General features: G+C 40.6%; 3 protein-coding genes and 1 long non-coding RNA gene across 5 annotated transcripts; 2 read left to right on the top strand and 2 right to left on the bottom strand.

Moving 5' to 3' along the window:
* The first annotated feature begins 15,985 nt into the window (after window positions 1-15,985).
* LOC121602125 lies at window positions 15,986-16,533 on the top strand. The gene is made up of 2 exons (XM_041930890.1): window positions 15,986-16,083; window positions 16,160-16,533. The coding sequence occupies exon 2, from the start codon at window positions 16,166-16,168 to the stop codon at window positions 16,523-16,525; it is 360 nt and encodes a 119-aa protein (XP_041786824.1). The 5' UTR covers window positions 15,986-16,083; window positions 16,160-16,165; the 3' UTR covers window positions 16,526-16,533.
* Window positions 16,534-22,742: 6,209 nt separating this feature from the next.
* On the top strand, window positions 22,743-32,634 carry LOC121602122. 2 transcript variants are annotated; one of them, XM_041930887.1, is made up of 5 exons: window positions 22,743-22,809; window positions 22,865-23,198; window positions 30,853-31,694; window positions 31,759-31,919; window positions 31,978-32,634. In XM_041930887.1, exons 3-5 carry the CDS (start codon window positions 31,028-31,030, stop codon window positions 32,014-32,016), a joined length of 867 nt encoding a protein of 288 aa, XP_041786821.1. In that variant the 5' UTR covers window positions 22,743-22,809; window positions 22,865-23,198; window positions 30,853-31,027; the 3' UTR covers window positions 32,017-32,634. The 2 variants fall into 2 exon arrangements, 1 of the variants encoding a protein (XP_041786821.1); XR_006006289.1 differs by lacking the exons at window positions 30,853-31,694; window positions 31,759-31,919; window positions 31,978-32,634 and adding an exon at window positions 24,987-27,514 and having other exon boundaries at window positions 22,865-24,884.
* Window positions 32,635-37,987: 5,353 nt separating this feature from the next.
* On the bottom strand, window positions 37,988-43,044 carry LOC121602123. Its single transcript, XM_041930888.1, has 2 exons — window positions 42,232-43,044; window positions 37,988-38,388 (listed from the first exon to the last, which is right to left on the bottom strand). Exons 1-2 carry the CDS (start codon window positions 43,006-43,008, stop codon window positions 38,050-38,052), a joined length of 1,116 nt encoding a protein of 371 aa, XP_041786822.1. The 5' UTR covers window positions 43,009-43,044; the 3' UTR covers window positions 37,988-38,049.
* Window positions 43,045-45,491: 2,447 nt separating this feature from the next.
* On the bottom strand, window positions 45,492-46,965 carry LOC121602124. Its single transcript, XR_006006290.1, has 4 exons — window positions 46,643-46,965; window positions 46,047-46,413; window positions 45,929-45,986; window positions 45,492-45,865 (listed from the first exon to the last, which is right to left on the bottom strand). It is a non-coding gene; the product is annotated as an uncharacterized LOC121602124 (long non-coding RNA).
* Between the last annotated feature and the right edge of the window lie 7,291 nt (window positions 46,966-54,256).

Here is a 54,256-nt window from a genome sequence, read left to right as displayed (position 1 = left end):
CATTGAAATAGTGCAAGATGGCTTCATTTGGATGACACATGGCCGTAACAACGATAATAGATGCACACAAAACTCAACATCAAATTTCAAGGCCATTGAAATAGTGCAATGCTTCATTTGGATGAAACATGGCCGCAACAACGATAATAGATGGCAACAAACTCAACATCAAATATCAAGGCCATTGAAATAGTGCAGATGGCTTCATTTGGATGAAACATGGCCGTAACACGATAATAGATGGCAACAAAACTCAACATCAATTTCAAGGCCATTCAAATAGTGCAAGATGGGCTTCATTTGATGAAACATGGCCGTACAACGAAATAGATGGCAACAAAACTCAACATCAAATTTCAAGGCCATTGAAATAGTGCAAGATGGCTTCATTTGGATGAACATAGACACGATAATAGATGGCAACAAAACTCAACATCAAATTTCAAGGCCATTGAAATAGTGCAAGATGGCTTCATTTGGATGACACATGGCCGTAACAACGATAATAGATGGCAACAAACTCAACATCAAATTTCAAGGCATTGAATAGTGCAAGATGGCTTCATTTGGATGACACATGGCCTTAACAACGATAATAGATGGCAACAAAACTCAACATCAAATTTCAAGGCCATTGAAATAGTGCAAGATGGCTTCATTTGGATGAAACATGGCCGTAATAAAGATAATAGATGGCACAAAACTCAACATCAGATTTCAAGCCATTGAAATAGTGCAAGATGGCTTCATTTGGATGACACATGGCCGTAACAACGATAATAGATGGCAACAACTCAACATCAAATTTCAAGGACATTGAAATAGTGCAAGATGGCTTCATTTGGATGAAACATGGCCTTAACAACGATAATAGATGGCAACAAAACTCAACATCAAATTTCAAGGCCATTGAAATAGTGCAAGATGGCTTCATTTGGATGACACATGGCCGTAACAACGATAATAGATTACAACAAAACTCAACATCAGATCTCAAGGCCATTGAAATAGTGCAAGATGGCTTCATTTGGATGAAACATGGCCGTAACAACGATAATAGATGGCAACAAACTCAACATCAAATTTCAAGGCCATTCAAATAGTGCAAGATGGCTTCATTTGGATGAAACATGGCCGTAACACGATAATAGATGGCAACAAAACTCAACATCAAATTTCAAGGCCATTGAAATAGTGCAAGATGGCTTCATTTGGATGAAACATGGCCGTATAACGATAATAGATGGCAACAAAACTCAACATCAATTTCAAGGCCATTGAAATAGTGCAAGATGGCTTCATTTGGATGACACATGGCCGTAACAACGATAAGATGGCAACAAAACTCACATCAAATTTCAAGGCCATGAAATAGTGCAATATGGCTTCATTTGGATGAACATGGCCTTAACAACGATAATAGATGGCAACAAACTCAACACAAATTTCAAGGCCATTGAAATAGTGCAAGATGGCTTCATTTGGATGACACATGGCCGTAACAACGATAATAGATTGCAACAAAACTCAACATCAGATCTCAAGGCCATTGAAATAGTGCAAGATGGCTTCATTTGGATGAAACATGGCCGTTACAACGATAATAGATGGCAACAAAACTCTACTCAAATTTCAAGGCCATTCAAATAGTGCAAGATGGCTTCATTTGGATGAAACATGGCCGTAACAACGATAATAGATGGCAACAAAACTCAACATCAAATTTCAGGCCATTCAAATAGTGCAAGATGGCTTCATTTGGATGAAACATGGCCGTAATAACGATAATAGATGGCAACAAAACTCAACATCAAATTTCAAGGCCATTGAAATCGTGCAAGTTGGCTTCATTTCGATGACACATGGCCGTAACAACGATAATAGATGGCAACAAAACTCAACATCAAATTTCAAGGCCATTGAAATAGTGCAAGATGGCTTCATTTGGATGAAACATGGCCTTAACAACGATGATAGATGGCAACAAAACTCAACATCAAATTTCAAGCCATTGAAATAGTGCAAGATGGCTTCATTTGGATGACACATGGCCGTAACAACGATAATAGATTGCAACAAAACTCAACATCAGATCTCAAGGCCATTGAAATAGTGCAAGATGGCTTCATTTGGATGAAACATGGCCGTAACAACGATAATAGATGGCAACAAAACTCAACATCAAATTTCAAGGCCATTGAAATAGTGCAAGATGGCTTCATTTGGATGAAACATGGCCGTAACAACGATAATAGATGGCCCAAACTCAACATCAAATTTCAAGGCCATTCAAATAGTGCAAGAATGGCTTCATTTGGATGAAACATGGCCGTAACAACGATAATAGATGGCAACATTCAACATCAAATTTCAGGCCATTGAAATAGTGCAAGATGCTTCATTTGGATGAAACATGGCCGTAACAACGATCATAGATGGCAACAAAACTCAACATCAAATTTCAAGGCCATTGAAATAGTGCAAAGAAGCTTCATTTGGATGAAACATGGCCGTAACAACGATCATAGATGGCAACAAAACTCAACATCAAATTTCAAGGCCATTGATATAGTGCAAAATGGCTTCATTTGGATGACACATGGCCGTAACAACGATAATAGATGGCAACAAAACTCAACATCAGTTTCAGGCCATTGAATAGTGCAAGATGGCTTCATTTGGATGAAACATGGCCGTAACAACGATAATAGATGACAACAAAACTCAACATCAAATTTCAAGGCCATCGATATTGTTGTAGAAAACAACGAGGTCGGCGAAAAGTGACAAATTGTTGTTTACAATTTGTGTTTATTGATAAGCCGTTGACAGCCGAACCGAAACGTCGCCGATTTGCCGTTACCAAGGGAGCAGAAAAACATCGCCGCGCGAAATCGAAAACGGCCATCGCGCGAGCGCCATGAGATCAAGTCAGAAAACGTAAGAAAGCGTACGTGAAATTTTTTAACCGATCCGCCGCGAAATTTACTTTGCTACGTTGTAAGATTTAGAGCAATAAAGTAGCAGTAAACTACGAGTTAAAAGATCACGTTTTAAGTTTGAGTTGAAGAAAGAACTTTGGTTCTAGAACATTTTAAAAAAATTCACTTCTTAATTTGTGAAAGCCCGTGTGAAGCTTAGTTGAGTGAACATGAACTGCAAGAACGCTGAGTCCAACCCCGCCGCGAATTCGACAGTGCGACAACTTTCCCGGTGCACGATTTAGAGGAAGACACTGTTTCGATCAGGATTTGGTCCAGCAAGCCAGGGAGGCTAACGAAAGCTTCATCCGGCTAACGCGCAAATCGCTCGTTAAGCCCGAGTGTATCACGGGGCCTTGAAGTGTCGCTGAACGCGCAATATGGAGGCACGGTCTCCCCAGTCAGCCAGGGAACCGCCGAAGATGTGCTCCTTCCTTCGGCCGTGCCCGTACCGCGAAGATTAACGCAAGGTACACCTGACCGCGGCGACACGGACCGTGAACCTGCGAGCGCGCCGTCTCGATCGAGCATTGCTTTCCCGGATTTTCTGCGTTACAACGCGCGAGCTAGCACTTCTGCGACTCGGCGTAGAGACGCAGACCAGAACGCTGGGCCCAGCCAGCCCCCAGCCACGCAGCCTGATCGAGATCGTGACCTACAGCGAGCTTTAGAAGACCTGGATGAAGCAGCTCAGGGAACGGAACGAGTTGATGCAATCGTTCCAGGCAACCGGTCACAGGAACAACGCATCAGCAAACAAGCGCAACTGGTCCTCAGGGAACGTCTTCTCAGCAACCACGCGTGAGTATCGTTCCGGAAAGATTTCAGGCGAATGTTTTCTCAGCCTTTGATCCTTCGCAGATGCAATACACGGTTAGACACGGTGGAGTACGGCTACGGGACTTGCCGACGTTTGCCGGCACCCCGAAGAGTGGCCGATGTTTCTTTCCTCCTTCGAATACACCACGGAGGAGTACGTCTACAGCGATGTGGACAACCTAGACCGACTTCAAAAGGCTCTGAAGGGAAAGGCGTTGGAGTCAGTACGTTGCCTCTTGATGCATCCGTCCAATGTACCAAACGTTATCAGCACATTAAAATGCTCTACGGTCGTCCTGAAATTATTGTTCACTCGCTAGTAAATAAGGTGCGCGCCATGCCCGCGCCTAAACAGGATCGTCTTGATATGCGATAGACTTTGGATCGCAGTCCAGAATCTTTGTGCGACAATCACAGCCACAGGTCGCGAATACATGTTCAACGTGGCTTTGTTATACGAGCTGACGGAACGCTTGCCTTCATCGCTAAAGCTCAATTGGGGATGTCATCAATGAACTTGGGACGTGTAACGTTGTCGAGCTTCAATGATTGGCTGAATCATTTGGTCCAAGCAGCCAGTTTGGTGACTGTTTCCTCGGTACACGTCCCAGAAAGTCCGTATATAAGAACTGCATCGAATGCCACAGCGAACAGGCACATCGACACGTGAATGCGCATCTCACTGCCGCTCCAGCGCGACACACTGCATCGAGTTCTAGCAGAGCCACACCTGTTGCCCAGTATGCCAACAACAATGCGCCAACGTAGAAAGCTGCCCTGATTTTCTTGCCATGGACATAGACGCCCGTTGGCGAGCCGTGCGAGAGAAACATCTTTGTCGCAAATGTCTTGAACGACACTTTAATCGTTGCGAAAGAAGAACGCCGTGTGGCACAAATGTTGCGTTTTCCTACACACAGATTGCTTCATGATGGTCGGAGAACCACAGCAGAAGCGCTATTAGCCGGAACCGGCGGACACCATATGAGCAACCACCACCAAACCGCGTTAGGGAAGCCGCCACTCTTCCGTTATGTCCCGGTTACACTTCATGGCAATGGCCGCAAAGTTGATACGTTTGCGTTCTTGGACGACGGCTCGTCCGCCACGTTCGTCGAACATGCTTTGGTAGAAAAACTTGGCCTGCAAGGAACTCCTCATCCGTTTGCCTCTGGTGGACCGGAAATCAGAAAAGAGAGGAGAAGAATTCAGTGAGGGTATCGTTAAGTTTGTCAGGACGTGATGAAATCGGCAAGGTGTATGTCTTACCAAATGTGTATACCGTACAGAGTCTGACGCTACCGAGACAGTCACTTAGCGCAGAGAAACTTCAAAGCACATTCGAGCATTTGATAAACAAATAAAGCTTAATTCATACACTGACATCACGCCTAGGATCCTCATTGGTATGGATAACTGCCATCTAGGTAATCTGATGACATACCTGTAGTATAGCAACCTTATAGATACGTTGTATATATAAACCTTGTTATGTTGCTTGACAGATGAAAGATGGATTAACAATAAAGAGCAATCGCATGTGGAACTAGGAGGAGTCAAGACGTGTTTTATCACGATACTACATTTGGCGACGAGTAAAAAGAAATAAAGAGAACTAGCAGTGGAACAAAATCAGACGGCAAGATACAATGAATACGATTTGTAAGCTTACTTCGTTTTGTTACTTCGGAATGTGAAAGAAGGAAATGTGATTGAAAGTACATTTGTATTGCATTTGCTTAAATGCAGTGAACCCCGATTCAATTCGGACTTGCGTAAAAGCTGATGAAAAATGAAGCCAATTGGAAATTTGCTTAAATGCAGGACTATCCAAGTGAAAAGTGTGGTTAAAAAAAAAAAAATGACATTGCTCCCTTGTTAATTTGCTTTAATGCAGAATACGGTAAACGTGTTGAAACAAGTTTCACTTAAACGCCGAATTTATGTGTAACAAAGAATGAGTATTGTTCCTTTGTTTGCTTGAATGCAGAACTCGGAAAACATGTCGGAACAGGTATTGCTTCAATGCGGAATCCATATGTGAGTGTTTGGCACAAAGTCGAGTATTAATACATGCAAGGATGGCTTATGTATGAGTGCGCATCTTTGTCAAAATGGAGGATGAAACGCAGAAAAAACGGAAAGACATGTGAATTATAAAAAAAGCAAATCAATCAAATGTGCGTGATGGGATTTTTCCTGAAAATTGCTTAACGCTGAATAATAAAAATAAAAAAAAAAATAAAAAATATAATAATAATATAAGATGATTGAAAGATCAAGTGTTCTACAATAAGTATTATGTTATTGCACCAGTGTTAGTGTGATGCAGTGTTGTCAAACTCATAATGCATAATGCAGAGCTGCATGTTTGGATGGGTGAATAAACACAATCCTAATGTATTTTGACTATTTACATGAATTTCACAGACGCACACGTCTGATTTCTTCTGAATGACTAAATTCTGTTGTATTATTTTTACAGATCTATTTCGTTTCCCAGGGCTGACGCCTCAGCCGTTTAATTATGAGGGTCACCGAGAAAACCTTGGAAATGAGTGGAAAAAATGGATCAAATCTTTCGAAATCATGCTTCGAGCATCTCGAATTGATGATGAGGAGTGGAAGAAAGACCTACTATTGCATTTTGTGGGACCAAAGGTCCAACAATTTATGAAACTCTGCCAGAACTACCAAGCATTGAGAAACGAGGACCTCTTTCAAATATTGAACAATATACCCCCAATATGAACAGCTACGAAGAGGCCGTAGCAAAATTAAATAATTTCTTCTTGCCGAGACAAAACCCCACCTATGAACGACACCTATTGCGGCAAATTAAACAACAACCAGGAGAGAATTTTGACACTTTTATAGTGAAATTACGCATACAAGCAGAAAGATGCGGCTATGGCGACAAGACAGAAGAAAATATTAGAGACCAGATTATTGAAAACTGTCAGTCAGCTGCATTGCGTAGAGAGTTATTGAGACTAGGCGACGCTAATCTCGATAAAATATTGATGTAGCAAAAATTCTTGAAACAGTTGCTCATCAAGAAAAATCGTTCATAGGAAGTCAGCATCAAGTTGACGATGTTAATAAAATTGATGGTATTCTGTTCATAAAAAGAGAATTTTTGCTGAAACAAATCAAATGCAATGCCATCGTTGTGCCTATATGGGACATCTTGCCAAAGACGAGAAATGCCCAGCCAAAGGAAAACTTGTAGTAAATGCGGCGGCATGAATCATTTCGCTAAGAGTGTCGCACTAAAACCCAGAACAAAGGACTTTCAAGGGTACCAAGAAATATCGACGAGAGGCAACAGAAGCTGGAAATAGAGAGTATAAACATGACACAGTGAAACATATTGATAACAATACCACGGAATACGTCTTCCATCTCACGCCATATTGATAACAGCAGCGAAATGTGTTGTAAAATAGGTGGTATCCCTATAAACGCTATGATCGATTCGGGATCAAAATACAACTTAATCAGCCAAATTGTCTGGGAGCAACTAAAGTCCCAACATGTTGTTGTATCAAATCAACACCGTGATGCCACAATTACACTCAAGGCATATGGCGGACAGGTACTGCCGCTCGTAGGTGTGTTTACTGCTACAGTTACTTTAAGCTCAGCAGAAACTACTGCCGATTTCTATGTTGTGAAGGGTGATGGCAAAACTTTAATGGGCGTGATACGGCTACCCTCATGGGCGTTGAAAATTACCGTTCCTGTAAATACGGTTGACACCGAAAACCATAAACTGTCGACCTTGAAGAATGTTGTGGTAGATATACCAATAAAATCAGTTCAGTAGCTGTCGCTCAGCCATACCGTCGAATACCGGTTGCCCTGGAAAAACTAGTCGATAAAAAACTGGATGAACTACTGATTCAGGGAGTTATCGAGCAAGTAAATGAGCCATCTAAGTGGGTATCACCTGTAGTAGTTGTCCCAAAGGAAACAACGATGTTCGCATATGTGTAGATATGCGGCGCGCTAACGAGGCGGTTGAGAGAGAAAATCATCCACTACCTACTTTTGAGGACTTCTTACCACATATGGCTAAGGCAAAGGTATTTTCCCGTCTGGACATTAAAAATGCTTTCCACCAGGTTAGTGCAAACGAAGGTTGATTAAGGATTGATTGCGATTTAAATTCTTTGTTTAACCTAATCTATTTGAATTACTTGCTTATAACTCAATCGAAATATATTATACCAGAAACTAATCCTAATGAGTTTCATTTTAGGTAGAAATTTCAAAACAATCTCGGGGGATTACTACGTTCATCACACGTAGAGGGTTGTTCCGTTACACCAGACTTATGTTTGGGATAAACTGTGCACCAGAGCTGTTCCAGAAAACTATGGAACAAATTCTTACAGGCTGTGAAGATGCTTGAATTACATCGATGACATTATTGTATACGGATCGCATAGAGATGAACATGACAAAAGACTGACAAAGGTTCTCCAAAGGCTCAAAGAGTGGAACGTGGTGCTAAATGCAGATAAATGCGTTTCGGGGTATCAGAAATGAGAATTTTAGGGCATGTTATATCTGCAGAAGGAGTAAAACCAGACAAAGATAAACTAAATGCGATACGAAACTTCAGGGCACCAAATCAGCAGAAGAAGTTCGAAGTTTTTTTAGGTTTAGTAAATTATGTAGGAAAATTTATTCCTGATATGGCAACCATTACACATCCATTACGACAGCTAACAGTTGAAAAGGAAAAATTTGTATGGAAATCAGAGCATCATTCAGCGTTCGAGAAACTCAAATCGTTTATGATAAGCCCATCAACACTAGGTTTTTTTTGATATTGGAGATAGAACACAGTTAATTGCTGACGCAAGTCCTGTTGGGTTAGGAGCGGTATTAATACAGATAAATTCAGAATGAAATCCGAGAGTAATTGCATACGCAAGCAAAAGTCTATCTAATACAGAAAAAACGCTATGCACAAATTGAAAAAGAGGCCCTAGCGCTTGTTTGGGCAGTAGAACGCTTCCATTTTTATCTATGGTCGTCAATTTGAACTTATAACAGATCATAAACCATTAGAAAAATATTAGTACAAAATCGAAACCATGTGCCAGGATCGAGAGATGGGTAATACGCTGCAATCTTACAAAGCATCTGTTATTTATAGACCAGGGAAATCCAATATTGCTGATCCACTTTCACGCCTCGCGATCACAGAGACCGTAGAAGGTAAACCATTTGATGAGTTTTCTGAACAGTATGTGGCATGGATTATTTCCAATGCATCACCAGTAGCGCTAAAGCTTACAGAGATAGAAAAAGCTTCAAAAGCCGATGGACTATTCAAGCGGTTCGTCAGGGAATCGAAAAGAATGAATGGACCGAAGATACTTCGACATTCAAAATATTTTCTACTGAACTATGCTTTGCTAACAATATACTGTTGCGAGGAAACAGAATAGTTATGCCTGCTTCATTAAGAGAAAGGACCTTACATCTAGCCCATGAAGGTCACCCAGGTATGAGCATTATGAAACAGCGATTAAGGGCCAAAGTATGGTGGCCAAACTTGACTTACAAGTAGAACAATACGTCAGGAATTGCCGGGGATGTATGCTGGTCTCTGCAGCGCCCGTTCCAGAACCAATGAAGCGAAGAGATTTGCCATCAGCACCATGGCAACACGTGGCCATTGATTTTCTAGGACCTCTCCTCAGGCCATTCGTTGTTAGTTGTAGTCGATTATTTCAGTCGCTACATAGAAGTAGAAATTATGAAAAAGACGGATTCTATACAGACTATAGGACGGTTAAATTCAATTTTTGCACGATTCGGACTACCTCTATCTATTACTGCAGATAATGGGCCGCAGTTCTCTAGCGAAGAGTTCCTACAGTTTTGCACCACCAATAACATTAAATTGATCAGTACCACCCCATACTGGCCGCAACAAAATGGTGAAGTCGAAAGACAAAACCGATCCCTTCTTAAACGACTTATTGTCATCATCAATCATGATGCAAATTGGATCGAAGAGCTTAACAAATACCTATTAATGTATCGATCTTCTCCTCATTCAGTCACTAAGAAAACACCGTCGCGGAGATGCTTTTTAATTATAACATAAGAGATAAATTACCATCTATATTTAATCCAATAGTTGAACATGAAGAAGTGGCAGACAGAGATAAGGAAGCTAAACACAAAGGTAAATGTATTCAGATAACGAAGAAACGCAAAAGTTAGCTCAATATGCCCGGGTGACGAAGTTCTGGTCAAACGAATGCGTAAAACCAACAAACTATCATCTAACTTTGGGACAAAAGTTTTAAGGTGGTTGAAAGGAAAGGAGGAGATGTATAATAGCATCAAAAGAACCCGGTTTGAAATACCGGAGGCACGTATCTCATTTGCTTAAGTTTCTACAGAAGAAGGTAACCCCCTTGCACCAGAATCAGTGGACAACGGATGGTAGATCCAAATAACAAAGAAAAGAATGTTTCTTGCAAAGATACCACAAGCAAATTAACTGATAGAGTCTTACTATAAGCCAAGTAATGAGACCACAAGATCTAAAAGAACTATTCAAAAACCAAATTACTTAAACGACTATATTAGCCGTTAGAAATCCATTAGTTAGTAAGCAATACATTATCTATAAAAAAAGGAAAGTGAATGTAGTATAGCAACCTTATAGATACGTTGTATATATAAACCTTGTCATGTTGCTTGACAGATGGAAGATGGAAAAACAATAAAGATCAATCGCATGTGGAACTACGAGGAGTCAAGACGTGCATTATCACGATACTATACCAACGATCTGCTATAATAATCTGCTTTATGATGTCAAAGTTCTTAAGATCCATGAGAGGCGTTTTATCCCGATGATGTGCTCCGTAATTTGATTGGACGAAATCTTCATGCGTTCTTGCTGGATGATCCATTTCCGGGAAGCATGTAACTCGGTGTGCGCTGTGATATTTTCTTTGTACCGTACATGTTTGGTAACCATACGTGTGGTTGAAGTAAACTTAACCTGTGAGAAAATTTAAAAATATGTTTTAATACACCTCATGAGTAAATAAGTCGCAAAAGCCTATAAAGGGACGTTTTTTCCGCGCAGAACGTTATGCCAGTAGAAGAGAAAGCAAATGTATCATTAAATTTAAGAGGATTTTTATAATTTACCTTTTATGAATGCTCGTGCTGGTGAGTCCGCGATGAAAGCTCTAACGTGTATTTCGATTGGCTTATTGGCTATTACAATGCCATTATCCATCAACCCATTTAGCTTGTCAACAAGCGGGCGCAGATATTGCTCAACACTCTTTGGTTTCGATTCACCAAAAAAGTTGCCAACCATCAATGGAGGCCTTCACGATTCTAGTTAGTTTTTTGTATGGAGTTTGACAGTTGGAGGCTGAAATCATGTAAACACTCCATACAAACCCACACAAAACTAGCCTGCAATTTTCCGTCTAGATTATTCTAGCCTGAAAGCTAAAATTAGATTCGAGTACCTGCTCGAAAACACGGTGTTGTTTACATTTATCCCAAGGTGCATTAAAGAAATCAGGTGATCAAATCTGGAATCAAAGTGTATGTAGGCCAGGTGATCTCAAAGCATTTTTTATAACCAAATTTAAATATCACTTTTTGACAGAACGAGTGAAAACTTTTGCTCCAACGAGCTTTCTGGAGGCTTGAAGAATACTCAAAACACTCTTAAAATCTTCATTCAGAGCAGAAGCGATAAAAATCAGTCTTCTAAATTCATACGCCTTGGATAAGCCCCCTGTACATTATACTCACTTAGATAGCTGCTCGAAAACTGCTATACAATGCAAACAGCTGACAGGCTGAAATGTCAGCCTACGAGCTTCAAACGGAAAGGGCCCCAATACTGGAACTTCCAGCATTTCTTGAATGCTCATTAATATGAGCCAAAACTGTTTTCGAGTGCTCTTGTGCAGTGGAAGTCCATCAATCGAAAAGTTCAACGAAAATTTGCTGACTCTTGCTGGCACATCGCTGTAAAGATACAAAATACAGACAAAAAACATATAATATTAGTAAAAAGTAATCATCGTATTTAAGCCTATTGCTTTCTTACCGAAAGTGATCCTTGAGAACCGATCGTACCCCAGGGAACCAAATCTCTCCCCCTGCTATAGGGTACGTTTCTTTTCCACATTGCTTTGTCTTAAGTAACGTGCGCGCATCTTTCGGCAGCTGGTAGTCCGTTTTTTTACGTAAATTTCTAATAGTCCATTTAGAGCTTGATGTGTTTGGTATGTTTTTAATGCCCAATTTCGAATTAGCTCATCAAATGGTTCCTCCTCGTGTTGAGACTCTTGTGTGCTGTGCATGGTTTTCTCGGCTTCATCGTAATCTTCGTTGACCTCTTCATACCGGGTTTTCCAATTGAGTTTAGACTAGCAGCATGCTTTTTTTGAATAGTCGCAATAGATTCTTGACTAGCATCCTCTATTTTGGATTAGGAGCAATGGATTATTGACCAGGAGCAATTGATTTCAGCAGGCTGGTTGCTGGCGCAGAGTGACCAGATTGTTTTTAGAGGTTATCGGTAGGAACTTTAAAGCAAATACGGTATTTTTCTATAGAAAACAACTTTTTTGTTCACTTATAAAACTCATTGAATTCCAATTTTATGGTTGAATGGTAAATACTTAAAAAAAACATTTGATTTTGGGTTAGAAAATTTGAGTTTTACTGTGCCCAATTGTAAACCGACATTCGATAAAAATTCGATAGAACTACATATGGTCACTCTGAAAAACTTGCTCAATCTAGCTTTTGGTTAGGTTATGCCTGTGGGTCCACTACTGAATATTTCAATTCAGCCGTTAAGTGCTTTTGTGTTGTATTGTACATTCATAAAATCGAAACAATAGCATCGAAAACCTATCAGATAAAATATATCTTTCTTTGTGGATTATATATAACAGTAAAACAAATGATGTAAACAAATGAGTGGATGAAATTAAATACTATCCACAGATTATTATTCAAGTCGATCTGTCACACCGGATGTTATAAATGCGTCGCTCTTAGGCTGTCATGCAGGGACCTGCTGAAATCAATTGCTCCTAGTCAATAATCCATTGCTCGTAATCAAAATAAAGGATGCTAGTCAAGAATCTATTGCGACTATTCAAAAAAAGTATGCTGCTAGTCTAAACTCAATTGAAAAACCCTGTATACTTCCGTATCGTCGAATGCAGCGATAGTAACCCAATCTCTGACGTATTCTTCTTGCAATATGTATTCATCAAATGGACAAGGATGGTTCTCTGCAATGAGTAGATAAAAAATAAGTATTATAATTATCTTTAATTTGCATTGGTCACAAATTTAATTTTTTTATTTTGCACTTACCACAATGCGGGTGTTCACTGAACTCAACATTTGACGTAGCTGTCTGAATATTACATGGCCCAGCTTCACTACTCTCTCCAAACAATTCAGCATCAAGCTTTTTATTATTGGCTTCTATGGATCTATTCATGGATCCTGACTTGCGCTTGTCTTTGGCCGACATTGTCGTGATTGAGTGAAATTCACGGCACGTTGAATATTTAAAATATCTTCTTCTTCTTTGGCACAACAACCGCTGTCGGTCAAGGACTGCCTGTACCCACTAGTGAAGTGAGCATTGGCTTTCAGTGACTTATTGTTACCATAGCAGGATAGTCAATCCTACGTATGGGACACGGTCTATTCGGGACTTGAACCCATGACGGGCATGTTGTTACGTCGTACGAGTTGACGACTGTACCACCAGACCGGCCCAATATAAATATTTAAAATATACACTTGTATTATTCTGCACTTGTATTATAACAGTATTGCACACAATTTATAACTGTACAGAGCACGCAAAACAACGCCGAATGAAACGACTGCCCGAATCGTATTGACACAAACATAAATTGCGCGGGTTTTTATAAGACAGAAAAGAGGTAGGATTTTCTATTTTCTTATGTAACGGGCTATTTAGTATCTTTATTTTAAGATACTTATGTAACAGGATAAACACTAGCAGGTGTAATGTTTAGATATTTACCCAGTGAATCCTTGTATAAACCAGTGTAATATTTTGATTTTTAGCAACACAATTATGCAGGACAGATACAAAGGTAAAGAAAATTATTATTACATTTCTCTAGGGCAATGGCTATTTGATCAAAAGCAATACATGCAATACAGAATGCAATACAGTCTGAACTCACTGGTTGAACTTCGATTCCATGCCAACTATAGATTATGTGCTTTTTAGTTGGCACGTTTTTCCATACAAAAAAAATATGAAATTTTTCTCGGCAGGCCATGAGATTTTTGTGAAATTAAAAAAACCGGTATTCCCTAACAAACGCATGTTTTTTAAATTGAACTGTCAGCCAACTATCGAGCGTTCAACTAAAAAGCATGCCAACTTAAAAAACGTTCAACTATTAAATTCTGACTGTAGTTGAACTCTTATTAGTTGGCATGCTTTTTAATTGAACACTTAATACTTGGTTGACAGTTCAATTCAATATCACGCGTTTGTATGGAAAACAGGGTTTGTTAAATTTCAAATTATTTATTAAAAGTTAAACATATCACATCCAGATCGAACTATTTTAATTTAGATTGTAATAATCACGCTCATAATAAAATTTGATCGTTTATGTAATGCCATAATATAATTTATGCATGCATTGTATGGTGGTCTCGCTTAAATATTCAGGCTTTGGTGCGACTCGAGTACATCCGACGGAGGCCAACACGCGTTGCTCTTCATAATTGCCATCAGCGTCTAGATTACGAAACAAGGAGTCTGGTAATGCTCCCTCAACTTGTAGACCGTATTCAACCAGCAAGGCGGGCATTCATAACCGTGTTTCTAACAAAAGTATTAACTGTCCTTTACGGCTCTCGTGGGTTCAGCTATACTTGGGGTGGGTCACATGATTAATTTTACGATACGATCCGGATGACTCTGACCCGGTAAGTTCGGATCGACCCGCTCATCATAAAGCCAAGAGGTACCAGGCAAGATGCACACGTTCGATCCCGGTTATTGCTGCACCCCGGATTTCGTTTGGCGTCCGCAACCCCACGATCTGCATGTCCGGTATGCTAAACACGGCAGCGAAATTAACTAGCCGCACATAAAACCCATTATATGCACAACGATATGCCACGATTTTTATTATTTTACCGGTACACAAATGGATGGGCGCGGGAGGGAACAACGCGTGTAAATAATAAATACAAACACTTTTCTCACATATATAACATATTATTTACATATGGCATAATACTTTTGCATTTGCAAAAAGAACCCATACCTCGATGCAACATGTTGTTTACCTCTTTGGCCGATGTACAAACAGGCCGATGTACATATCACTACAACACTTTGTTTTCCAGCACTTTTCATATTTCAACTAACAATGCACGTCGAAGTAACACTAAACACATTAATACACTTCACTAAAACAAGTATTTTTACACATTATCACGCAGAGTCAACGGGATTAAAATCCTCAAAATTCGAAACGTCAAACTTTGCCACTTTGTATTAAGTCGAATATGGTAGTAAGAATGACTGACCGGCAAAAATTGGGTGCAAATAAAAAACGAGTTCTCCAGCTGCAATAGCCGTCGACATACGCACACAATCACACACGGCTTGTTCCAATACGCTGGGTTCGTTTTGTGTTAGTGATAAGCGCACTCAAAAAGCAAAGCGCGCTCTCACCGCAGCGCGTTTCTCCTTGCTTCCTCAAGCTTCCCTCCCAACAATCTCAGAGAGAATCTGTATGGAAACTGTTCGCCTTGTTCTCGCCTTGATCTGGCCTTGAAGGTACCACGCAAACAATGAGACCCCAAATTTTGAGTGATTCAGGCCGACCCTCTCAACAATCTCAGAGAGAATCTGTATGGAAACCGTTTGCATTGTTCTCGCCTTGATCTGGCCTTGATGGTATGGCTGTCACTCAGAGAACAAGGCGAAAAGAGCAACGATCCGTGACGTCACGCGTATTGCTTTACAGCGGCTCTGCGGTACGTTTCGGTCTGCTTCAATCCCCAAATCCCTGCGTTATAAACCTCCCATATGGATACTGTCAAAATGAAAAATCCAAAGAAATTCGTGTGTGTACATTTTATTGAAAAGCTATTGTGCTTTGGCGTCATATCGTTGCATCATAAATCGGCTGTTTAATCATCATTGTTAGAACCCGGCATAATTGCTCTGCAACAACCTGTAAGTATAATCCAAACTATTAATAAGTAAAGCTATACATTAACGATAAAAGTGACATACTTAATTACAATTTTAGGCTAACATGGATCGTCAAAGCACCGCCGAATCCGTTGTCTCCTGTTGCGCGGCTGCTGGAGGACAATGCAATTGCGCAGAGATAGCCCTGGAAAACAGCAAGGATTTACATACATTAAAGAACATAATTACTGACGTCATAATACAAAATGAGACGATAATCAAGTGGCAACAACAACACCAACCAAATGTACCTCAGCAAGAAACACCCCAACAACAACAAGTACCGGAAGCCAACGAGGAAATTATCCCCTTGATAGCTACTAAGAAAGAGTTGGATGATCTGCAGCAGAATTTGTTGGAAGTCATGCCGAAGAACCCTGTTCCTATAAACCCTGTTCCTCTGAACGGTGTTTCCACGCCATAATATGGCTAAGACATTGAACTGTGTTTTAGCTGTCATCGAGCCGCGCTGACAGCTTCCGTGTGTGGATTATTATAGACAAGAATAAAACGTGGATTTGCGCAGCAGAACAAATTGGTTTGTCCTCTTTTGCTTTTTTACTCAGCGAATGGTAAGATTGACTGCGTTCAACAGGTTATGGGCCCAGCAAGTTGACTCAAAACAAGAGTATTACATTCAGCTGAAAGATTTGGCCGAGAAGAGCCGGATAGTGATTTCTTTTCACATTGTAAAATCAGTGCTGCTACGACGTGAAAAATGAGTGAGACAAAATTCACAATCGATAAGCTAAATGGGAGCAACTGGCAAACATGGAGTATTCGGATAGAAATGCTTCTGAGTCGAGAAAATTTGTGGGATGTTGTAGAATCACCCATTCCCCCAGAAAACGACACGATCTGTTCGAGTATCTCTTTTAAAGAAATTATGTGCGACAAACCTGGCAACACAAGGTAACGTGGAAGATCACCTGCGCATTTTCGACGATTTATTCGACCGCCTCGAAGCTGCAGGTACAGCATTAGATAAAGATACAAAAGTGTGCATGTTATTGCGCAGTTTACCAGCTTCGTATGATGGTTTAGTTACAGCGTTAGATAGTCGTTCAGACGAAGACATATCTCTTGAAGGAGTAAATCTAAACTCATCGATGAATATAATCGTCAAATGGAAAGACGAGAAGGTGAATCTTCTAAAACTGAAAAGGCTATGCGATCTGCTGAGGGTAAGCCATTCAATAATCAATTAGGTGGTGGGGTACGCACATGCCATTTCTGCAAGAAACCAGGTCATTTCAAGCAGAATTGTAGGAAGTTTTGGCTATCAAGAAAAATGAAGAGCAATCTACCAGTGCCGGTATAATTCCGGAAGAGCAAAAGCAGCACAAAGCGACTCGCGAACAATAGCGTTCACGGTGGGCAGAATAGAAAAGTCGCATAGCTGGGTCATCGACAGTAAGGCTAGTGCGCATATGACCAATAATCGATCATTTTTTAAATCATTAGATGAATACGAAGGTGGATTCATCACTATGGCCGACGGTAACAAATCACAAATTCGTGGCGAAGGAAAAGGCATTATACAGGGCATTGACGGTTCCGGCAAAATAATGCAAATCGAAATGAATAATGTTAGATTCGTACCCGGGCTCTCGACTAATCTTCTTTCTGTCGGGAAATTAGCACAAAAGAACCTGGAAGTGACATTCAATGAAAAGGGATGTCAAATTGTGAGTGCCGGTGGTGCAGTGGTCGCTACAGGATCTATAAACAGTGGGTTATATTTTTTAGACGAGGTAGAAACCTCGATGACGGCATTACTGGTAAAACACAAAGCAGATTGTCAACATCAATGGCATAGACGGCTTGGGCATCGTGACTGGTCAGCGATTGAGAGAATGTATAGAGAAGATCTAGGAACCGGAATAACGGTGAGTGATTGTGGTTTAAGAATAACATGTGAATGTTGCATGAAAGGTAAATCATGTAGATCTCCTTTTCCAACCGTCTCCGATAGAAAATCAAACAAAATTCTTGATTTAGTGCACACCGACGTATGGGGGCCATCGAAAACTGAAACACCCAGTGGTAACCGTTACATGATGCACATTACTGATGATTTCAGTAGATATACAGTTACATACTTAATGAAAAACAAATCTGATGCAGTAGAAAATATTAAAGAATATGTACGATTGGTAGAAAACAATTTTGGACGTAAGCCTCGGGTTATTCGTTCAGATGGTGGTGGAGAATTTAATAATACAGAGCTACGTAAATTTTATAAAGAAGAGGGTATAAAGCCACAGTACACCACACCATATTCACCTCAGTCCAATGGTGTGGCTGAACGTAAAAATAGAACTATCACTGAAATGGCTACCTGTATGTTGCTGGATGCAAACATAGACAAGCGTTTCTGGGGAGAAGCCGTTCAAACAGCTACCTATCTTATAAATCGGCTTCCGTCGAGAACTGTTCCTAAAACACCTTATGAATTGTGGTGAGATCAAAAGCCAGATTTGAGCCATATTCGCCTTTTTGGAAGTCAAGCATATGTACATATACCCGATGTAAAACGAAGCAAGCTCGATCATAAAGCCCGAAAACTAACGTTCGTTGGATATTCCTTAGAACATAAAGGATATCGTTTTGTTGATTTAGAAACTGATGAAATCACTATAAGCCGAGATGTTCGTTTTATTGAAGATAAAGAAGAAACTTCGGAAGAAGTTAATATTGAATCATTGTTGGAGGAGCCATCAGAAACCAGTAATGATCAAACGATTAAGGATGATTCTAATGATGAATTCACGGATGCTGAAACTGATATTCAAACAACTAAAGAACAGTTACCACCAAAAGAGAAAAGTAAAACTACCTAAACATTTAAACGATTATATCCTTGATTTAGCCATGGGAGTAGCAGCTTGCGCGAAAGAAGAACCAATTAATTACCGCGAAGCAATGAAAGAACCAAATTGGAAAAATGCGATGGAAGAAGAAATTAACTCTCACAAACAAAACTATACTTGGGAACTCGTACCATTTCCAAAGGGTAAAACGGTAATAGGCTCGAAATGGGTTTTCAAAATCAAAAAGAATCAAGATGATGAAATAGTTAAACATAAAGCCAGACTGGTCGCGCAAGGCTATAAACAACAATATGGACTCGATTATGAAGAAGTGTATGCACCCGTTACCCGTCACACTACCTTGCGAACTTTTCTCGTAATTGCTTGGAAGCAAAAGCTAACAGTACGTCATTATGATGTCAAAACAGCATACCTTAATGGAATATTAGAAGATGAAGTATATATGCATCAACCACCTGGGTTTGAAGCTCAAGGACAGGAGGAGCTAGTGTGTCGATTGAAACGTAGTATATATGGACTACATCAGTCAGCTCGTTGTTGGCATAAGACGCTAAATGAAGTACTTACAAATTTAGGTTTCAAATCCTCTTTCGCAGATCAATGTTTATTTGTCAAGTCGATTCATGGTGGTCAACATATCTTCTTATTAGTCTATGTGGACGACATACTGATCGCAGCAGCAGACGAAGTAAAAGCCAAGAAGATATACGATCATTTAAGCAAGAAATTTGAAATTAATTGCTTAGGCGAAATACGTCATTTTTTAGGTATGGAAGTGATATGTACCGATGGAGTATATGGAATTCGGCTTAAACAGTTCATAGAAAAATTACTAACGGATCACGGAATGCAAGAAGCTAAAGTTGCTAGATCACCAATGGACCCTGGATACCTGAAACAAAGTGCCAATACAGAGAATTTCGAAGATGCTACAATGTATCGAAGTCTAGTGGGTGGATTGCTATATCTGTCCGTTATGACTAGACCAGATATTGCGGCGACAGTAGCTATACTGGGCAGAAAGTTTTCATCGCCATCGCAACAAGATTGGATAGCTGCCAAACGCATCCTTCGTTATCTAAAAGGAACAAAAGAGTATTTCTTGCATCTCGGTGGATTCAAAAATCAAGGCCTGATCGGATATTCCGATGCCGATTGGGCAGGCGATTCAGAAAGTAGACGTTCAACATCTGGATTTGTATTCACGTTTGAGGGTGGTACAATATCATGGTATAGCCGTCGTCAATCGTGTGTGACATTATCAACTATGGAAGCTGAATATGTTTCACTTTCGGAAGCATGCCAAGAAGCAATGTGGCTAAGGCAGCTGATTAAAGATTTTGGAGAAGATCAATTGAACGCGACTACAATCAAAGAAGATAACCAAGGTTGTATCGCCTTTGTAAAAACAGACAGAATAAGTCGGAAATCGAAGCACATCGATACCCGAGAGCGGTTTATAAGAGAACTTTGTGAGAAGAAGGAAATTGTTTTGGAATATTGCCCTACGACTGTCATGGTTGCAGATATAATGATTAAACCATTAGGTCCGCAGAAACATGACATGTTTCGTAAGATGCTGAAGTTAGAATAACTGAGGAGAGAAATTCTTCGACATGAGGAGGAGTGTTGGAAGTCATGCCGAAGAACCCTGTTCCTATAAACCCTGTTCCTCTGAACGGTGTTTCCACGCCATAATATGGCTAACCGTAGCAATACACGATGCGCAATCTCAGATTGCGCATATATTTATCTGTCAAACGGGTAGGTTTGATATATTTATCTGTCAAAAAAATTTATATATCTCAGACATATAATCTTGAAAATTTATGCGCAATCTTGGCGCAATCTGAAATTGTATGGAAATGACGTTTATAGCTCAGGGTTGGATACGCGAAATGACATATATTTTGATAAAACGAATATATGCGCAATCTGAGATTGCGCATCGTGTATTAATACGGTAAGACATTGAACTGTGTTTTAGCTGTCATCGAGCCGCGCTGACAGCTTCCGTGTGTGGATTATTATAGACAAGAATAAAACGTGGATTTGCGCAGCAGAACAAATTGGTTTGTCCTCTTTTGTTTTTTACTCAGCGAATGGTAACATTGACTGCGTTCAACAGAATTTAGCTATGGAGGATTATTTTAATGGTATAAAGCTAAAGCTGGAGGCTAAAATAAAGGCCACAGTAACGAAGGCACGACTTCATGAGGCCTTATATCTGATCTTCAATAGGTTGTTTCTAGTAGAATGTAGTTGGAGTGGAAGAGGAGGCAAAATAGCTTTTCGGAAGTCAGGTGTTGCGGCTATTTGGTCGCATAGGTGATGTTGGTGAAAAAAACGTTGAGAAAGCATTCCTTGAGAAATTTATTCAAGGAAAACTTCAGAATGCAAAAAAAAAAACAGTTCAACTATATCTGGTGTGATTAAAAGCGTGACTCGTGGTTCATTCACACGGAAGACCAAAGGACAGCGTAACAAAAAAATTTAAAATATAGTGTAGTTCAGACAAGTTTGTTTTTTTATATCACCACACAATGATTGGCTGTGACGTTATGAACTATGAATTAATATGCATAAACCAATGAATTACTTTATAGGGTTTTCCAATTGAGTTTAGACTAGCAGCATACCTTTTTTGAATAGTCGCAATAGATTCTTGACTAGCATCCTTTATTTTTAATAACGAGCAACGGATTATTGACTAGGAGCCATTGATTTCAGCAGGTCCCTGCATGACAGCCTAAGAGCGACGCGTTTATAACATCCGGTGTGACAGATTGACTTGAATAATAATCTGTGGATAATATTTAATTTCATCCGCTCATTTGTTTAAATCATTTGTTTTACTGTTATATATCATTCACAAAGAAAGATATATTTTATATGATAGGTTTTCGATGCTATTGTTTTGATTTTACAGGATTTTCCAATTGAGTTTAGACTAGCAGCATACTTTTTTTGAATAGTCGCAATAGATTCTTGACTAGCATCCTCTATTTTTGATTACGATCAATGGATTTTTGACTAAGAGCAATTGATTTCAGCAGGCCGGTTGCTGGCGCGGAGTGACCAGATTGTTTTTAGAGGTTATCGGTAGGAAATTTGAAGCAAATTCGGTAATTTTCGGTAAAAACAACTTTTTATTCACTCACAAAATTTATTAAATTCCAATTTTATTGTTGAACGGTGAATACTTAGAAAAATATTTGATTTTCGGTCCGAAAAATTGAGTTTTAGTGTGCTCAATTGTAAACCGATATTCGATCGAAAATCGATAGAACTACATATGGTTACTCTGAAAAACTTGCAATCTAGCTTTTGGTTAGGTTATGCCTGTGGGTCCACTACTGCATATTTCAATTCAGCCGTTAAGTGCTTTTGTGTTGTATTGTGCATTCATACAGGGTTTTCCAATTGAGTTTAGACTAGCAGCATACTTTTTTTGAATAGTCGCAATAGATTCTTGACTAGCATCCTCTATTTTTGATTGCGAGCGAATGACATGAGTTTTATTAATTTAAAATTTCAATTGAATGAATAACTTGGTGTTCGATCTCACTATTTGGGATAATTTATTTTCCGCGTTTCGGTGTAACTTTCAAACCTTTAATAATTACCAGCAGTTATTCGTTGTGCAGCAAAAATGAAAAAGAGATTTTATTCGCGACATTAACGGTTATTTATAAACTACTCGATCGAGCCGAACACTCGAAATTGAACGAAGAATGTTCGTGTTTCGTTAAGCGACAGTGACAGGGCTGTGCCTGAACATCCTCCCCCCCTTGACGCATGTCATCAATCCAAACAAAAACTATCAAAATAAACGGAAATTAGGTACATGTGCTCTCGTCGGCCTCTGCCACAGGTAAGCTACAAATTTTTGTTATCGGACGAGTTACGATACCTTTTGATGTTTTCAGTGTTACTACCCGTGTCAGCTTGTCGTCTCCGGTGTGCACATGTACGATACGTGCGAGTGGCCAACGGGTTGGGGGGAGGAAATCGTCCTTCAGAATGACCAGTCTGCCAGGTAAGATGCTATCGTTCCTCTTCGCCATGGTGTTATCGCGTTGCATCTCTTGCAGGTATTCCGTCGTCCAGTGTTTCCAGAAGCGCTGCACCATTACTTGCATATTTTGCAAGTCGCTAGAACGATGGGTGTAGTCCGAAGAGGACAGGGTGCAGGAACGAAGATGGGTGTAGTCCGGCTCGGGGACAGCATGCATCGATGTGCCCACGAGGAAATGCGCTGGGGTAAGTGCCGATGGATCGTTAGGGTCGTCTGACATAGGTAGGAGAGGACGCGAGTTCATCGCCGCCTCAATCTGATGTAGGACAGTTGTGTAGCCTTCGTAGGATAGTCGCGTGCTGCCTAACTGCCGAAAAAGGTGTCGCTTGGCGGTCTTCACAGCTGCTTCCCACAATCCGCCGAAATGTGGTGCCTTGGGAGGGGTGAAGTGCCAATTGATGGCGCGGTTAGTGCAATCTGTCACAATTAGATGTAGCTGCTGTTCATCGCGAAACATTTCGAACAGCTCGTGAAGCTCCCTCGCCGCGCCTTCGAAGTTTTTCCCGTTGTCCGAATGTATATGTGCCGGTAAATATGTGCCGCGTCATGCTGTGAATCTGTGTAATGCAGCTAAAAAACCAGCAGTAGTTAGATCACTTACCAGCTCCAAGTGTACGACCTTAGTGGAAAAACAAACAAACACGCAGAGGTTGCATTTTCCCGGGGCAGCTCGTTCATCGGATGGCTTCAGGTATAATGAACCGGCGTAATCCACTCCGGTAACATTAAAAGGCCGGCTGGGAGTGATGGGCTGCGCTGGAAGCTGTCCAAGTTGTTGCTGTTCAAGTGTCGGTCGCTGTCGAATGCACCGAAAACAATTCTGCACAATGTGCTTAAGAAGATGCCTTCCATCTAACGGCCAAAACACTTCGCGAATTCGAGATAAGAGCAGCCTTCCTCCTCCATGACGAAGCTCCTCGTGTTGATACTTTGCGATCAATTGCGCGAACGGATGTTTCTTGGGAATCAAAACAGGATGCTTCGCTTGGTAGGGAAGTTGAGATAGCCGTAAATGTCCCCCTACACGGATAATCCCTTGTTCGTCAAGGAATGGACTTAGTGCACGTAAAGGTGATTGCCTCATGACTTCGTTTCCCTTTTTGAGCTGCCCGAGTTCAGCTGAAAATGCATCCTGCTGTGCTAGGCGGCTTAACACAGTGTTTGCTGTTTGCATGTGCTCGGGTGTGACGATTAAAGGTGCTGGGTGCAGTGCTGCTGTTCGATGAGTGCGTGCCCTTTCTTTAGCATTACGTGTGAAGCGAATGCAGTATGATACGATACGCAGCAATCGCTTGTAGCTAGAACACAACGCAAACCAAGGGTGATTAGTGGTTGTGTTTACAACGGCAGCACTCACCTGGCTAATCTCTAGATTCGTTTCGTTGGCTGGTTCCGGGTTAGAGTTGGGCCAGATGGAAGCGGGCAAAGATAACCAATCCGGACCGAAGCTCCACAGTTTGCTTTTCAGGAATTCAGCGGCTGACATGCCTCGCGAAACCAGATCAGCAGGATTAGACGCGCCGGGTACATGTCTCCACTGCCGCGAGTGTGAGTAATGCTGCACTTCAGATACCCCGTTAGCTACAAACGTTACCCATGTGTTGGGTGTGGCGCTGATCCAGGTTAAGGTGATGGTGGAATCCGACCAAAAGAAAGATTCTGCAACGTTGATCCCCATCGCCTTCTTTACTCGGTGATGCAGGTGTGCTCACAATACAGCAGCGCATAGTTCAAGGCGGGGTAGTGTGACGCCCTTGACCGGTGCCACACGCGATTTGGAAGAAAGCAACGTTATGCGAATCTGCCCACCTTCGCCTTCACAACGCGCATAAATGCAGGCTCCATATGCTGCCTCCGATGCATCAAAGAAGGTATGTAGCTGAATACGCGCACCAGGTAGAAGCGCATAACGACTAACCTTGAATTCAGAGATGAGTTGCCAATCCTCTTGTATTGTTTTCTATTTCTTACAGATAATATCTGGAACATAGTCGTCCCAATCAGCTTTCTGCAACCATAATTCCTGCATCATCATCTTGGCCCGAATGACAATCGGGAGATCAGGCCCAGCGGATCGAACATGCGAGCTACGTTAGGTAGAATGGATCGCTTTGTTGGAATGGACACATCACTGAATATTGCGGATTCGAAGGATAAAACGTCATGCTCTGGCTCCCATGAAACACCAAGAGCCTTTACCGTCTCGTGTGGTAAGAATTGCCGCGCTGACTGTGTGCCGATTTGATCCGCATTTAAACCGGCGAGCACCTCGAGCTGATTGGATGTCCACTTTCTCAGCTCGAAGCCGCCTTTGGCGAGCAATTGAGAAAGCTCGATTCGCAACTGGCGAGCATTTCCGATGGAATCAGCACCACCGATGAAATCGTCAACGTAGAAGTTAGTTTTCAAAGCAGCTGCAGCATTGGGACAAAGGGCGCCCTCATCGTTTGCAAGCTGCAGCAATGTTCTGGTTGCCAAGAATGATGAGAGGGCTAAGCCATAGGAAACTGTATTCAGCTCAAAATATTCGATTGGCGAGTGAGGCGAAAATCGAAAGCAAATGCGTACAAATTTCCGGTCGTTAGGATGGAGCAATACTTGTCGATACATTTTCGCAATATCTCCAACAACGGCTACCTTATATGTGCGGAAGCGCAAAATTATTCCGAGCAGATCGTCCTGCACGAAAAGGCCGACGCATAACGCCTCGTTTAGCGAAAAGCCGGTGGACGTCTTAGCTGAAATACCACGCGAACCTTTGTTGTGGAGCTAGCGGCTTTGAACACGGGATGGTGAGGCAGATAATACGCGCATTCGTCGTCGGAGGGATTTTTTATGCGTGACATGTGCCCAAGCTCCAGATACTCACGCATGAAATCATGGTACGCCGCTTTTACGTTTTGATCTCGTTCTTACCTCCTTTCTAGCAAACTAAACCGCCTTAGTGCTGCTGCTTTCGAAAGGCCAAGCTTATCATCGAAGTCTGCTTGTTTAGGGGGCGTCCATAAATTACGTAACGCTCAAAGGGGGGGAGGGGGTTCCCTGTAGCGTTACGGTTTGTTACATAGGGGAGAAGGGGGGTTCACATTCTGTTACGTAACGTAATACAATCCTATCACTGGCCACTGACAAATGATCGCCCACCTGGGTAAGTTTTGCACTTTTATTTCTTTATATCTTTTGATAGGGAGTACGAACTTGACATTTATAAAATACCAAAACAGAGGTTTGACAGAAAATTGCCATGAAAAAATCCACCGTGTAATACAGGTTTAAGAGCCGTGTGTCTCAGGTAAAGACTGTAGTTTTCAATCTTACCGTCAACAAAATTCAAACAGTTACATGTCATTCTACGCTAAACGCATCGACCTGTATATTATTGTTGGTAAACAACAGTCGTGCGGTGCTGTCAATCAGGATTTGTTGGATAATTCGGCTGCCTCGATCATCCGGAAAAAATAGTGTGATTCAAACGTTCGCATTCCTTGACGACGGATCGTCCCCGACGTTTGTCGAAGACGATCTCGTTCACGAGCTTGGACTGGAAGGGCAACATCGACCCTTGTGTCTTAAATGGACGGGCGGTACTCGACGAGAAGAGCCAGACTCTATGCAGGTGTCGCTGCAGGTATCTGCCTTAGGCGGGAAAACGTTTCAGATCAGTAAAGCACATACAGTCGCGAGCCTTGCGCTTCCTGCGCAATCCTTGTGCGTTACGGATTTGCTAAGCAGATACGATCATCTTCGAGGTCTGCCGCTTACTTCGTACGATCACGTACGACCAAGGCTACTGATCGGTATGGACAACTGCCATCTGGGACGGGAGCAGAACGTTGCCGAAGGACGAATAGGAGAACCAATAGCAGCCAAAACTAGGCTCGGCTGGATAGTGTACGGGCCTGGTGCGGTAGTGCCAAAGATAGGCTGGCGAGATCGAGGAAAAGGAGTTAGTCTAGAGCCAGTAGAGACTAGTACGGTTTCGTTTTCAAAGCCATGTACCGAGGGTCCTGGCTGGCAGGAAAAAAATTCAAAACGCTTTTTGACGGTCGCGCGAGGTTCTTCAGGTCAGTTTGTGAAGCTAGGGAATACGTTGATTGCTGATGCGTTGATTCCGAGGAGCCGCTGGCCAAGGGGTCGAGTGTTGAAAGTAGTGGTAGCGAAAGATAGGCAAGTGCGTCGGGCCTCAGTCCAAACCGCGCGGGGGGTTTTAGAAAGACCTGCAACAAAGATAGCGGTATTAGATGTCCAAGGGAAAATGTTCTTACCGGAGAGCAAGGAGAGAGAGGGAATTAAACAGCACCGACGAAGGTTAGTAAACCGCGTGGTTTACTCGGGGCAGAATGTTGGTAAACAACAGTCGTGCGGTGCTGTCAATCAGGATTAGTTGGATAATTCGGCTGCCTCGATCATCCGGACCACCCGGATGATCGAGAAAGGGAATTCGTAAAGTTACGAGACAGGGAACGATTAAGCGGTAGTAGCGAAGAAACAGGCAAATAAAGCGCAGCAAATTTTAACCCTCCCTTCAAAAAGGTGTTCAAAGATCTGTTTTTTGTTTAACAGTTTCGCTACTCTTGTTACATCCGTAACAATTATACAGACTTTGCTTCGTACAACGAAAGCCATGTGTGTTTAATTTATTCATTTAATTATTATTAAACTATTCACAGAGAAACAAAACCACTTTCGTTTTCAAGAATTTTTGATTTTTTTAATCCACCTGGTTCTCATAACGCGAGAAAATTTTACAAACACTCATTTTTTTAAATATTCCCAAAAACATGTAAATTTTTATTATTATATGAACTAGTTTTGGTTATATTTTACTCGCATTGTCAAAATAAACTTGCTGCATTGTCAAATGAACTCCTTTCAAACGTGGAAACAAATTTTCGTAACTTTTATTCCAAATATAAACATCGAGTTAACCGTAGAGTTGGCAACCAGATTTACACACGTAAGTTGGCAACCGGCATACCCGGGTATGCCACACGTTTTGATGCAAAAAATTAACGATTTTCATAGGTAAACAATGCTTTCTATATTTTAATGCTGTAATCAAGTAATGCCAACCATATATTCTCTTCTATTTCATTTATTCATTAAGTTTTTTTCATTTTTTGATAAAAATAACGGTCAAATAGAAATTTGGAATCGCTTGAATTTGACTCGAAAATAAGCAAAATACGAAAAGAGGAAGAAGAGAAACGTCATTCTCCATACAAAATGTATGGAATACCCGGGTATGCTGGTTGCCAACTTACGTGGTAAAGTTAAAAAAAATCAAAATAAAATACTTACAGGCTGTTTGAAATTACAACTTATGCACCAAAAAATCATAAATTAAAAGCTGGGAGGCTACGGAAAATTTCAGGTCAATAAAAGCAATGAATCAAAAGTTATTGCAGTTCGAAGCTGAAAAAAATACCCGGGTATCCGGTTGCCAACTTAAAGGTTAACCGAAATTCGAGTTAGGCCCGTGTCTGTGCTCCATCGCATGCGATTTTATCGCACGTGCTGTCAAACGCTTTTTCGTATAATATTGCGATTATTTGGATGATTTTAATAATATAACGATTATGAAAAATTAAGTTGAGATTGTTCCTACAAAACACCACACAACTGTAATTGAGACGCTTAAAACCTGAGTAGTGTTTGACACAACGCTTTGGTGTGTGCTTCATGTTTGCTTTTCCTGTAGCTTTCCAAGCTTTTCACTGTGCAGAAGCGATTGAAGTGGTAAAGAGCAAAGCAAAGTAGAACGGATATAATCTCAATAACGAATATAATTGCCTAAAACTGAAAAATGGACCGCAACCAATTGTTTCAGCAATTGTATATTAGTGTTAAGAAGGCGTTTCTTTCCAAAACAAAAAAACAAGCTCAAGATTTTGCTGAAGAAAAATGGAATAAGTTGAAGAAAGATAATCCAAACGATTTTACAACTTTGATTATGGAAAAAATATCTAATTTTGAGAAGAAAAGTATGACCCAGAAAGGCAAATTACTGCAGTACTGGGCGAAAACATGTGCAACTAAACAAGTTACAAAGAATGAATGAGTCGGACAATGTTCCAGCTTTACAATATGGGAAATTTACTCATGACGAAACACCAGAGAACTCTGGTGTCAAGCGTCCAGCGGAATCGCACGCACCAGCCCAACAACTACTTAAAAAAGACCTGGAGCGATTTTTTTTTATTATTGTTATTTATTTATTTAATCTTCAACGGGCCGTATGGTCTAATCAAGATGTAACAGTTCAATTGAGAAAAAAAAAATACATAGCAAAAATTAGATTTACATCCCAATTCACTGCGGCCACGGCAAAAGCTGGAGACGTTCCTTGAAGCACTGAGTTGAGATGTCGAAGTCGAAGCAATCCGAGACAGTGTTGAAGACAGCCGACATGCGGAACATAGGGTCAGACCGACCAGCACTGGAACGGGGTTGAGCGAGCCGTAGAGTTTCTCTACACCTAAGTGTTCGGGATGGTGCATAGATATCGACTCGATGCAACAAAGGCGATGAGTCGATAGAGCCATTTAGCAATCCAGCGATGAAAGAGCATTGTGCATTGCGTCTTCTAACCGAAAGAGGTTCAAGGCCTAGAAGACGGCACCGCGCAGCATACGGAGGAAGATTATTGCGATCCTGCCAGGGAAGTAGGCGTAGGGCATATCTCGTGAGCTTACGTTGAATCGCCTCGAGTCGAGCAATTGAAGAAGCGGTAGTTGGGCTCCAGACTACGCACGAATATTCCAGAACCGAACGAACGATGCAGTTGTACACAGCTTTGATGCACATGGGGTTGCGGAATTCATTAGTTGTCCGGATAACCACGCCAAGTAATTGATTTCCTCTGGCTACAACGTCATCGATATGCTGTTTAAAGTTCAAACTAGAGTCAAGCAGAACGCCCAGGTCTTTGGTATGATTCTGTCGATTAACTGCAGTGCCGTCCATGAAGTAGGTCCCAGTCACTGGGCTCCTGCATCGACTAAAAGACACACAGTAGCATTTCTCGATGCAGATAGTCAGTCCATTACGCTTGCACCACGAACAGAAAATTTCGATGCAGTCTTGCAGGAATGTACAATCACCTGTGTTGTGAATAGGCGCAAACATTTTTGCGTCGTCGGCAAAGAGACTGATACTGTCGGGAGGTAAAGCCAGGGTAACATCGTTGATAAACAATATGAAGAGAAGCGGGCCAATATTGCTTCCTTGTGGCACACCCGAGCTGCTGACTATTTCTTTGGACATGTGCTTATCAATTTTCACGATGTATGTGCGATTAATTAGGTAAGACTTAAGCCACTGTACGAGCGAGCTGGGAACTCCTTGCTTATCGAGTTTAGCGAGAAGAATTGCGTGCGGAAGAGAGTCGAATGCTGCTTTCAGATCTGTATAAATTGCATCGACTTGAGCTCCGGCATCAATTCGACTAGTGCAATAGGTTACAAATTCAACCAGGTTCGTGGTAGTCGACTTTTTTGGCACGAATCCATGTTGATACGGGCTTAGGTAGCTGCGGCATGCATGTAGCAGATGTTTGTATATCACTAGTTCGAACACCTTGGCAATGGCACAGAAAGATGTAATACCCCGGTAGTTGATGGCATCTGTCCTGTCGCCCTTTTTGTAAATAGGAACCATCCAAGATTTCCTCCAAGTTTTGGGAAAGTAGCCATTGGCTAGCGATGCATTGAACAATTTTGCAAGGATAGGTGCTACTGTCGTTTGACAGCGTTTCAGCACGGTAGAAGGAATTCCGAATTTGTCACAATATTGTAAGGATATTAATTTTTTTTTTCTTGAAATCCATTCTTATTTGAGATAATAATTTCAGGTGAAGCTTAGGGAGCGTGAAGATAATAATTTACTCTCTAAAGCAGATGCAGCTCTACTAAAAAATCTTATTGCAAAACGGAAGGAAAAGGAAGACGAATTGCGTAAGAAAATAAAAGGACAGGAAAGGCAGAAAAAGTTTCGTCATGAGAAAAAGAAGGCAATGCAAACTTTGCTTAAAAATGTGCCTCAAGCAAGTGAATATTTAACTATGCATGCATGTTCGGGGAGACCACCAATTGAAGAAAATCAGCCTGAACTGCTAGCAGCGATTGTTTCTATTGCACTACATGGATCTGCTGCCGAGGACAAACGTCATGATGAAAGTATCAGAAGCGTAAAAACGCTTTCAGAACTGCAGGAGGCATTGCAATTGCAAGGATATCAGATCAGTCGCTCAGCAACTTATTTGAGATTGATGCCGAAAAGATCGAATACACAAGAAGGTAAACGACATGTCACAACGGTTCCCGTGAAGCTTCTTCGCGCTACGAATGACAAACACATGAAACATCAAGACGGCGAATTTTGCACTACAACAATCCATATGCTAGAAGAAATGTCTTCATTACTTGGACCCAAAGAAGTTGTATTCTTAAGCCAGGATGATAAGGCGCGAGTTGCTATCGGCGTTACAGCAGCAAATAAACAAGCACCGCTTCTGATGCATATGGAGTGTAGAGTGACGTTGCCAGACCATGACTGGGTGGTGGCCAATCGACACAAACTGATACCTTCTGTATATGCTGGTATAACGATAAAGCCGAACGGAAACGGTCAGCGTGAAGCTGTTGGCTATAGTGGGCCTACATATGTGGCAATTCGATCAGGTTAGAACAATTCAATGTTTCATATACTTAATCATAGCAATATTAATTGTACGTTTATCTTCAGGAAAACATTCTTCATCAACAGCATATTCCCATGGTCTGGACTATGAAAGACTGCTAGATCTACCTGAGTTTGATGTCATAATGCACTATCAAGGCAACGTAAAACCAGTGCATGTAGTGACTGTGGACGGAGGGCCAAATGAAAATCCACGATACCGAAAAGTAATCGACGTGGCAATTCGAAACTTCCTTAAATATAAACTAGATGCCCTATTTCTAGCGACCAATGCACCAGGCAGAAGTGCCTTTAACCGCGTAGAAAGAAGGATGGCACCATAATCTCGGGAACTAGCTGGTCTAGTTTTACCACATGATCATTATGGATCACATCTGAACGATAAATTGCAAACGGCCGATGTAGAACTTGAAAAGAAAAACTTCAGGTATGCAGGAGAAACGCTTGCAGAAGTGTGGAATGATCTGATGTTCGATGGATTCCCCGTGGTATGCGAATATGTTGATCCTGCTGTCTCTGAGATATCAACGGATTCAATTCCTTGTTGGGATTCTAAATGGTTTGCTAGCCATGTACGCTCTTCGCAGTATTTTTTAATTATTTTTTAAATCGCTGCTTTCGTTTAGGGAGCAGCCATACGATTTATATTGCCCTTCTGTCCAAAAGATTATACAAAACCGAATTTGTAAAAATGTGAAATATATTTTGCATCACATGTTTTGCTAAACGAGCATTTGAGAATGCATGCTAGCCAAGGAGAAGGGAAAAAAACCTTACTTCAGAACAAAAGAATGATGATAGGTTTAAAGAAGTAATACACATACATAATGAAGATGCCATATGGAATAAAGAAGATGCCAATGTAATCGAAACAGATAGTGTTCCCATCATAAACATTACTGATGCGTTTCTTTAATTATAAACTTTTTATCTAACTTTCCTTTCATTAATTAAACATTAATTTTAATTGAACATTAATTAAAACAACTCTGCATACTTTATAAAAGCAAGCAAATAAAAAAAATATTTTTGTTTTACCCATATTTTTTTGTATTTGTTGATGCAAAACCAAATTAAGGGGGGGGGTGTTCGATCATGCGTTACGTAATTTTGGAAGGGGAGTCTCCTCCAACGTTACGTTTTGTTACGATAGGGGGGGAGGGGGTCGAAAAATCCCAATTTCAGCGTTACGTAATTTATGGACGGCCCCTTAGGTAAGCATACAATATAACGACCAGCTTCATCTCGCTGTGTTGTATCCTTGTAAAATTGCTCACATTTGCGATCCTCAAGAGAATAGCCATCGCTAACCTGTAGTTCTTCTACTTTCCAGAAACGCTCTATTGATTCTTCTAGTGAAACCATACACACCACCGATGAAGTGTGAAAAGTATTGGATGTTGCTGGCTGAGAGGTAGATAATGATCCACTCACGACCCAGCCAAATACGCTCTCCATCAGGACTGGAAGATTCGATGACATTTTATATTGCGCCCCGCTTACAAAGAACGTGTGATAAAGCCGGGCACCGAGAATAATGTCGATCGGTGCCGACTTCTCGAAATGGGGGTCGGCGAATATAATATGTGGCGGTAATTTCCAGCCGCTGGTGGGCACATCATGTGCGGGCAGGTCAGCAATAAGCTTCTCGACTATCAAAAACTTAACGTTAATAGCATAAGGGCTCGCTCTGGATGATACCGTGGTGCGCATCGATTTCCGCACCGGGGTGGACGATTGCCCAGCACCAATCAGCGTGATGTCGACCGTGCCCGATTTGATACCTAGCCGGTTAGCAAAACGGCTACTCATCAAATCTGGCTGAGAGGGATTATCTAAAAGTGCGCGTGCAGGATGCATTATGCCATGCGCATCAACAATGTTTACAAGCGCAGTTTGAAGCAGAACTTGTTCCGTAGTTTGCCTCAATGCTGCTGCATAAGTGCGTTGCGTGTTTGCCGTGTGATCTCTGTGTTGTGTGTGTTGCGTACGGAAGCATTTTGCGCAGCTGACGTGTTCGCAGTGGAAAATGTGCCGTAATTTTGTGAAGAGTGTAAAAGCGAGTGGTGTGTTGAATTGCAGTGTCTGCACTTGTATTGCGATGAGCAATCACGCACACGGTGATTGTCGCGCAAGCAATTCAAGCACAATTTCAGTGTCATTGTGTTTCGGTACCGTTCCTCCGGTGACATTTGCATGAAACGGGGGCATTTTGTTAAATTGTGATCGGAGTGGCATAAAGGGCATGTGCGTGTGTCGTGTGAAGTTGACGAAAAGCTTGCTAATCGCATAGGCGGAGCATGTTTATGTGCATAGTGCGTATGGTTCACGGTAGAGGGAGCTTCGGTAATGTTTACCTGTAGAGTTTCCAACACTCGCATACGGCGCTGTAAAATGCGGTTAATCCTTCGTAACTAGGATTTGGCTTGTTGAGGCATTTTCCTCCCAATCTCTTAATGTGGAGGTAGGCAATTTTGTGCACATTAAGTGTTCTAACAAGCAGCTCCATGCCTCCGTTTTTCGCCTAGATGATTGAGCGTTTTCTTGTGACGTTCGAACTCGTCCACAAGATGGTGAAGGGTTGATGCACTCTCCTTCTTAACGGTGGCCATACCAAAAAGTGCTTGAAGATGCCGTTTCTTTAATAAATACTCATTCGAGTATCTTTCGATGAGCATTTGCCAGGCTAGCTCGTAATTGGCTGCGCTAATCGAGATTGCTTCGATCACCTTTGCGGCCTCGCCTTTCACGGAAGCTCGTAAATAATGAAACTGTTGTATCGGTGGCAGTTCCATGTTTTCGTGAATTAATCCCTCAAAAGTGTCCCTATACGTGAGCCATTGCATGTAATCACCATCGAACTCGGGAAGTGAGATGGTGGGAAGCTTTATACCTGCCAACGGGTTAGTGTTTGCTTGCGGATCGCGGAACGTGCACCCGTTTAGCCTTCAAATGGGCTTCAAGGCGTATCAAACGCGAGCCAAAATCGTCTCGTAACGCGGCATTGTGACTTATCACTTCCTCGGTGGCCGCTGCATCTTCCAATTTGGCCTGAATTGCTTCCAAATCGACGGAAAGCTTCTGGACCCTTGCAATGCGAATATTGATTTCGATTGCATCCCGTTCCGGGTCAAATTCTGCCAAAAACTTTTCATGCTTAGCCAATACTGCTAGTAAAACTGTCCTTCTGGACGACAAAACTTTTATCGGAGCAGTCATAGTGCGGTTTGACAAAAACGCTAAATTTCGCGGACACAGTGAACTTGGTCGATTGTGAGGCGACTAAAGCACAGTTACAAGCGCGCAAACAGTGATTATCGCGAGAATAATTAAGATTTAGAAAACCAGATTCGTCTTGATCCTGGTCACGGCACCAATGTTTGATCTCATTATTTCGGATAATTTATTTTCCGCGTTTCAGTGTAACTTTCAAACCTTTAATAATTACCAGCAGTTATTCGTTGTGCAGCAAAACTGAAAAAGAGATTTTATTCGCGACAATAACCCCGCTGCGCAAATTCGAGCAGTTTCCTGCACAGGAAATGTACCAAAATCTGCGCTAGCAAGTGCAGATTTTGGCCCGATCCCCGCGCTGGACTTCAGCGATTCCTGCGCAGACCTGCGCAGGTTTAGCGCCCTCTTTGGATGAAATGGACGAACTATTTTTGGCGGCGGAGTAAAACAAACGGTCAAAAAATTCAAAAATGTTGACGCCCATTTTTTCGTTTGCTTCTTCTCCCTCCCTCACCCTGCCCTGCCTTACTTGAGCTTCTGCCCGCGCCTTCCGCCGCCAGCTGATTGGGTGTTGTGGTGTATGCGTTGATTCATATATGTGCACTGCGGATGTGTATTGTTATTGGTGGGTGTTAGCATTTATTAATTTGTGTGTGACCTTGAGACGCTGTGAGAGAAGCTGGATTGGGATTCGAAGTGTTATCGGTGTATTGATGGTTTATTTTATTTCGTGCCGCTGCTGATGAGACCATTCGATGCCCCTGTCAACTGAGGGTGAAGAAGCCTATTTAAAACAAGCGTAGGAGAACGTCTAACACCAAGCAGATATTTTTTTATTTGAACATGTTTGATGCTAAGTATGATGCAGCACGATGTATAGTGGCAATAAAATATGTTTTTAAATGTGCCGAAATCTGTCCCGGGTTTTCGGGTCTCGATACACACACGCACACACACAGCGCGGGGAAAGTGACCGTTCACTCTATTATGTCGCGATCCCACACCCTGCCCAACGCTTTGGATGAGGATGCGCTGCAAGATAGCTGAACCAGCCTATCTTCCGATAAGGTAGCCGTAATGGATCATGCGAAAGGGGGGGGGGGGGGTTGTGAATACGTGCTTGCGTTCGCGCTTTAGTGGGTGCATGCTCGCGTGCACGCGTACGTGTGTGTGTGTGTATGTGTATGTATATATATATATATATATATATATATATATATATATATATATAATATATATATATATATATATATATATATATATATATATATTATATATATAATATATTAAATATATATATATATATAGATTATATATATATATATATATATATATATATATATATATATATATTTATATATATATATATAGATATATATTATATATATATATATATATTATTATATATATATATATATATATTTATATATATATATAGATATATATTATATATATATATATATATATATATATTATATATATAATATATATAATATATATATATAGATATATATATATATATATATATATATATATCTATATTAATGAGTTTAGAATGTGTCTCTACAGTTTATTATACTAAACTACTACATAACTGAAGCTAGCTGCTTCTTTTATACCCGTCGTATATGCTATGGTCTACTTTGTTTTTCCAACACCCCCTCTTAGACCTATCGCAAATCGATGTTTCGTAAAAACTGCTGAAGAAAGCCCTTTCGTAAACATATCCGCAAGTTGATTTTCGCTTGGAATATACTTCAGTTGGATTCTTCCGTTCTGGATACATTCTCGTATGAAGTTGTATCTGATGTCTAAATGTTTCATCCGTTTTTGTTCGCGAGGCTCTTCGGCAATATACATACACGACTGGTTGTCTTCGTATATAATTAACGGACTATTCAAATGCACGCCAAATTCGGTAAGCAGATTTTCTAACCACATTGCTTCGCAGGATGATTGGTTTAACGCAACATATTCCGCTTCTGTTGATGACAATGCTATGGTTCCTTGCTTTCTTGTGGTCCATAGAACAGTGTTTCCAAAAATTTGAAATATGTAGCCACTTGTGGAATGACGACTTTCCATGTCGCTACCCAATCTGCATCAGCAAATCCTACAATTGGCTCCTCTTGATTATGTCGATATTCTAGGAAATAATCCTTTGTGCCTTGTAAATACCTTAGTACACGTTTTAGATGTGTCCAGCGTTAAATCGATGGCTGGATGGTACAGGTCAGGAGAGACTAGTGGTGTAGGGCAGGGGTGCAAATCGATGCAGTAAGTTGTGGCAATAAAATTTGCGAATAATAAGTCGAGCTGCCGGTTAAGCGAGTTTTTGATACAGCTTATTTGATAAAGATCGCTAGCGTTAATTTCATCCATAAACCGGGATCTGACCGAAGATGATGAATTTGCCACATAGTGCGCGAACGATGATGAGTGACCAAATGTTTGTTGTGATAGTGACCACGATACTGCCGAAAAATTAAAATCTCCAAACAAAACTATTAGATCATTAGTTTTTGCATGGTTTACTATTGCACTTACACTTTCAATCACAGATGTAAGAGTATCTGTGTCGTTAGCTCGATTAGGAGGAATGTAAACAGTCCCGATGAATATCGTGCAAGAAGATAGGCGAACGGTAACCCACACTTGCTCAAGTGAGTTACGAGGAAGAGTGAGTTCACGGGTGTTCAATAAGGGTGAGCATGCGATCAGTGCGCCACCACCACGAGTATGCATACTATTAGACAAGCTACGATCACATCTATACACCGAATAGCCCGGGTCAAACAGTAGCGATGATGGAATTGAATTGTCAAGCCAGGTTTCGGTGAGTATTATTATCTGATATTTAGCGTCCAATGTGTTCAATCCGAATTCTGTGAGTTTGGTACGTAGTCCTCTAACATTTTGGTAGTGAAAATGTATATCACATGGTTTCAAAGCAGTATCAGTCGGTTTGGCATGTGAAATGTTTTTAATATCGCCAATTGAAAACATTTTCAAGTGAGTTGCTGTGTTAGTGCGTGCGTGGTCATTACATAAAGTGTTAGTGTGCGAATAGCGACTGGCTGATGCTTCTTGTGTGCGTAAGCTTCATGAGCTGTGTTCGTGATGAACGTCATTGTTTTGAGCCGTACGATCAGCTGGGATAGGTGAATGCTCCATATCGCGCACTATTGGTTGTACATTACTAGGTGATGAACTATTTGGCTTTTCATTGATGGTTTGCTCTGCCGGTTTCGGAATATTATCGATAGGCACTGCATTGTTGCTTTGAAGTGGGGTTTCATGTGCATTCATCGGTGTGAGACAAGCCAAAGTATGGGATGAGGCTGGATGGTTATCACGTAGTATAAATTCACGTACACGTAGATTAGAAGGCCAAACCGAGGACGATAACGCAGTTTCACGAAGGTGAGCCGGGATGCGAACCTTAAACGACATCGGTCTAGCCAAAGTAGTGTCGACATTTTTGCCCATCAAGCTAAATGCAATGACGTCGGTTGTGGCCAGCCGTCGTTTCACAGATTCCACGACTTGTTCACAGGAAGTGCCAGGAGCAATGTTAGCTAAATGAAGCCACATTTTGGGTACAAAGCGGTTTTGAACGGTTGGAAGGTTTGGAGAATCGTTATCCGTGCCATAAATAGCAATTGGCTGGCGAGAAGTGATGTTATTTGTGATGTTAATATTGTTGTGCTCAGCAAGTGACGGTACGGCTATGTTATTGTTGATATTGTTATTATCGATGTTTGTTGTTCTTTTGGCGACTAGCGAGATAGCAGGTGAAGTGTTTGTAGCACTGACCAACTCGGAGAATAATCTCTTCGCTGGTAAAACTCTGCGCAATTTGGCAGGAGGGTGACTGCTCAGTGGTGTTCTCTTCTGCGATTCATTAAGCTGCGATAGACCAGTACGAATTTCTTTTGCTAGAGGTTCAAGTGCAGATTTGAGACTATTGGCGACGGCATCCATTGTTGTTTGTATGCTCGACTGGGCCAAAGCTTGTTTGATGTATTTAGTGCGAGGATTAATAATCACATTGTTGCACGCCAGGCAGCACCAGTGGAGTTGTTGGTATTCGTTGATTAGCTTCAGTGCATTCTCAGGAATGCGCGAACAGCGGATGTGGAACGGTGAGTTGCAAATATAACAGCTAATCAGGTCTTCGGTGATCTCGGTTGTGCAAGAGTTGCAAGTATGCTCCATTTTGAAAAGGAATCCACAGGTCGATGCCTTGACCGGTTAATAGACGCACTACGCGGGTGATGCGACCGACGAGCAACTGAAGAAGAACCAGCACAATTGCTAAAAGTATGTATAATACGTTGTGGGCAAGCCCACTACACAACTTTTTACTTATAGAAAACTGATTGTTTGTTAAAATAACCGAAATACGGAAAATAAATCACGGAGCTATACGTAAACACGTCTGACTATGCCGATTTGACAGCTGAGACACATTGCGTGATTAGTTTTACTCATAAAAAAGACCCTATCAAGCGAGACTATAATATTGACTCGTGTATAATCCCACGTAACATAGAAACTAAGGACCTCGGTACTATTCTTGACTCATCACTCTCCTTTCGTCAACAGTATTCGTACGTCATCGACAAAGCATATCGGCAGCTTGGTTTCATTCATCGTCTGACATCTGATTTTAATGACCCTTTCTGTTTAAAACAACTGTTCGTCGCCTTAGTCCGGTCCATACTTGAATTCAATGTTGTAACATGGTCTCCGCACACTAACAACTGGTCCACACGAATTGAGCGCATTCAGAAAAAAATTACAAAAATAACTATATGAACCTTACGGTGGAACATGGACCAGGCTCTAACCTATCAAACTAGACGGCTTCTTCTAGGATTGCAGTCCTTAGAGAGACGTAGGGAGGTAGCACAAGCTGTTTTTGTAGCAAAGTTGATAAAAGGTGAAATTGATGCTCCCGAGCTTCTACTTAAGATCAATTTGTACGCCCCTGACCACGCACTACGTCCTCGGAATTTTCTGATCAAAATATACCGGGCCCGTACTTACAGAGGAGCTCAGGATCCAATGTGTAAAGCTTTCAATAAGTTCTACTGCTTTTTTGACTTCAATATTACCATTGCCACGTTTAAATGTTCATGTCTGTTTTCAAATATAAGGCAAGTAAATAAGGTATCTTAAGTATTATTTTATTTGTAATATTGCAAAGGCCCCTGCGTGCACCACGCAATTATCTTCAATAAATAAATAAATAAACATAATATTATGAAATATATAAAGGAACATGCTTTGTTATAAATTCTATTTTCTCTAGCATTACCTTGTTTAGTGTTTAGGCTTAAAATTATGATAAGTAGAAGCACGAGCTCCGGGTAGATTCAGTCTAGAGCTCAGCTAAAAAAAAATCATTCCGCCGGTTTCGCAAATTTTGTCTCCACAATTTCCAAGAATAATTTTTTGATAATCGTGGAGGACGAGAAAGGAATCTTTTGCTCTGTTTTACTGCGTCCGGACAAAGTCATTTTAGCTAAAAATTGGCGGGAAAATAGTAAGTCCAATGCTTAGTGTATTTGGTATATAGAGTTCCCTAACTTTAATGAACTTCGCAGTTCCGTTAAAAATTTTTGTTTGAAAGTACCGTTTGATTCTCCTAGCTGGCTTTCAAAATCCTCTAATTGCTTTTGGTCCGGTATTGCTTTGAAAACAAATTCATTCACTGGCTCACTATGTCCTGATTTGTCGTGTAATACATCTATTATGTTGGGTAACTGTACCAGTATTCGGCAGTGTACCTGTTTTCGGCAGGGTAACTAAAAACGTGTAATTATGCAAAAACGCGTTGAAAATTTTATCATCACATATGTTTTACATAGAGATATGCTCATTTGTTATTCATATACGAAGATTTACATCATTTCCATGCATATTTTTCAAAATATCGAACAAAATGTGCAGAGTTCAACATGTTTCGGCCGATTTGCCGTTAGCTAATAGTTCGACAGGTTTCATTATTAACATAATCAGACCACTAAAACAATAAAAGTATGGTTTTTATGAAAGTTTTTATGGTTGCAGATTTTATATTAGCCCGCTTGGAATTTTAAAATCACTAAAAAAAAGTAATTATTCACTTTCAATGCTGCCGAAAATTGGTACACGGCAAATGTTGATTTTTGACAGATCAATGCTGTGGGCTACTGCCGAAACTTGAAACAAAACACACTTTTGATTTCGTTGAATATTCTATTAAAACTTGATCAGAAAACTGTAATGCGTATTTCGACACATAAAACCACATTTTTTGTGTCAAATATCACCAATTTCACTATAAATTATACAATAACTTGAGAGAAAAATAATTATTTGTGAGCCAGTCGGAGCCGTACTCTACAGCCGTCAGGCAGTCTCATTTCTCCAGTGCCTACTTTGTTTGTAACTCAAATCAAAATGACTGTAAAAATTGCCAGCAAAATGCCCAAAATGGGCAACATAAAATTAATAATTTAAGTACTTCACAACACAAATCTTAGGAAAGTGAGAGTGTAAAACTATTTTCAACATTTTTGTCTACCTATTGGCATTAATTAAAACATTTACCGACCCGATTTCGCGTTGCCGAAAATAGGAGCACAGCCTGCTGAAAATAGAACCAAACTGCCGAAAAATGGAACAAAAACTGTGTTTGCATTTTCATGAATATCCCTAGAAAATGCATTTGAAACGGCAAATAAAAAATAGCACAACATAATTCGATAGTTAATCGTTCAAAATAACGTCACTTTCATGAAAAGTAATAAAAATTGTAAGTGTACAAGCAGTTTTTGCGAAACTCCTGCACTAACCTGCCCAATACTGGTACATTTACCCTAATCTAATTTGGTATTTAAAATATCCAATTTGCGCTCTAATGTTGAATTTGTTTTTTGATTTTCTGATTTGCTGATGTAGGTGCAGTCGTTGAGGTTGTTGTAGGTATTGTCATTACTACTATTGTCATTTGGTGCGGGTGTCGATATCGGTATGGATAGGGTTTCTTCGAATGATTGGTTGTAAAGATAATCTGTAGCAAAGCAAATTTATAAACTTATTCAAGTACATTTAATTTTATTATCATCTCACTCACCATCTAATGAATTGCATCTAGAACGTGGCAAATACTGAAGAATACCCTGTCATGGAGACTGCAAATAGATTAATATTTAAAAATAGGATTTTTTTAAGATTGTTCAGGCACTTCATACCATTTGATGTGGAAACATTTGTTGTTGGATCTTGTTGAACCTTAAACGACATCGGTCTAGCCAAAGTAGTGTCGACATTTTTGCCCATCAAGCTAAATGCAATGACGTCGGTTGTGGCCAGCCGTCGTTTCACAGATTCCACGACTTGTTCACAGGAAGTGCCAGGAGCAATGTTAGCTAAATGAAGCCACATTTTGGGTACAAAGCGGTTTTGAACGGTTGGAAGGTTTGGAGAATCGTTATCCGTGCCATAAATAGCAATTGGCTGGCGAGAAGTGATGTTATTTGTGATGTTAATATTGTTGTGCTCAGCAAGTGACGGTACGGCTATGTTATTGTTGATATTGTTATTATTGATGTTTGTTGTTCTTTTGGCGACTAGCGAGATAGCAGGTGAAGTGTTTGTAGCACTGACCAACTCGGAGAATAATCTCTTCGCTGGTAAAACTCTGCGCAATTTGGCAGGAGGGTGACTGCTCAGTGGTGTTCTCTTCTGCGATTCATTAAGCTGCGATAGACCAGTACGAATTTCTTTTGCTAGAGGTTCAAGTGCAGATTTGAGACTATTGGCGACGGCATCCATTGTTGTTTGTATGCTCGACTGGGCCAAAGCTTGTTTGATGTATTTAGTGCGAGGATTAATAATCACATTGTTGCACGCCAGGCAGCACCAGTGGAGTTGTTGGTATTCGTTGATTAGCTTCAGTGCATTCTCAGGAATGCGCGAACAGCGGATGTGGAACGGTGAGTTGCAAATATAACAGCTAATCAGGTCTTCGGTGATCTCGGTTGTGCAAGAGTTGCAAGTATGCTCCATTTTGAAAAGGAATCCACAGGTCGATGCCTTGACCGGTTAATAGACGCACTACGCGGGTGATGCGACCGACGAGCAACTGAAGAAGAACCAGCACAATTGCTAAAAGTATGTATAATACGTTGTGGGCAAGCCCACTACACAACTTTTTACTTATAGAAAACTGATTGTTTGTTAAAATAACCGAAATACGGAAAATAAATCACGGAGCTATACGTAAACACGTCTGACTATGCCGATTTGACAGCTGAGACACATTGCGTGATTAGTTTTACTCATAAAAAAGACCCTATCAAGCGAGACTATAATATTGACTCGTGTATAATCCCACGTAACATAGAAACTAAGGACCTCGGTACTATTCTTGACTCATCACTCTCCTTTCGTCAACAGTATTCGTACGTCATCGACAAAGCATATCGGCAGCTTGGTTTCATTCATCGTCTGACATCTGATTTTAATGACCCTTTCTGTTTAAAACAACTGTTCGTCGCCTTAGTCCGGTCCATACTTGAATTCAATGTTGTAACATGGTCTCCGCACACTAACAACTGGTCCACACGAATTGAGCGCATTCAGAAAAAAATTACAAAAATAACTATATGAACCTTACGGTGGAACATGGACCAGGCTCTAACCTATCAAACTAGACGGCTTCTTCTAGGATTGCAGTCCTTAGAGAAACGTAGGGAGGTAGCACAAGCTGTTTTTGTAGCAAAGTTGATAAAAGGTGAAATTGATGCTCCCGAGCTTCTACTTAAGATCAATTTGTACGCCCCTGACCACGCACTACGTCCTCGGAATTTTCGGATCAAAATATACCGGGCCCGTACTTACAGAGGAGCTCAGGATCCAATTATTTCAATGTGTAAATCTTTCAATAAGTTCTACTGCTTTTTTGACTTCAATATTACCATTGCCACGTTTAAATGTTCATGTCTGTTTTCAAATATAAGGCAAGTAAATAAGGTATCTTAAGTATTATTTTATTTGTAATATTGCAAAGGCCCCTGCGTGCACCACGCAATTATCTTCAATAAATAAATAAATAAACATAATATTATGAAATATATAAAGGAACATGCTTTGTTATAAATTCTATTTTCTCTAGCATTACCTTGTTTAGTGTTTAGGCTTAAAATTATGATAAGTAGAAGCACGAGCTCCGGGTAGATTCAGTCTAGAGCTCAGCTAAAAAAAAAATCATTCCGCCGGTTTCGCAAATTTTGTCTCCACAATTTCCAAGAATAATTTTTTGATAATCGTGGAGGACGAGAAAGGAATCTTTTGCTCTGTTTTACTGCGTCCGGACAAAGTCATTTTAGCTAAAAATTGGCGGGAAAATAGTAAGTCCAATGCTTAGTGTATTTGGTATATAGAGTTCCCTAACTTTAATGAACTTCGCAGTTCCGTTAAAATTTTTGTTTGAAAGTACCGTTTGATTCTCCTAGCTGGCTTTCAAAATCCTCTAATTGCTTTTGGTCCGGTATTGCTTTGAAAACAAATTCATTCACTGGCTCACTATGTCCTGATTTTTCGTGTAATACATCTATTATGTTGGGTAACTGTACCAGTATTCGGCAGTGTACCTGTTTTCGGCAGGGTAACTAAAAACGTGTAATTATGCAAAAACGCGTTGAAAATTTTATCATCACATATGTTTTACATAGAGATATGCTCATTTGTTATTCATATACGAAGATTTACATCATTTCCATGCATATTTTTCAAAATATCGAACAAAATGTGCAGAGTTCAACATGTTTCGGCCGATTTGCCGTTAGCTAATAGTTCGACAGGTTTCATTATTAACATAATCAGACCACTAAAACAATAAAAGTATGGTTTTTATGAAAGTTTTTATGGTTGCAGATTTTATATTAGCCCGCTTGGAATTTTAAAATCACTAAAAAAAAGTAATTATTCACTTTCAATGCTGCCGAAAATTGGTACACGGCAAATGTTGATTTTTGACAGATCAATGCTGTGGGCTACTGCCGAAACTTGAAACAAAACACACTTTTGATTTCGTTGAATATTCTATTAAAACTTGATCAGAAAACTGTAATGCGTATTTCGACACATAAAACCACATTTTTTGTGTCAAATATCACCAATTTCACTATAAATTATACAATAACTTGAGAGAAAAATAATTATTTGTGAGCCAGTCGGAGCCGTACTCTACAGCCGTCAGGCAGTCTCATTTCTCCAGTGCCTACTTTGTTTGTAACTCAAATCAAAATGACTGTAAAAATTGCCAGCAAAATGCCCAAAATGGGCAACATAAAATTAATAATTTAAGTACTTCACAACACAAATCTTAGGAAAGTGAGAGTGTAAAACTATTTTCAACATTTTTGTCTACCTATTGGCATTAATTAAAACATTTACCGACCCGATTTCGCGTTGCCGAAAATAGGAGCACAGCCTGCTGAAAATAGAACCAAACTGCCGAAAAATGGAACAAAAACTGTGTTTGCATTTTCATGAATATCCCTAGAAAATGCATTTGAAACGGCAAATAAAAAATAGCACAACATAATTCGATAGTTAATCGTTCAAAATAACGTCACTTTCATGAAAAGTAATAAAAATTGTAAGTGTACAAGCAGTTTTTGCGAAACTCCTGCACTAACCTGCCCAATACTGGTACATTTACCCTAATCTAATTTGGTATTTAAAATATCCAATTTGCGCTCTAATGTTGAATTTGTTTTTTGATTTTCTGATTTGCTGATGTAGGTGCAGTCGTAGTTGAGGTTGTTGTAGGTATTGTCATTACTACTATTGTCATTTGGTGCGGGTGTCGATATCGGTATGGATAGGGTTTCTTCGAATGATTGGTTGTAAAGATAATCTGTAGCAAAGCAAATTTATAAACTTATTCAAGTACATTTAATTTTATTATCATCTCACTCACCATCTAATGAATTGCATCTAGAACGTGGCAAATACTGAAGAATACCCTGTCATGGAGACTGCAAATAGATTAATATTTAAAAATAGGATTTTTTTAAGATTGTTCAGGCACTTCATACCATTTGATGTGGAAACATTTGTTGTTGGATCTTGTTGAACCTTAAACGACATCGGTCTAGCCAAAGTAGTGTCGACATTTTTGCCCATCAAGCTAAATGCAATGACGTCGGTTGTGGCCAGCCGTCGTTTCACAGATTCCACGACTTGTTCACAGGAAGTGCCAGGAGCAATGTTAGCTAAATGAAGCCACATTTTGGGTACAAAGCGGTTTTGAACGGTTGGAAGGTTTGGAGAATCGTTATCCGTGCCATAAATAGCAATTGGCTGGCGAGAAGTGATGTTATTTGTGATGTTAATATTGTTGTGCTCATCTAATGAATTGCATCTAGAACGTGGCAAATACTGAAGAATACCCTGTCATGGAGACTGCAAATAGATTAATATTTAAAAATAGGATTTTTTTAAGATTGTTCAGGCACTTCATACCATTTGATGTGGAAACATTTGTTGTTGGATCTTGTTAGTATTGTTCTTAAAATTGTGTTTCTACTAATACTGTTTGAAATTATTCTTGGCTATTTTTTTGGAGATCTTGTTGTTGATGTTTCTCTTTCTGTTGTTGTTGTTGTTTCTCTTTCTACAAATATTGTCTTACCTATGGTTTCCGTTTTTGTCTTTGACGGTTTGATGACGGTTTTAAAATTTGCACTAATTTGTCGGATTGACTTCGGTTGGACTATATTGCACGCTGAAAATAATTGCATACATTTAACAATCGAACATGTAAACAATGCATTGCAATCTTATCTTTTTTTTAGTTCCAGGTTCTTCATTTTCCTGCTCCAAAATACTGCGGGATCTTTTTTCCAGATGCAGGAATCTTCTTACCTCTACCGGACTGCGGCATGTTGTTTTGGTTCATTTTCGGAGTTTATTCTTCTTCTTCTTTGGCTCAACAACAGATGCCGGTCAAGGCCTGCCAACCCACTTGTGGGGTGGCTTTCAGTGACTTATTGATTCCCCCCCCATAGCAGGATAGTCAGTCCTACGTATGGCGGCACGGTCTATTTGGGGCTTGAACCCATGACGGGCATGTTGTTAAGTCGTACGAGTTGACGACTGTACCATGAGACCGCTTCGGAGTCTATAAGTGAATTTATGTTGAAGTGGAATTTTCGTTCTCATCGCAACCACTGCATGAATGCACAAATGCGCGCTCACTGGCCAACAACACCTTTGTGGATGGATTTAAATTTAACGGATTAGTGCAACTTAATCACATCAATAATTCGCACGGACGCATGCTTGACCTGCTCTACGCTAACAATGCTGCAACTAAATTGTGTTCGCCTGTCTTTCCAAGTGTTGTTCCGCTTGTACCTCTTGACTCCTACCATCCGGCGTTTGACTTCAATATACGTATTAACTCGTCGACCCGACGCAATTCGACGACTCGACAAAACTCGACGACAACCGCATTTTATCGTTATAACTTTGCTAAAGCTGACTATGTGAAACTGAACGACATGATATCAATGTTTAACAATAGCTTTCATTGTTCCAATTTTGTTTCACTTGACGAAGCAGTATGTTCATTCTCGTCCTTCATGCTGCAAGCCTTTGTTGTATGCGTCCCAGTTCAGCGTTCTAAACCTAACCCCCCCTGGGCGAACCGCACACTCAAACGACTCAAACGTGTAAAAAGAGCTGCTTATCGTCACTACCAAACGCGCCGCTGCCAAAGATCTCGCTCGATCTACTTTGACATGCACTCTTTATACTGCAGCTATAACAGGTTTCGATATCGCAGATATTTGAGTAAAATTCAACGTAACCTCTGCAGGTGGCCTGACTCGTTTTGGCGCTTCTACAACCGCAAAACAAAATCCACGCATACACCGAAATCCATTACGTACAAAGGAGCAACAAGTGCCAACACTAATGAAATGTGCAATCTCTTCGCGGATTGCTTCGCAGATTGCTTTTCACCGGCCATGAATGATACCGATACCATTGATGCTGCTCTCGTCAACACTCCGGCTGGCGCAATTAACATGAGCACTCCTTTCATCGACAGTGAGATCGTTTTATCAGCCCTAAACGATCGTTTTATCAGCCGCTGCCAAACGACAGTAGCACCTATCCTTGCAAAATTGTTCAATGCATCGCTAGCCAATGGCAACTTTCCCAAAACATGGAGGAAATCTTGGATGGTTCCTATTTACAAAAAGGGCGACAGGACAGATGCCATCAACTGCCGGGGTATTACATCTTTGTGTGCCATTGCCAAGAAGTTCGAACTAGTGATATACAAGCATCTGCTACATGCATGCCGCAGCTACCTAAGCCCGTATCAACATGGATTCGTGCCAAAAAAGTCGACTACCACGAACCTGGTGGAATTTGTAACCTATTGCACTAGTCAAATTGATGCCGGAGCTCAAGTCGATGCAATTTATACAGATCTGAAAGCAGCATTCGACTCTCTTCCGCACGCAATTCTTCTCGCTAAACTCGATAAGCAAGGAGTTCCCAGCTCGCTCGTACAGTGGCTTAAGTTTTACCTAATTAATCGCACATACATCGTGAAAATTGATAAGCACATGTCCAAAGAAATAGTCAGCAGCTCGGGTGTGCCACAAGGAAGCAATATTGGCCCGCTTCTCTTCATATTGTTTATCAACGATGTTACCCTCGCTTTACCTCTCGACAGTATCAGCCTGTTTGCCGACGACGCAAAAATGTTTGCGCCTATTTACAACACAGGTGATTGTACATTCCTGCAAGACTGCATCGAAATTTTCTGTTCGTGGTGCAAGCGTAATGGACTGACTATCTGCATCGAGAAATGCTACTGTGTGTCTTTTAGTCGATGCAGGAGCCCAGTGAATGGGACCTACTTCATGGACGGCACTGCAGTTAATCGACAGAATCATGCCAAAGACCTGGGCGTTCTGCTTGACTCTAGTTTGAACTTTAAACAGCATATCGATGACGTTGTAGCCAGAGGAAATCAATTACTTGGCGTGGTTATCCGGACAACTAATGAATTCCGCAACCCCATGTGCATCAAAGCTGTGTACAACTGCATCGTTCGTTCGGTTCTGGAATATTCGTGCGTAGTCTGGAGCCCAACTACCGCTTCTTCAATTGCTCGACTTGAGGCGATTCAACGTAAGCTCACGAGATATGCCCTACGCCTACTTCCCTGGCAGGATCGCCATAATCTTCCTCCATTAGGAACCTAGGCCTTGAACCTCTTTCGGTTACAAGACGCAATGCACAGTGCTCTTTCATCGCTGGACTGCTAAATGGCTCTATCGACTCATCGCCTTTGTTGCATCGAGTCGATATCTATGCACCATCCCGAACACTTAGGTCTAGAGAAACTCTACGGCTCGCTCAACCCCGTTCCAGTGCTGGTCGGTCTGACCCTATGTTCCGCATGTCGGCTGTCTTCAACACTGTCTCGGATTGCTTCGACTTCGACATCTCAACTCAGTGCTTCAAGGAACGTCTCCGGCTTTTGCCGTGGCCGCAGTGAATTGCGATGCAAATCTTGTTTTTGCTTTGTATTTTTTTTTTAATTGAACTGTTACATCTTAATTAGGCCATACGGCCCGTTGAAGATTAAATAAATAATAATAATAATAATACAGACGCATGCACGGTGAAAAGACATCGCATGATACATATCACACGTTGCCTCAGCACGACTATCCCAACCGGCATTATCGCGCGATTTTTATGTGTATCTATCATTTTTCTCATTCTAACATTCAGAAAATTTTTCGTTCTGCCTCGCCCTTCTGGGTGTTGGTCTGGTTTTGCTCGCAACTTGGCTGTGTCACACCAAACATCCTCATGTTTCATATGGCTCTTCTCTTTCCATCGTTAGAGAGAAACTCTTGCGTCTCGCTTTTCTGGGACTTGTCCAATTTCGCTTGCTACACCAATCGTTCACGCAAGTGTTCTCCTCTCGCCCGCTCTTTGTATCGTTTTACAGGTACTCCCCGATATACGCTATCAATGCGGACCGGAGGCAATAGCATATCTCGAATATTAGCGAAAGTCGAATTTCGAGGTTTTCAGTCAAATTATAGCTAATTTTCGTATATTTTGCATGAAGTGGTAGGTTTTAGCCACTAATTAGTTATTCGATCTAATTTATACTGAATTTTTCAATTTTATACCTTTTGAAATGGTTTTTAATATTCAACCAAAAGGGAATTTATTTTGCATTTGACATTCGATTTCTAAAATTAGTACAATTTGTTCAAAGAACTTTCAAATTTAGAAAAAAAGCGTGTAGCGAAATCGTGTCTATCGAGTATGGCGTATATCGGGGAATACCTGTGTAGCCACACGAGGAAGGCGTTGCTTCGCGTTCACATGAAAATGTGGTAGTGTGAAATCAAGTTTGCAAGCGGTAGGACGCGTCGGTGTGTGTCCGTTTTTTTTCTCTCGTGAAACCAGTACGGAAAAACTGTTTGGTAAGTACAGTTTTCAATAACAGGTTATATCAATTTATATCAAACTGAATTGTATTGATAATTGTGATATAAAATCAATTTCGTTTTTTTAAAGAAATCGTAACACACGCACGAACGGAAGTAAGCACGGACCACGACAGAAGCAATATTCAATTGGTTGGTAAGTATGGTGCTTGACGTTAAATTGAACAGCTGTTGGCAAAATAGATAATATTTCCTTCTATCCCTTGGAGTACCGAAAACAGAACAGGAGAGGAAAGAAGGCAGGAACGATCCGATCCTCCAACGTGCTAGCGCCTGGTAGAGGAGAAGCGGCAGGAAGGTAGAGACGAACATCCAACTTGCTAGTGCAGCACGTGGGAGCAGCAAGAGAGAGGCAAGCAGGACGCGTACACACCATTCGACGAAGGCAAAGCTGGAGCTGGAAGAACGAGGAGAGAAGGCAGGCAAGACGGGTACGTGTGTATCCCACACCGGTTTTAGGCAGTGTGAATGGTGTGAGTATGTAAATATGTATGTGCGAGTAAGAAGGTACAATAAAGAGCGTAAGCATGTGCATAATGGACAAATGAGAGTAAGAGTCTTTGTAGGGAGAATGGAGAGAATGAAAGAAATTGAACAATAATGTAGTATACAGAAACTAGATGTATGATACACGCTGTCGCACCGTTGCAGGGACGTGCTCTTTAGTGCTGCTAATGAGCACGATTTGAGAACGTTTTGAGCCCGTTTTTTCTCATACAAAATTTTAAAATGTCGCGCGATAATGTCGGTTGGGATGCCAACTCATTCAAACTATCCCCCAACCGACATTATCGCGCAATAACTTTACCGACATATTTTTCCTGCCAGGGGATAAGCTGACACATACACAAGCAGCAAAACACGGAATAGAGACAAATTCAAACATCCCTATATACTAAAGGCAATATAGATTCCCTGCTGCTTTAAACAAAATAATGGAAGACCAGATAGAAGAAATGCAAAAGCAGAACATAATAAGGTCAAGCAAAAGCCCTTGGAACGCACCAGTTATGTGCATACCAAAAAAAGGAAATGGGGATGAAGAAAAGAAATTTCGAATTGTAGTAGATTTCAGGGCACTAAATGAAATAACGAAGCCTTTCATTTATCCCATCCCTAGGATAGATGACATTATGGATAGTATAGGGAATAGCAAATATTTCTCAACCATCGATCTTAAATCGGGATTTTTTCAGATTCCCATAGATTTCAAAGACTGCATTTTCGACGTTGAAGGGGCATTATGAGTTTACCAGAATGCCCATGGGTTTGAAAAATAGTCCATCAACGTTTCAAAATTTAATGAACACGGTTATCTACACAATTCAACCGGTCAAAGCATTAGCGTATTTGTATGACATTGTTGTGTTTGGGGAAACAGTGAAAAAAATAATTTGAATTTGATTAAGGTGTTAGAGGGACTAAGACAGCACAATCTTAAAATAGAACCTACCAAATGCAAACTTTTACATAGAGAGATTAATTACCTAGGCCACACAGTCAGCGAGAAGGGTATCAATCCCATGCAAGCAAACGTAGAAGCCATAATTAAAATGCGAACGCCGAAAACCCTAAAAGAATTACGGTCCTTTCTGGGGGCGATAATTTTTTATGGCAAATTTATACCTCATGTATCAGACGTCCGGAAACCCTTGCACGAGCTGCTTAAAAAAGATGCAAAGTTCGATTGGGATGAAAGGTATGACACGGCCTTTGTCAAACTAAAAAGTTTTCTTATCTCAGAACCCTTACTCGTACGACCAAACTATGATGACATTTTCACAATTACCACAGATGCTAGTGATTATGCGCTTGGTGCTGTGTTATCGAATGAAAAAACAATGGATAAACCAATCGCTTATGCTATTAGAACTCTTGTTGGAGCGGAAAATCGGTACCATCCAATCGAAAAAGAGTTACTAGCAATTGTTTGGGCCGTAGATTATTTCAAACACTACATATACGGGCAGAAATTTGTGATATATTCAGACCACAGACCTTAGTTTCCATCTGGCGCCTCAAAGAAAATTCACCATATTGTCAAAGTTAGGCTGAGGCTACAAGGCGTACAATGCGAGATACGATATAAAAAGGAAAAGAAAATGTGGTTGCTGATTTTCTCTCACGACTCCTGGGGTAACGTTGAGAGAAGTAGAAGAAGTACAAAAAAACAAACAGTACGATGGCTGTAATTACACGTCAACAACAAAAGGGTATAAAAGATAAACAAACATCAAATCAAAATTACAAACGACAAGGTTGTCGAAGAAGAACAAGAAGATCATTGGGGTAATTTGAGAAAAATGAATATAGATAAGGAAACGAACGAAAATGAACTACGGAGGGAGAGGTTAAACAACATAAAGCAAATAGATAAAACCAAACTAAAAATTACACATCCGGTTTAGATCGAATAAAATAGAACCGAAGGAATAGACACAATTCTCAAAGAATTTCACGATGCACCCTTAGGAGGTCATGTAGGAGTTAGACGAATGAAGAAGAGGATTAAGGATATGTTCTTTTGGGAGAACATGTACAAAGATATTGAGAGGTACGTTAAAAGCTGTAGATCATGCCAGATGAACAAGATTGGTCGCTATAACAGAATTCCGTTGAAAATAACGACCACGTCAGGGCACCAATCGAAAAGCTTTTCGTCGACATAGTAGTCCTACCGGAATCAAATGCAGGAAACAAATATGGGCTTGTCATGCAGGATGACTTAACGCGTTACCTAACCGTAGCCCCTTTAGCAAATCAGGAAGCTAAAACAGTTGCACAGAGTTTTGTGGAAAGAATTATTTGTGTACGTGGCACTCCTAAACAAATAGTTACAGACCAGGGAACGAATTTTATGAGCGAAGTTATGAAAAACACCTGCAAGCTCCTAAAAATAAAAAAATTAACACTAGCGCTTACCACCCACAAGCTAACCTGGTAGAAAGATCAAATAGAGAACTGAAGACATATCTAAGGCAATATGTACAGGGCAAACCTCAAACATGGGATGAATGGTTACCATATTTTATGTTTGAGTATAACACTACGGTAAATTATTCTACTGGATTTACACCATTCGAATTAATGTTTGGAAGAAAAGCGAGATTACCGACTTCAGTTTATAAATCGGACAATAAGCATAATTATGGTGATTATTGTGAAGAACTACAGGATAGATAGAAAGGCATGCACGAACTGGCCATAAACAATTTGAAACTATCAAAGGAACAACGAAAACAACTATATGACCGTGGAGCAATCGATTGGAAGCCCATGTGGGGTGAATTAGTATTGATGAGGAATAATGCTACTGGCACGGGCCAGAAACTGCAAAGTATTTGGAAGGGACCGTATGAAGTGGTTGACATACCAAGTGCACAAACGTCCGTTATAAAGAATGGGAAAAAACTCGAAAGAGTACATAATAATCGACTCAAACGATTTAACGAATAAAAAAAAAACAAAAAAAAAGAGGATCTTTCCACGTCCTGCGTTGAATTATTGTTTAGGAGTTATTAAATATGAATTAGGATTAGGATTTGCATCGAAAAATTAGAATTAAGATTAGATTGTAAATAGACGTACATGAACACTAATAGAATAAGATTGGTTCGAAACGAAAACCACGAAGGATTACATGCGCGAGAAACATACCAAAATTTTCTATGGTTTTCATGTACATCTATAAAAAACCCAATTTTTGTTAATTATACATTAAGGATACAACGAAAAAAAAGAAGAATAAGAAA

The sequence above is a fragment of the Anopheles merus genome, unplaced genomic scaffold, assembly GCF_017562075.2.
Source record: "Anopheles merus strain MAF unplaced genomic scaffold, AmerM5.1 LNR4000307, whole genome shotgun sequence".
Taxonomy (NCBI): Eukaryota; Metazoa; Arthropoda; class Insecta; order Diptera; family Culicidae; genus Anopheles; species Anopheles merus.
This window is presented reverse-complemented; position numbering and strand designations above follow the sequence as displayed.

Coding starts and splice junctions, on each gene's coding strand:
- LOC121602122 (XM_041930887.1), top strand. CDS start 31,028: ATGCAAACTTTGCTTAAAAATGTGCCTCAAGCAAGTGAATATTTAACT. Junction 31,695..31,758: donor ATATGTGGCAATTCGATCAG/GTTAGAACAATT, acceptor GTTTATCTTCAG/GAAAACATTCTTCATCAACA. Junction 31,920..31,977: donor AAAATCCACGATACCGAAAA/GTAATCGACGTG, acceptor CCCTATTTCTAG/CGACCAATGCACCAGGCAGA.
- LOC121602125 (XM_041930890.1), top strand. CDS start 16,166: ATGGATCGTCAAAGCACCGCCGAATCCGTTGTCTCCTGTTGCGCGGCT.
- LOC121602123 (XM_041930888.1), bottom strand. CDS start 43,008: ATGGAGCATACTTGCAACTCTTGCACAACCGAGATCACCGAAGACCTG. Junction 38,389..42,231: donor CTAGACCGATGTCGTTTAAG/GTTCAACAAGAT, acceptor ATGTCGTTTAAG/GTTCGCATCCCGGCTCACCT.